Here is a 72,089-nt window from a genome sequence, read left to right as displayed (position 1 = left end):
ATTGACATTGCATATTTTGGCTCATCACATAAAACATAGAGTTATAAATGCTAATTTTGAACGTTCCGGGGAAACAATTAGTAGATATTTTAAAAAAGTGATAAATGCTCTAATTAGACTTCAAGGAGAACTACTTAAGAAACCCGAGGCAGTGCCTGATGACTCTACGGATGAGAGATGGAAATATTTTAAGGTATTTTAGTTAGTTTATATTTATTATATAGAAGTTAGTTTATATATGTTATAATATACTTATTAGAGATTTTTTAATGATAGGGGTGTTTAGGGGCTCTAGATGGCACTCATATCAAGGTTCGTGTGTCATTAGAAGACAAACCAAAATATCGCACACGCAAAAATGAAATCGCTACTAATGTATTAGGAGTGTGCTCCCATGATATGCAATTTATCTATGTGTTGACCGGTTGGAAAGGATCAGCCGCTGATGGTAGAGTTCTAAGAGATGCTATAAGTAGGAGAAATGGTTTAGTTGTTCCTCGTGGTATGATTCATCCATCATAATTTTTTGAAAATTAACATAACTAGTGATGTAGTGAAGACAAACTCATTAATTGTTGTATATTTTTTTAAGGTTCCTAATATCTTGTGGATGCCGGATATTCCAATTGTGATGGATTTCTTGCACCATTTCAAGGTCAAAGATACCACCTGAATGATTGGAGTGAAAGACATCAACCTACTACTTATAAAGAATTATTCAACATGAAACATTCTTCTGCTAGAAATGTAATAGAGAGATTGTTTGGATTGTTAAAGAGTCGTTGGGGAATCCTTATAAGTCCCTCGTATTATCCAATTAAAATTCAAAATTGCATCATCATGGCATGTTGTTTACTTCATAATTTTATAAGACAAGAAATGAGTGGTTATCAATCAGATGATGACAGTCCACTAGTTCAAGAAGAACAAGAGGAAATCCTAAACACTAATGTCGTCGATGCAGAAGAACTTGTTACTGTAATTGAGCCTTCTAACGAATGGACTGAATTTAGAAGAAATCTTGCAGATAATATGTTCATTACTTGGGCAGCTCAAAGAAATCATATATAATTTGTTTTGTTATAGAATAAATAGATTGGATTGTTGGTGCAATGAAATTTTTTGTTAAATATTTTTATTTTTTAATTAGTGTTATTTTTTGTTTTTTCTCATAATTTTTTTTTTATACAGATAGTGCGAAACACATTTTTTTCTTTTATAATTCTATCATTTTATTGGCTTATTTAATGAAGAATGAACAATCAAAACCAAGATCAGAGAGGTCCAGGCAAGAACAAGAGAAAATGGAAGCATGAAGAAGATGCCAAACTTGTTGAAGCACTTTTAGATATGGTAAATCTTGGAGCATATAAAGCAAAAAATGGTTTCAAGCCTGGATATCTTAATTATGTTGAGGAGAAGATGCAAGTTTCTTTACCTAATTCAGGTTTGAAGGCCAAACCACATATTGAATCAAGAATTAAGGTCTTCAAGAGAGATTTTCATATTGTTTATGATATGTTGAATGGCCCCAATACAAGTGGTTTTGGTTATGATCCAATAAAAAAATGTATTACTGCAGAAAAAGCCGTATGGGATTCATATATTCAGGTTTGCATATTTAATTGGTTATATATTTTCTCATATTTTTGATTATTTAGTGACTATTACAAAAACTATTATTTTTCCAGAGTCATCCTACTCATTTAGCTTGGAGAAACAAGTCATTCCCATTCTATGACGAGCTAATTATCATTTTCGGAAAAGATCGAGCAACATGGTTGAGCGCCAAAAATTCCGTTGATATGATGGAAGAGATACAAAGAGAAGAACCCAATAATAACAATGGTATTGAAACAACGGTAGAAGATGGTCTTGAAGATTTTGATAATTATAATTCATTTTCTCCTATGCAATCTCCAAGAAGTGAAGGAATTCACAACTAAAAGAAGCGAAAGAGAAGCAAAAGCAATGATAACGTGATTTCCATGGTAGATATTAAAGATGCGGCTTCAATTATTGGAAGTGAAATTAGCAAAGCAAGCCAAGTTTTTGCGAAAGCAATTGGAGTTGATGCAGAAATTTCAAAAAAACGGCAGAAAATTAATTCTGAGATAAGAAAGATTCCCAATCTTACTGCTGGAGAAATCGTGAAAGCAGTGTGTCTCATAGCAAAATCTGACGAGTTAATTGAAGTGTTTTTTAGCATGTCGGAACAAGAAAAGGAGCAGTTGGTTGAAGCTATTATCAATGGTGCTGTCTAAAGTTTTTGAAGAAATAAAAGAATAGTTGGCCAATATCGTTTGTCATACTTTGGGTGATGACTAGAAAACCATATTCCTTATTTTTCTCTTTTGAAAATCAACAATACATTATTTAATATGTTTGTTATTTTAAATTAGTTGGAATTTTTTGGTTGCTACTAATTTGAAATTTGTTTGTAACAAGTTCGTAATTTTGTTACTTGTTTTTGTTTTTTTTTAAAAAAAACCTTCATAAAAATAGAATAAAATGAGTACACATATTTTGCATATAAAAAAAACCTTCATAAAAATAGAATAAAATGAGTACACATATTTTGCATATGTTATTTTTATTCATTTGACATAAAGGGTAATTTTGTCAGTGAAAATAATTTTATTCCATTCCAACGGTTTATTTTGAGCTACCAATCATAATATTGGAATCAAATAAGTAATTAGTATTTCATTTCCAACCTCATTCACTTTTGATGCCAAGCATTGGAAAGGAATATACATGTCATTCCATTCTCACACTAATTTCATTCCATAATGGATTCCATTCATAGCTTACCGCATTCCTGTCTACCAAACATGAAAAGAACTTGAGGTTGAAATGAGAAAAGGGCAAATGAATTGCAACGAAATTTTTTATATATATACCAAAAAATATAATATGTTTTTTAAGCTTAAAAAAATTAAAAGATTTTACTTGAAAATATATAACAAAACGTATCCATTTTAAAAAATATAAAAGATTATATAATAAATTCGTCAATCGCTTAACAAATTCACTATTTTACAAAATCATTAATATGTAATAAATATCGTTAATTATTATCAGAATGATTAATGTATAATAAAAAAATTAATTTACAAAAGAAAAAAATTAATTATTAATATTAATATCAGTATTTTGTTCTTATCAATGTTTAATTATTCCTATTATTGTTGTTACCGATGATATTATTCTTTTCCTTATTATTATCAATTTATTTTCAAAATTATTGTTATTATGATAATCAATATAATTAAAATTAATTTATTAAAATTATTTATCATTTTTAATCAATCTAATTGTTAATCATTTACTTATCTCATCACACGTACCAAGCAGTTCTTAAAAGTTCAATGTCTAATGATAAACTGTATAATTTTAATTAAATATACTGTGAGTACTATTTAACATATTAACTATTTTATAAATTTTCTTTTAGTTTTAAAATATTAATGTCTTTTATAAGATAACGTGATTACTTCAAAATTTTATTTTTAAAATTTAGAATAAAAATATTATTGTGGAATAAGATATTAAAATATGAGAATGAATAAATAATTCACAACCCGTGAATCAATAAAGCTCGGGAACCAATGAACTTTGCTCCGGATTCAAAATGTTCTCCTTATTATCATTTTTTTATAAATAAAATGGTCCAGTCGATTGTTTTTGGGCCGATCATTATACGTTTTTTTTTAATATAAAAATGAATCCTAGACAAATTGTCTCGGATTGCACTATATTGGTAATGTTTTGTACTAAGGGTGACAAATTTTTCAAAATCCCCAACCCGTCCCGATTCCCAACCCGTTCCCGTTTTGAATTTTTTCCGTCCCAAACTTTTTCCGACTCGAGTGTTCGGGATTTTTTTCGACCCGATCAATGTCGGGATCGGGATCGGGATAGGGAACCCTTCCCGACGGGATTCCCGACCCGACCCGAATATAAAAATAATATTTTTTAATAATATTTTTTAATTAAAAAAATAATTTTTTTTATTTTATTTTTTAATATTAATGTTTTATAATTATATACCATGTAATTTTTTTATATTTATTTTTTTTAATATTAACATTGAGTTATAATTTTTTATTTTGTTTTTTTTATTATTATGAATAATTATATGTTTTTTTATTAATCAAGTAGTTGTTTTAGTTTATTTGTAATGTACTAAAAAAATATTTTAGTTTTTTAATGGTTATATATAAAAGAATTTTAATTTATTTGTAATGTATTAAGAAATTGTTTGATTTTTTTCATAAATTATTTTCAAAAAAATATTTTCATAGATTTTTTTTTAAAAAAATATTATTCGGGATTACCCTCTCCCGACCCGACGCGATCCCGAATGTTCGGAATCCCAAATATTTGGGTCCCGACACATCTCTGGTGCGGGATCGGGAGAAAAAAATATCTCAATTTCTATCGGAACGGAAATCGGGTAAGGGGGTTACGGGACGGGTCTCGACCCGATTCCACCCCTATTTTGTACAATGCAATATTTTTATTAATTTTATATTAATTTAATAAAAAAGCGACTGCTCTTGCTATATTACTTATTGCTTTAATTAGATCTTTACTTATTAATTTAAGGGTTAATTGTCAATCACTCCCTAAAACACTTTATAACTTATTTATAAATCCCTACATAAATAAAACTTATTTTCAACTCCCTGGAGAATGAAACTTTTGTTTCTAAATACCAATTTTACCCTTATCTCTTAAAAAAATGAGAGAATGGATAATAAAAACAAAACTAATCCAAATAGTATATATATAAAAATTCAAATTAAAATCAAAGAACGTAAACCATATCATATACATGCTTATGTTGATACAGGAGCAAGTATGTGTTTAGGAAGCAAGCATATACTTTCAAATCATTATTGAAAGAAATATGATAAAGGATTAAAAGTTTGAATAGGAGATGGATCAATAATCATGCTTAATACAGTAGCAGAAAAATTAAAAATAGAAATAGAAGAAACAAAATTTGTAATACCCATTATATATCAAATAGAATCAGGAATGGACATTATAATAGGAAATAACTTTTTAAGAGAATATATTCCCTTTACACAATATGAAGATCACATAACTTTAAACAAAGGATCATCAATGATTTACATTCCCAAAATACGAACAGCATTTCGCGTAGAAAATAAAAGATTTACAAAGAATTTTCATAAACGAAATACAAATCCAATAGAACTAAAAATAGAAAATATTTTAACGATTAATCCTGAAAAAGAAATCATGAGGAAATTTCATGATATATGTTCTGAAAATCCTCAGGACAAAATTAAGAAAAGAAAACAATTCATTGCTTCAATAAAACTCAAAGACCCTAATATCACAATCCGTGAAGCACCAAGAAGATGTAACATGGATGATGCAAAAATATTTGAAAAAGAAGTTCAAGAATTATTAAAAATTAAGATAATCATCCCTAGTAAAAGTCCACACTTTTCACCAGCCTTTTATGTCAGTAAGAAAGATACTGATAAGAAAAGAATGGTAATTGATTATCGAAAGATGAATAAAACAACAATTATGGATGGATATTATATCCCAAATAAGAATGATTTACTATCTTATATAGGAGAAATGAAATATTTTTCCAGTTTAGATTGTAAATCAGGATTCTTGCAAATTCAACTAGAACCACAAACACAATTACTTACAGCATTCAGTTGTCCAAAAGGACAGTATCAATAGACTGTATTACCTTTCGGACTTAAACAAGCACCAGGTATCTTTCAAAGATATATGGATGAATCTTTTAAATCATATATAAATTTTTATTGCGTTTATATAGATGACATATTAATTTATTCAAAAACACTAGATCAACATTATAAAGATCTCATGACAGTTTTAGATATTTGTCATAAAGATGGAATTATACTTTCTGAAAAGAAAGCACAATTATTCAAAACAAAAATAAATTATTTAGGATTACAAATAGAAGATGGAAAACATTGTTTACAACCGCATATACTTAAGAAAATTCATGATTTTCCTAGTGAAATCAAGGATAAAGATCAATTAAGAAGATTTTTAGGATTATTAACTTATTCTGGAAATTACATTAAGAAACTTGCAGAAATCAGAAAACCTCTTCAGGTAAAACTTAAATAGGACTATAAGTGGAAATGGTCGAAAGAAGATACTAATTACATAGACACTATTAAAAAGAAAATAATTAGTAATTTTCCTGAATTATATTTTCCTTCAAATAAAGATATAATAATAAATGAAACAGACGCTTCAGATGAATACTGGGGAGCATGTTTAAAAGCTTATACTGGAGAAAGAAATTTAGAAGAACTTACTAAAACAGCTACTAGAAATAATGAAGAATTATGCAACTATACATCAGGAACTTTTCAAAGTGCACAATTAAATTATCATTCGAATGAAAAAGAATTATTAGCTTTAATATTCACAATTAGAACTTATGAAATTTATTTTATTTCTAAACCGTTTTTAGTAAGAACAGATAATATGAATTTAACATATTTCAAAACAAGGAAAATATCAAGAAATGCAGGGAGAAATGCAGCAAGGCTAATTAGATGGCAATTGGAATTGAACCATTATCAGTTCGAGATCCAACATGTCAAAGGAACGGATAATTCATTACCCGACGCATTAACCAGAGAACTTCATTCAAACTATACTATCCGTAGTAACGATATAATAAAGGAGATCCTAAGTGATCCAGAAAATGACTGTGAGTCATCCGAACATGCCTCAAAAAGCATGGGGAATATAAATTGATGAAATGAGATTTATATTCAGAAACATGAATTATTTTATGACTTTCAGTCATCCGAACATGCCTCAGAAAGCATGGGGAATATAAATTGATGAAATGAGATTTATATTCAAAAACATAAATTACTCTTTGAGTAAAATAATCAATTTAAGATTGATTCAATTCTTGCAAAAGAATTTATAAATGCAATGATACGCATAATAAAACTATCCGAATTACTCACGAAAAAAGTTATTTTACTAACCATTATATATATAAATATGTTTTCTTGTGCAGAGTATAATCAAGATGGAGCAACTAAGTCAATTAAAAGAACAATTGATTGAATTGCAGGAAGAAATTCAAATTCTTCAACTAAAAGAAGTGAAGTTTGAGTATCTCTCTCTTCTTAAAGTTTCTTACAATCTGGTTCATACAAGACGTATGAAAACTATCAGAAACTAAGAAACATAAAATCAGAAACAAAATAAGCCTTATGGCTAATAACTAAACAAGCAGGGCGTAAGGAGGATAAGGTTGGAAACCAATCATTGAATATTCATGGTTAAGAATAAACCTGGAGATCCATAGAGCAAGTACCAGTTGATCAAGTGATCGTTAAGGGAAAGCAAGGATTTGGCCTCTGCTCAAAACCAAGATTCATTCAAACAAGGTAACATTCCTAAACCTCCTGCAGCCCTTAATTCAAAGAAATAGTCAAAATACATTAATCATGTCATCATCCTTTATAAGAAATGGAAGATTAATAATAAAAAACTGGTTCGAAATAGAAGATGATCATGAATATGATACATTTCGTGAATATCGTTTAAATACTTCTGATTTAACCATATTTGAATCAATTTATCAACTAAAATTTGTATTAATAATCCATGAATAGAACCAAACTAATATGAAAACATTTATCTGTTATAAATGAATCAGATCTGAAAATCCATGAATCAGATCTGTAAATCCATGAATAAGAAAATTCATAAGAATTTGAAGAATTCCGCAACCTGGTATCAAAGCTTAAATAAAACAAATTATTAATGTCTGGATTAACTTTAGATATTGAGATTAAAAATTTATTTGATAAAATAATCTTACTAAAAGATTTACGTCAAATAGATCAATTATGGAATAAAATAAAAGATCTCTAAACCTTTTATTTCAAAAATCATAAAAAAGAACATTTTTCAAGCAACTGGAAAATGATAATTCAAATTTCTGAAAACGATGAAATTGAAGACATAACAATATGTTATGAATAAGAACAAACTTTGTTATCGAAATCCGATCAACAAAAACAAAATAATAAAAGTAACAATTTTTACTAAATGGAAAATGTATGAAAATACAAAAATGAATATATTTAATTTATATTCTCAAAATATAAATTTTGATATAGAAAATTGTGAAAACAATTTGAAACATCTTAAAAATTGTCAATCTTCAATTGATAGTTTCGAAGATTTTCAGAATTTATTAGAACAGATAGATTCGACAAAAAGGCTTTTAATAGCCTTAAGAAAATTAAGAAGTTCTATCATCTGTTAAAATGACAGAAGTAACAATTCCAAATCAAAACAACCTGGTCGATGAATCTGAAGAATCTGAAGAAAACCAAGAGTATAATTTAAATATTATATTCAATCAAAGCAAGTTTGCTGAAATACAGAAAACAGGATTTTCTAATTCAAAAACAAATCTAATAGACCAACCAGGAATACTAAGTAAGATTTTAAATTTTATTAATCCCAGGAAAAATTTAATTTATTATTCGATTCGTACAAAAGAACGATCTTATAAAATAAATAACGAATCAAGGTCTAATACTCTGAAGTTATTAACAACTCAAGATATTAATACCATCATGGCAAAAGCCAGTGAAAAAGAACGATCTGAACTGAAATATGTTCATATCGGAGGAATTGAAATAATAATAATATCAGCTCACTACCGAGAAGGAATAGATACACCAATTGAAATAACAGTTCGTGACAAATGAATACGTAATTTCGAGGATTCTATCCTTGGAAAAATTGAAGGAAATTTATATTACAAAAAGATGAAATTTTGTATTTATCCACAATACAATACATCTTTTTTTGATAAAAATATAAATGACGTTTTAACATTAGATTATTACTTTTATAGAAATAATCTTATGTTAACAGGAAACCATCCGATCAATATAAACTATGTTGTCGGTTTAGCAATAAGTAATAATTCTCAAACAGGAATAATTTCAACAAAACCAACTATTTCTGTTGAAAGAATGTTTGAAAATATTACAAGAATTGAACACCTTCGAAAAGCATTTATTGAAGAAATAAAACCCTATAAAAGATGGAGTTCAGATGACCTCCAAATCACAAAACAGTCTGTACCAAGAAGATCATTATCATTTGCTAGAAATGATGAAGATATTCTTGATAAGATTGGAACCCTGAATCAAAATATTCTTAAAATTAAACAAGCTATTGTTAATGAGTCAACCTCATCGCAATGACGTCCTTAATAAAATTAGAAAAAGATCTAGGAGATTTAGAAAATAATATTAATAAGATCAATCTATCAATACAAGAATTAGATAAGAATTTCAAAGAATATATTGATTTAGCAACGACTAGATTAATAATTGAACAAGAAAGATATAGTAATGAAATATTAAACTATCTTAAGGAAGTTCTTCCAATAGATAAAGAAAAAAAAATGGAAGAAGAACCACCATTCAAAATTAAATCATGGTATAGAAATCCCCTTAGTTATGGCAAACATAAGTATGGCGATGTTTAGTGAAACCGACTCATCTGATTTTGAACAAATAGGAGTAAATACAGAAGAATTATATCATTCACATCAGGACTCAGAACAATACAGAGATATGGATATTTCAGAATCAGAATCTGAAGATGATTCTAGACCACGATTAAATCTACGAACGAATGTAGAAGGTAGTGGTGGAAGAGATGATGAAGAATTTAAATATAACAGAGACCAATACTCTGGATCTTATAAAGATGTTAGAGATATTCTTAGAGAATCAAAAACATCAGGATTTGTGAAACAAAATATCTTAGATTTAGGATGTTCAACAGCCAAAGAAAGAAAATTAAAGATAGATCATTGAACAAATGAACTATCAGTACAAATTCAATTAACACCATTATTAGACAAAAGTGAGAATATTCAAGTTTTAACTCATGGGATGATAAAAATGACACTGGTAGGAGCAGTAAGAACTTGGGCTGAAAACCAAGTAATTACTAATCTACCACAAGGAATGACAGGACATCGATATTTCGAACTATTTGTTGATGCCTTGTACCAAGAATTTTTAGGAGTTTCTAATAATGATGCTAATTTGGTAGCTAAGAATATAGAACAAAATAGAGCAATTTTTATATTAGATAATATTAAATTATGCAATTTATGTTACTTAGAAGAATTTATTTGTGATTATGAAACAAACTATGATCAATTAATAGATGCTGATAAAAAAAAACATTATAAACTAAGTATCTTTAATAAGATATCTAATATACCTATACACAGTAAAGATGAATTCTTAACTAGTCCTTATGCTAAAACTTTAGGAGGAGCTATTAAATTCATCAAAGACATAATAACAAAGAAATGTCATGAAGTAACACTAAATAAAAGAATCTCTAAATCCTACAAACAAAACAATAAACTTTGTTGTGACAAAATGGAATTCACAGTAAAAGAATACGGTTGCAAAACAAACATGTCACACAAATATTTAAAACGACAGAAACAGAATAAATTTAATAAACCTTATAAATCTTTTAATAAGAAATTTATTCCCTATAAGAAAAAGAAATTTAAAAAGAATTTCTTCAGAAAACCTTATAAAAAAAATTTTTATAAAAAGTTTGATAACAAAAAACCACCTTGCACAAAGGGTAAAGGAAAGAATTGCACATGTTGGTTGTGCAACGAAGAAGGACATTATGTGAATGAATGTCCAAAACGAAACGAAAAGAAAAATAAAATTAAACTTCTTGAAGAAATATATACTATTGGATTTTATCCCGTAGAAACAATTGAATTTTCATCCGATAATGAAAATATTTATTATCTTGATGAATCAAGTGAATCAGATTTTGAATCCGATTCCACATTTGATAATTCAAGAAATAATAATGATTAAAATAACGACAAGGGCATTTTCGAAAAGACAAATATAAGGAGTAAATTGAAAGTTATGTTTGATTTAGGGAGTTATCTACAAGTTGCCCTTAATTTAAAGCTTGTTTGAGTTCATACTTTCAATAAAAACTTGGTCGCTTTTCCGCACTTCTTGTTTAGTCCAGAAGTTTTTATATTTGTTGAGAAAAGGGCTTGCATAAGCGATGACTTTCGAGTCCAGCCGTTAAAAAAGTTTTCAAAACCCCAAGATTATCAATAATTGTTTATTCACCCTCATCCAAACATATCTTCAATCTTAACATATAATATATTAAAATTTAAATAATGACATTCAAGTAAAAAAAAAACATTATTATACCCATCTCAAAATATTCTCCAAAGTACTTTTCTACAAGAGTGGGTTCTGCTGTTAAATTCATGACAATGTATGTACCATTAAATTCGCGTATTTGATTAGCTTTAACTTGAACTTTGAATATAATCTTCTAAATAATCGAATTCTTTTGGCATTTTTGCTATATTCATACCCTGAAATATTAAATGGATCAGATTATTAATACTTTACATATATATAAAGAAAAATTATAATACTATGAAAACTTGGAAAGAAAAACTGTAATTTTGGTCTTGTATGTATGTCACTTTGTGATTTCGGTTCTCTATGTTTTAATATTTTAATTTTAGTCCTGCATGTTTTTATTTTTGGCAATTTCAGTCATTTTTTTTCGAAAATGCATACGTGACAATATACACGTCAGCTCCACATCAACACTGTAATGGTGCACATCGGCGCCACATCGGAAAAAGGATTAAAATTGCCAAAAAAAAATATAGATAGCGGACTAAAACTGAAACATGAAAATATAGAGGACCAAAATCGCAAAGTGACAAACCTATAGGACCAAAAAAATAATTTTCCCAAACTTAGAATGAAAACCTGAGATTATATTTCAGTCTTCAATTCAAGCGTTGTTTTTCCAATAACCACTTATGTCAATAATTATCACATGAATGTTGAACCCAGTAAACCAATATTTTTAAAATATTTTTGCTAACTACATCAGTCTAAGGGGGGTGTATTCGTTACAAAGATTTACCGACTTTTTTTAAATTACAGACTTTTGTGGAGTTGATAGACTTTTACTGACTTTTATAGAATCTCACAGACTTTTGAAGATTTTCATAGAATCTTGCAGATTTATTTTTTATGACTTTTACAGACTTTTGTAAACTTTTTTCTAGAAACCTATTAATTTCGTAATTTATGATTGTGATTTTAAATATTTATTATTTTTTTGAATTAGTAGTGAGTTTCAATAACTTATATTTATATATTTTTTAAAATAATGATATTTTTTTAAAATATTTTATCTATCAATATAAATAAAATTTACTTACTTAACGATTTTATTTACAAAAATCGATAAATAGTTAAATTTATTGCAATTAAATAGGTAATGTTACTCTGTAAAATTTTAATATGTTTAATTGAAACTTTGTAGAATCTCACATAATTATTTTTATTAATTTTTATTTTATTGTAAATTTAAAATATAAAAAAAATATGTTTGTATAGAGATTATTTTTAATCTAATAAGTAGCATATATGTATAAGAATAGTGTTTGTATATAGTTTATTTTTAATAGAGATGAAAGTGTGTAGACATATAGTATTATTAATCTTGTCATTCTTCATATTATTTTTTAAAAAAAGAATTATTGTTTCGGAGATCTCGTAAATTAATCAATTACATAATCTATGGCTAATTAGTAATTATTAATGGAGAAGTGCGTGTACAAGAATACAAGATAATGGAAAGTAAAACATATAATACGAAGGAACGGAAATAATAAATAAACTTACCCAACTCACGAAATGTCAACCCAAATATTTAGCATAAACCAAAGACAATTATTGACATTTTATTGTTGTACCTTATGTTTTAATTCTTGTACTTAATAGAATTTCATGGAGTCTTTAAAAGTTTATTGACATTTTGAATACCTCTAGACTTTTGTAAAGTTTTTAAAAGTCAAGTTTGAATACCACATGACTTTTTAAAACTCTCTCAATATTCATCTTGAATACCACTAAACTTTTATGGAGTATAAAAAAGTATAGATTGAATACCTCTAAACTTTTAAACTCCATAAAAGTCATTAAAAGTCTAGAACCAATACCCCTAAAATAAACTAATGAAGTATATGACATATTTTCATAAAAAAAAAATAAACCTTATATTTTCTTGTAGTATCAAAATAGACACATTTTTTACAGTAAAATTTATCACCGCCACATTCACCATCTTGGGACATTTTTTTTCCAGACAAATACATCAATTCCATGAGATCCGGTCCAAATATATTATTCTTGTATGAACCCAAAAACTCCAACTATGGGAATAGACACAACAAAATATAATGTAATGCCAATTATATATACTTAATATTAAGACCGGGAATGTGTTTAGAGATGGGTGAATAAATACTTTAAAGATTTTCTTTTTCGAGATTTTACTCTTTTTATAAGAGTTTCTTCCAACGATCATATTTGTTTTCTTGAGATTCCATACCGTTGTCTTTTAGGTAACTTACATTAAATGTTTTGTCTTTTTAATTCAATGGTTATATTAACTTTATAGAGTTAATCGATTTGGATTGTCCCGATCAGATAACTCATCCAGAACAATTAATTTATCAGTTTTTATTTAAAGAAAAAATATATATATTCATCAACCCATTTCTTATCTTATGAAAACAAAGATCGGACATTTGAATAGAATAAAAATGTATATATGAAATCAATCAAGATACATGTATCAGTCATTTAACACATATGAACACACAGAGTGATGCATGAGAGTGGGACACAGCCCAAAAATGTTTTAACAAGATATCAGATGGTGGTGTTTACACATTTGCAAATCTAAATTGCGTATTCTTCCATAAAAATATTATTCATCACAGAAGATACAATTACCCAATAATATTCAACAAACATAAAGTACCCCTTGAATGTATTAATCTAAAAATATATAACACAATATCTTATTATTTTCGTGTCATTTTCCTAAAATCCAATTGCCTATCTTCGAACGCTTATAGTTTGTGACCACATCTGGATTTGCCTCGGAGGACGAATCAGGAGGAAGATCGTTCTCGCCCTCGATTAGTCGGCTCAACCTCGAAAACCTGCTTGATCCAAATAAGAAAAAAAAAATCAAGGCTAAAAATCAAAATCCCAATATAATAAGAATAAGAACTAAATTAATGAAAACGCTTTCATCATGGATATATATATATCACAAAGAAAAAAAAATAAAATATATTTAAAATATATATACACTAAAATTGATTATTACAAAATTTTATAATATTTTGTTAATCTAAACATGTAAAACTGAATACTTGACCTTGATTCTACGAAACGCTTCAGATAATCTAGGACCTTGTTCTCAACTGATATGGCTTCCTTGTCCACATCTTCTACAAACTTCTTCCAGTACGGATGAGATTTCCAAATATCAGCCATCTCCTCGATCGGAATACCCTTCGTCTCCGGGAAGTTTTGGAGGACCAAAATAGTCATCAACAGCACGAAGCAAGCCAAAACGATGAACAACCCAAATTTCAAGTGGCATAACATGTGTGTGAAAGTTTGGCCTACTAAAAATGTCCAAAACATGTTCACACACACATTGACGCTCTGCCCTTCGGATCGAATCTCCAGCGGCAAAATTTCGCTAGTCACTAACCATGCTAGAGGCCCCCAGGACCAGGCAAAACCAGCAATGTATATGCAAATAGTTATTACAACCATTATTGTATACCATTTTGGAAGGTCCCCAGGGTTCCCATTTACCCCAAACTTGGATGCGATTAATATTGTGATAGCTATCTGCATCAAGTGTGTGCAAAATAACTTGTCATAGTTTTCAAATTTTTTGTTTTAACAAAATGTTAATTTTTCACTATTTTAGTTCAGTTGCTTACGTGACATCGAAAATATTAACTTGTCAAGATGTCACGTCAGCAATTGAATCAAAATAGCCAACGAGTAAGACTTAGTGTATCAAAACCAAACTCTGGTGATTAACTGAATGATGGTATTGGATCACCTGACAGATGAACATCTGGACGCCGCCTACGATGAACATCGTCTTCCTTCCGACCTTGTCAGCAGCTATGATGGACAAAATGGTGGCGGCGGAGTTCACGGAGCCGATGATGATAGAGCACATCAACGAGGCTCTGTTTCCGAACCCGATGATTCTGAAAAGAACATGTGAATAAAACATGAAGGCATTGATGCCAGTGAGTTGTTGGAAGAGTGGAATGAGAAGCACAAACACAAGTTGAGGCCTGTGTTTCCTTTCCAACAAATGGATCCAATGACACTTTATTCTCCGTGATTCGACACTAGCGGCCACTAGATCGTCGAGTTCTTCGTCTACGTCGTCGATTCCTCTGATCATTCTCAGGATCTTTCTGGCATCTTCTTGCTTGCCTCGTTCGATCAGCGAGATGGGTGTTTCTGGGAGGATGTACGATGACAAAAAGATCATCGCAGGAATCATAGCTGCCATTGCACTTATTTGCCACCCATATTCGAGCGCCGGCTCTGCTATATAATTTACCGCGTAGGAAGCAACGATTCCAAGAGTGATGCAGAGCTGGAAGCAGATATTCAGCGCCCCACGGTGTTGGCACGGAGCCATTTCGGAAAGATACAGAGGCGCAGACTGCAAGACAGGGCGAAAAAATGGATTATTTTATACTACCTTTGGAGTATTTCTTCGTCATTATATGGTCAAATTACAACCAATGGATCATCAACAAATGCTTATAAATTGAAGTTGGGAAACTGTAGGTACCTGGCTTGCTATACCAATGCCGAGACCAAATATGGCACGGTTCGACTTGAGATCAGACGCGTCTCCGGAGAATTGGAGTGTGGCGGCGCCGAATAAACAAAGACAAGCGGCGATAATCATGGAGATGCGACGCCCGAAAAACCTGGTGACGAGGGAGGCCGCGACGGACGCCCCGGAGGCAGCCAAGAAAAGGGAACAAGCACTGAACTGTACCGACATTGCAGCGTTGAATTTGCAGTATTGGTTAGTGACTCCAACATTCTGATTCACTTGCTGCTGTTTGTACTCATCGGGGAAGAATTTCTTCAACAAAGAAGGCATCGTAGTCCACCCGCCTACACCATATCATATATCATATATATATATATAAATCTCGATATTTTACAGAGTTCGTCATGACAACAATATTTAACTTAACGCCATAGAGGAATACGATAATTTTACCAAATGGAAAATTTTAAAAAAAAAATTACCAAATTGAAAAATCACATTTTACCTGACATTCCAATAACGTAGCCAAACATCAAACCAGCAGTGGCAGCAATAACACAAATGAAGAGAAAATAACAAGTGAGTCTCCCAGGGTAAGCCTTCTTTCTTGCTGTCACAATCACAGGGTCATCCATTTTTCCAAGAAAAGCTTCTAAAACTGAATGGAGGAGGTTAAGCAATAATCTCGAAGAATTATATGAAATCCGATGTTTTATCGAAAATCTCCATCTGTAATCTTTAGTTTAACAGCAGAATCTTAAATCAATATTTTAAATGTTATGTTTTATGAATTAAAATTAAATGAGTTTTTGTTCAAATCCATTAATGGCAGTATCATTTTTGAATTTATGTTGAAAAAATTGATTTGTTCGGTTTTTATATCATTCAGACCAATTATAAATGCATTTTGTTATTATCGATATTATATCTATACTACATTATATATACTTATGCTATATTTTAAAACATGGGGCTTCGAGTAACTATTTTTTAGTCATAATGTAATTTTTTTTTTTGAAACCAAAATAATCATAATGTAATTTTTTTAAAACCAAAAATACTTGTATAATTAAGATTACCAAAATACTTCATTTTTATTTAATTAAAAATATATAAAAACATATCTTAATATACAAAAAAACTCATATGAGACGGTCTCACGGGTCGTGAATGAATCTTTTATTTGGATCATCCATAAAAAATATTATTTTTTATATCAAATGTATTATTTTTTATTGTATATATCGATAAAGTTGACTCTTACAATGTCTAATACTCGTGAACAAATATGTTTTTCTCTTTATTACACATTATAATAATAATAATAACAACTACTACTACTACTATAATAATAATAATAATAATAATAATAATAATAATAATAAATACTTATGTGCGTCCACTGGAAGCTGGTTAATATCAATATTATTGGTTTCTTTTTTTTCCTTGGTTTCGAAATGTTGTGGATACTTTTTGTTTTATTTATTACTAATGTGTCTGCGCAGATGTGTACGTACACAATTAGAATAAGGGCAACTTGGAAATAGGCACCCAAGCCAAACAAAAGTTTGAGTTTAGTACCTAGATTTTTATTTTTCAAAAATGTCCTTGTTTTATCCGGAAGCATTATTATTTTCGAAATTATCAAATATAGAGTCGGATTCAGAATCTGATTCATTTGATTCATCAAGTTAATAAATATTTTCATCTTCTGATGAAAATTCAACTGTTTCTATTAAATAAAATTCAAGAGTGTATAATTCTTCTAAAAGTTTAACTTTGTTTTCTTTTCATTTCGTTTTGGACACTCATTTGCATAATGATCTTATTCATTGCACAACCAATATGTGCAATTCTTTCCCTTAGTTTTTGGGCAAGGTGGTTTTTTATTATCAATCTTTTCATAAAATTTTCTTTTATAAGGTTTTCTGAAAAATTCTTTTTAAATTTCTTTTTCTTATAGGGAATAAATTTCCTATTAAAATATTTATAAGGTTTATTAAATTTATTTTGTTTCTGTCGTTTTAAATGTTTGTGTGACATGTTTGTTTTACAACCGTATTCTTTTACTGTGAATTCCATTTTGTCACAACAAATTTTATTGTTTTGTTTGTAAGATTTGGATACTCTTTTATTTAATGTTACTTCATGACATTTCTTTGTTATAATATCTTTAATAAATTTAATAGCTCCTCCTAGTGTTTTGGCATAAGCGCTAGTTAAGAATTCATCTTTACTATTTATTGGTATATTAGGTATTTTATTAAAAATACTTAATTTATAATGTTTTTTTTATCAGCGTCTATTAATTGATAATAGTTTGTTTCATAATCACATATAAATTCTTCTAGATAACATAAATTGCATAATTTTATATTATCCAGAATAAAAATTGCTCTATATTTTGTTCTATGTTTTTGGCTACTAAATTAGCGTCATTATTAGAAACTCCTAAAAATTCTTTGTACAAGAAATCAACAAATAGTTCGAAATATCGATGTCCTGTCATTCCTTGTGGTATATTAGTAATTACCAGGTTGTCAGCCCAAGTTCTTACTGCTCCTACCATTGTCATTTTTATCATTCCATGAGTTAATACTTGTACATTCTCACTTTTATCTAATAATGGTGTTAATTGAATTTGTACTGATAGCTCATTTGCTCAATGGTATATCTTTGATTTTCTTTCTTTTGTTGTTGAACATCCTAAGTTTAAAATATTTTGTTTTACAAATTTTGATGTTTTTTATTCTCTAAGTATATCTCTAATATCCTTATAGGTTCCTGAGTAATGGTCTCTATTATATTCAAATCCTTCGGTTTTAATTCCACTGCCTTCTTCATATGTTTGTAATGTAACTTGTGGTCTAGAATTATCTTCAGATTCAAACTTCGAAATATCCATATCTCTATGTTATTCTGATTCTTGATGAGAATGATACAGTTCTTCTGTATTTATTCCTATTTGTTCATAATCAGATTGATCTGTTTCACTAAAAATCTCCATACTTAGTTTTTTCATAAATAAGAGGATTTCTATACCATGATTCAATTTTGATGGTTCTTCTTTCAGTTTTCTTTTTCCTTTATCTAATGGAAGAACTTTCTTAAGATAGCTTAATATTTAATTACTATGTCTTTCTTGTTCTATTATTAATCTGGTCGTAGCTAAATCAATATATTCTTTGAAATTTCTTTCTAATTCTTGTATTGTTAATTTGATCTTTTCAATTTTACTCTCTAATTCTCCTAAATTTTTTTTCTAATTTTGTTAAGGATTTCATTACGATGTTGATTAAGTAACAATGGCTTGTTTAATTTTAAGGATATTTTGATTCATGGTTCCAATATTTTCAAGAATATCTTCATCATTTCTAGCTAATGATAACGATCTTCTTGGAAAAGAATGTTTCGTTATTTGGAGGTCATCTGAACTCCATTTTTTTTATAGAAATCTATTTCTTCAATAAATGTCTTTCGAGGATTTTTAATTCTTGTAATATTTTCAAACATTCTTTCAACAGAAATGATTGCTTTTGTTGAAATTATTCCTGTTTGAGAATTATTACTCATTGCTAAACCGACAACATAGTTTATATTGATCGGATGATTTTCTGTTAACATAAGATTATTTATATGAAAACAATAATCTAGTGTTAAAACATCATTTATGTTTTTATCAAAAAGAGATATATTGTATTGTGGATAAATAAAAAATTTCATCTTTTTGTAACATAAGTTTCCTATAATTTTTCCAAGGATTGAATCCTCAAGATTACGTATCTTTTTGTCACGAATTGTGATTTCAATTGGTGTATCTATTCCTTCTCGGTAGTGAGCTGATACAATTATTTCAATTCCTCCGATATGAACATATTTTAGTTCAGATCTTTCTTTTTCACTGGCTTTTGCCATGATGGCATCAATACCTTGAGTTGTTAATAACTTCAGTGTGTTAGATCTTAGTTCGTTGTTTATTTTACATGATTGTTCTTTCGTTCGTATCGAATAATAAATTAAATTCTTTCTGGGATTAAGAAGATTTGAAATTTTACTTAATATTCCAGGTTGATTTATTAAATTTGTTTTTGAATTGGAAAATCCTATTTTTTATATTTCAGCAAACTTACTTTGATTGAATATAATATTCAAATTATACTCTTGATGCTCTTCAGATTCATCAATCTGAAAGTTTTGATTTGAAGTTAGTATCTCTATCATTTTAACAGATGATAGAACTTCTTAATTTTCTTAAAGCTATTAAAAGTGTTTTTGTTGAATCTATTTGTTCTAATAAATTCTGGAAATCTTCGAAATTATCATTTGAAGATTGACAATTTTTGAGATGTTTTAAATTGTTTTCACAATTTTCTATATCAAAATTTATATTTTGAGAATATATGTTAAAGAGATTTGTTTTTGTATTTTCATACATTTTTCATTTAGTAAAAATTGTTATTTTTACTATTTTATTTTTGTTGATCGGGTTTCGATAACAAAGCGTATTCTTATACATAACAGATTGTTATGTGTTCAATTTTTTCTTTTTCAGAAATTTGAATTATCATTTTTCAGTTGCTTGAAAAATATTTTTGTTTATGATTTTTGAAATAAAAGGTTTGAAGATCTTTTATTCTATTCCATGATTGATTTATTTGATGTAAATCTTTTAGTAAGATTATTTTATCAAATAAATTTTTAATCTCAATATCTAAGATTAATCCAGACATTAATAATCTGCTTTAATACCTGCTCTGATACCAGGTTGCGGAATTCCTCCTATGGATGTAACAGATCGATTCATTTGTAACAAATAAATGATTTAATTCCAATTTGGTTCCATTCATTAATTACTATTACTAATTTTAATTGATAAATTGATTCGAATATGGTTAAATCAAAATTATTTATATGATATTCATGAAACGTATCATATTCATGATCATCTTCTATTTCAAACCAGTTTTTTATTATTAATCTTTTATTTCTTATAAAGGATGATGACATGATTAATATATTTTAAATATTTCTTTCATCATCAATTTCATCATATATTTCATTTATATTATGTTCACCAAATTGAACAATTATATAAGTTTCTATAATGAATAATCATTGATTTATTGTATTAATTTCGTTATAGATCTGAATGTAGAGTGGATCTGTATTTTCTAGATTTTGAATTTTATTTCTCAAATCTCGAAAATTTTTATTTAACATGACTACTTCTTGTTTCATAGTTATCCCAGGCATGATAAAGTTTTAAATAATTTTTAAATTAAGGGCAGCAGAAGGTTTAGTAAAGTTGTCTTAATTGATTGATTCTTGGTTTTGAGCAGAGGCCAAATCTTTGTTTTTCCTTAAAGATCTCCTGATCGAATGGTACTTGCTTTTCAGATCTTCAGGTTTACTCTAACCATAGATCTTCAATTATCAGCTTCCAGCCTTCTCACTCCTTTCGCCCAGCTTGCTTAGTTATTAGCCATAAGACTTAAATTTTTTTTTTCTGATTTTTATGTTTCTTAGTTTCTGATAGTTTTCACACGTCTTGTATGAACCAAATTGTAAGAAACTTAAGAAGAAAGAGAGATACTCAAACTTCACCTCTTCATTTACAATACAAAACTACTCCTTTTATAGGCGTGGAGAAACACATACAGAATTAAAATAAAGGAAAAGAGGGGGACCACCCGACTCTACATAATGGAAAACAACTCATTTTACATCTGAGTGGATGCCTTTCACATGTGGTGTGGTCCACGATTTCATTTGTTTTTACATTGCGTCACTATCTAAATCACTGGCACCTTCGGACCATTTCTTTATTGGTTTGTCTTCTTTGACAGCTGCTTCTTCTGTCTGAAATTGGTTGGCAATGTCCACATCTGTGAGTGAAAATCATTGTTCTTAGTCTTTGACATAGCATTTTGTTGAGTTTCTCTGGTCATGTCAACTCTTGCTTCATAGATTGGAGCTTCGAATTGAGCTAACATGGCTTGTTCTTTCTTTTGGATTGTCTCCTTGTGTCAAGTGGTTAATAAAATTTTACTAGTTGCAAAATTTATTTTAACTTTTGAATTTCCATCAATCTTTCCTGTCTTTGAGATCATGTCAATCAATGTCTTTATTCTTATCTCAGGAAGTGTTGAGATATCCATTACTGGTTTCTCTTCATTTGATCCTTCAAATAAGAACTTGTCTTTATTTCTTTGACATTGAATGTATATCATCGATTGATAGAATTTGTCATTTTCCCAATCTGGAAGGGTTGAATGAATACTCAATGTTAACATCGGATCGTCTTTGAAGACTGCTTTCTTAAACTGGATGATACTATTTCTCAGTTGATATGGAAATAGTTCTATCTCTTAATTGTGGGACTGACTTCTAATCTACTTAATAATCCATTTGAAAAGAATCTTGCCACTTCATGCGCTGGAGCACCCTGCAGTGTTCTTGCTCTTGATATGCTTTGTGTGTCACAAGTTTGTAGCCAAGATCCTGCAGATGGTTTGGCTATTCTCAAATAGTTTAGTGTTTCAAAGAATTCAGTCTTGAGTTTTTCTGGAAAATTTATTTTTTCAAAAATTGGTTTTTATGGTCGCAAATTGATCATCTTTCTTTCTCTTGTTTCAAGGGCGCTTTTAAATGTCATTTCTTCTTTTTTATTTTTCTCGGTGTTGGCTGTGACCACCGGTCAGTGTTGGCTGTGGCCACTGAATGTTTCTCATTCATCTCCATTATTTTATCAAATGAAGTTGCTATCTTTTTTGGTGTTCTTGGTGAGGATGATGACGACGAGGTTGTCATCTTCTCTTTTATCCTCTGAATTTTTCCGATTACATTCTTTTCTTTTTGTTGAAGAATTTGAATTTCTTCCTGTATGTCGATCAATATTTCCTCTAATTGATTTAGTTTGTCCATCCTGCACAAGAAAACATATATATATATATATAAATGGTTAGAATTTTAACTCTTTATCGTGAGTAATTCGGATAGTTTTATTATGTGTATCATTGCATTTATGAATTCCTTTGCAAGAATTGAACCAATCTTTATGAGATTGATTATTTTACTCATAGAGTAATTCATGTTTCTGAATATAAATCTCATTTTATCAATTTATATTCCCCATGCTTTTTGAGGCATGTTCGGATGACTTGAAGCCATAAAATAATTCATGTTTCTGAATATAATTCTCATTTCATTAATTTATATTCCCCATGCTTTCTAAGGCATGTTTGGATGACTCGCAGTCATTTTCTGGATCACTTAGGATCTCATTTGTTATTCTGTTACTACGGATAGTATAATTTGGATGAAGTTCTCTGGTTAATGCGTTGTGTAATGAATTATCCGTTCCTTTGACATGCTGGATCTCGAACTGATAATGGTTCAATTCCAATTGCCATCTAATTAACCTTGCTGCATTTCTCCCTGCATTTCTTGATATTTTCCTTGTCTTGAAATATGTTAAATTCATATTATCTGTTCTTACTAGAAATGGTTTAGAGATAAGATAAATATCATAAGTTTTAATTGTAAATATTAAAGCTAATAATTCTTTTTAATTTGAGTGATAATTTAATTGTGCACCTTGAAAAGTTTCTGATGTATAATTACATAATTCTTCATTATTCCTGGTAGCTGTTTTAGTAAGTTCTTCTAAATTTCTTTATCCTGTATAAGCTTTTAAACATGCTCCCCAGTATTCATCTGAAGCGTCTGTTTCAATTATTATTATGTCTTTATTAGAAGGAAAATATAACTCGGGAAGATTACTAATTATTTTCTTTTTAATAGTGTCTATATAATTAGTATCTTTTTTAGACCATTTTCACTTATAGTCCTGTTTAAGTTTTGCCTGAAGAGGTTTTCTGATTTCTGCAAGTTTCTTAATGTAATTTCCAGAATATGTTAATAATCCTAGAAATCTTCTTAATTGATCTTTATCTTTGATTTCACTAGGAAAATCATGAATTTTCTTAAGTATATGTGGTTGTAAGCAATGTTTTCCGTCTTCTATTTGTAATCCTAGATAATTGATTTTTGTTTTAAATAATTGTGCTTTCTTTTCAGAAAGTATAATTTCATCTTTATGAAAAATATTTAATACTGTCATGAGGTCTTTATAATGTTGATTTAATGTTTTTGAGTAAATTAATATGTCATCTATATAAATACAACAAAAATCTACATATGATTTAAAAGATTCATCCATATATCTTTGGAAGATACCTGATGCTTGTTTAAGTCCGAAAGGTAATACAATCCATTGATACTGTCCTTTTGGACAACTGAATGCTGTAAGTAATTGTGTTTGTGGTTCTAGCTGAATTTGCCAGAATCCCGATTTACAATCTAAACTGGAAAAATATTTCATTTCTCATATATAAGATAGTAAATCATTCTTATTTGGGATGTAATATCCGTCCATAATTGTTGCTTTATTCATTTTTCGATAATCAATTACTATTCTTTTCTTATCAGTATCTTTCTTACTGATATAAAGGGCTGGTGAGGAGTGTGAACTCTTACTAGGGATGATAGTTTTAGTAATTCTTGAACCTCTTTTTCGAATATTTTTACATTATCCTGTTGCATCTTCTTGGTGCTTCACGGATTGTGATATTAGGGTCTTTAATTTTTATTGAAGCAATGAATTGTTTTCTTTTCTTAATTTTTTCCTGAGGATTTTCAGAACAAATATCATGAAATTTTTTCATGATTTCTTTTTCAGGATTAATCGTTAAAATATTTTCTATTTTTAGTTCTATTGTATTTGTATTTCGTTTATGAAAATTCTTTGTAAATCCTTCATTTTCTACACGAAATGTTGTTCGTATTTTAGGAATATAAATCATTGATGATCATTTGTTTAAAGTTATGTGATCTTCAAATTGTGTAAAAGAAAGATATTGTCTTAAAAAGTTATTTTCTATTATGATGTCCATTCCTGATTCTATTTGGTATATAATGGGTATTACAAATTTTGTTTTCTCAATTTCTATTTTTAATTTTTCTGCTACTGTATCAAACATGATTATTGATCCATCTCATATTTGAACTTTTAATCTTTTATCGTATTTCTTCCAATAATGATTTGGAAGTATATGTTTGCTTCCTAAACACATATTTGCTCATGTATCAACATAAACATGTATATGATATGATTTATGTTCTTTGATTTTAATTTGAATTTATATATATATACTATTTGGAATAGTTTTGTTTTTAGTTTCCATTCTTTCAACTTCCTTTTTTTTATTTTTTTATTTTTAAAAAAATTGTAATTTTAATGGTTTAAGAGGAGGGTAATAGATAAGGGTAGAATTGGCATTTTTAAACAAAATTTTCTCTCTTCAGGGAGTAGAAAATAAGTTTTAATGGAGTAGGTATTGAAATGTAAGTTGAAAATGGGTTTAGGTATTGATTTGGAATTTACCCTTAGAATAATTACATTGATTTTGTTTTTTGTATTTTAATAATCTATACTATCTATTTAGCCCATAAAATTGAGGGCCATTTTCTCAGCTCAAAATAAAAAGTTTCTTCGGCCCAATTTCTGAAGTCTTACAGTCCAACCATTTTAGCCCACTAAGAAAGTGGAAGTCTAAGCCTCAAATTTTGTAGCGGCAAATTGAGATTGAAAGCATGGAATAAATACTAAGTCAAAATTGAAATCATGGGAAGTGGAGGAAGAACGTGGCTCGTCATGTGAAGTAGAAGAGTGGAAAGTTATGCAAAATGAAACAAGAAGCAGACGACAAAAGGAGGATAAAGAGACAATCAAATTCACAACAATCTCAAGCTCCAAAAGCTCTGATTTTACAACAAATATTTCTACACATTTTCGAACTTCATCATCTTCTTATTATTTTCAAAATTTCCAGTGTACATTTCCTTAGTTCCTCGATATTTTCAGTAGCATGTTTTAGTATTTTTATGACCGACTTTTGCCATATTCAATTCCATGATCGTAAAGTTAATTTCGATTATTGTTATGGGATATTTTTCTGTAAATTTCCTATGTTCTTCGTTGTTTAACCGGTGGAATTAAGACCGACGACAAAACCAAGACTCATTTTCGCTTGGTGTAGAAGTTAGATTTATTTCCTTTTATTTTCATCAATTTTGGCACGACCGCAACACCCCACTTTAGCAAATTTTTGTGTGCAAACATAATTTTTGCACGTCTGGTGGGACCATGTCGTCGAAGAACCACAAAGATCTATAGAAAGATGGTGGAAAACTGCCATCGTAGGATGGTGTATCGGGAGACTCTATTCCTCATGTTGATCCTACTAAAATATTGATCAGCCGATGGTTGAGTATATTGAGAAGAACAAGCAAACCGATGAAGGAGGATCTGGTAGTATTTCAGAGATGTTGGTGGTTCCTTCTGAACACTTTGATTCTATGGTCTAAAAGAAGTTTGAATATATGGATATGATGGTTGCTAGTACCATGGAACATGAAGGAGACACATAAACTAATGATCTCTGCCATGAGTTATATGAGAGGTGAGATGAGCAGAATCAAGTCCAGTGGAGAATCTGTGTCAAAGATCACTGAAAAGTCTCAAGAGTTTACAGTTAATCCAAGGAAAACTGCTGATGAGAGTCAAAAATCCAACAAAGGTGGAAGATCTAGTAGAGGTTCCTCATCTGGCGATCATCGTCGCCCTGAAAACTCTGGATCTGTTCATCAGAATGACAGGTACACTCCTCCTCACAAAAAAAAGATAAAATGTGGGGAAGAGTTCCACCAAACCAGAAAGTCAGTTGTAAGGCACCCGTCATTCAGAGTTTTGCAGTTACAAACCCTGGAGCACAGCCGGACTTCTATGATGAACCATATGCTCGCTCATATCCCATGTTGTACACTCAAGGGGCAACCACTTATCATCATCCGTTAAATGGACCACCGGTAGTGGATCAGGAACTGATACGGGAGATGGTGAAGGACCTGTATGGACCAGGAATTAGGCCAATGACTAGGCCTGAGTTCTACAAGTCTTATCCATAGATCATCAACATCAATAACCCTTATCCAAAAGGGTTTAAGGTACTTTACTTCACACTGTTTTCAGAAGATGATGGCCTATCATCCACAAATCATGTAGCAAGGTTCACCATACACTGTGGAACACTGGCCAAATATGATAATTTTCCGTTCTTCAAGATGAGGTTGTTCTCAAACACTCTAACTGAGACATTGTTCACATGATACACTCAACTGACAAGGAAATCCGTTTATGCTTGGCAGGAACTGGAGAAATTGTTCCATACTCAGTTCTATCGCACTGAGCCAGAAACTTGCATTGCTGATTTGTCTAGGTTGACCCAAAAATCAGGAGAAATGGCATGGTTGTTCATTGAACGTTTCAAAATAATGAAGATCCATTGTAAGGTGTTCTTTCCAGAACTTGAATTTGTCAAATTGACACAAAGAGGGTTGGACTTTGAGTTGAGGAAGAAGTTCCAAGGAACCAAATTCCGTGATTTCAATGAAATGGCCACTTTGAGGAATTATTACCAGAAGAATCACGGAGAAAGAAAACTACTGTTGGTTTCTACTATCAGGATGTGGAGGATGGGGCATTGGCAGATGTTGGCAATTCTGGTTCCCTTATATGCCCATCTCTGAAGCACAAAGCTGGTGATACCGTGAAACTAAGTTCATCAGTGATGCAAGGTCAGAACCACACTCAGTTTACTTTTGATGTGTCAAAGACAGAGGAGATTTTTTATTTCCTTGTCAAGGAGAAGTTTGTCACATTTCCTTCAGATCATCAGGTGCCTAAGAAGGAAGAATTGAAAGGTAAGGAATACTGTAAGTATCATAATTCCTTCAATTATACTACCAATTCTTGTTGGGAATTTAAGAACATCATCAAGGATAGAATCAATAAGGGGGTACTGAAGTTTCCTGATAAAAAGGAAACCATGTTGATCAACGAGGATCCATTTTCTCCTATTGCACAAGTGAATTTCAGTACCCCGGATCTGAGGAGTATCATTACCCAAAAGAGGGAGCACCAACGAGATAAGGAAATGGACCCCAAAAAGATGATAAAACCATGTTGAATTCCTAGGAACATGATGTTTGAAGTCAAATAAGATAAATACAGTGACAGAGTCACCCAGTATGCCTAGAGAAACAAAAACATGACACATGAACATGCAGAAAGAACTATGGCCCAAGGTCCAGGGAAATCTTCCAAAGGTCCAAGAAAAGTACACTCGGGAGGCAACCAAGTGGTGTCTCAAGAATATGTATCACCATCCAGACATGGGAACCACTGTCAGATGATCCAGATAGCAAGGAAAAATAAACCCAGATTTGTGGTTCCACCCAATGTGCAACCTGATGGGTAGTAGCATTTAATGCATCACAATAAATTCCCCCTACCGCTCACACGAACTCAAAAGAGGAGGCTTTTGAGGGAGAAAGAAATGGCACGAAGAACTAACGGTGAAACTCCAATGCCAAGCAAGAGAAAGTTTGGCAGAAAAGCAACCGAGGACAAAGAGTTTGATGATGATGACTTGTTGTCCGAGGAAGAACTAAATACCAAAAAACAAGTTAGTTTTCATATAGGCGAGTTCACCATATCGGTGGATTTCCATGTAGGCTAGTTCACCATATCGGTGGATTGTGCCACTGGATTTGTGATCCTACCTGATATGTTCAAGTCCAAAGAAGAGTTGCCAGTTCAGTGGAACCAATGCATGAAGATGGCAAAGAAGATGTCTCTAGAGAACCAGGCAGTGGTGTGAGTATACAAGGAGAGGAACCACATAAGACAAAGAGATTGGTGATAGAAAAGCCTTCCATCAAAATGACCAAAGATATTAGACCCTTATACATCAAGGCACATGTGAATGGTCAACCAATCTCAAGGGTACTGATCGATAATGGTTCTGAAGTGAACATTTTTCCACTGAGGGTATTCAGAAACCTTGGGAAGGAAGAAACATAACTCATTCCAACGGAGGTCTCCGTCACAGCGTTCACAGGGGAAGCCGCTAAAACTACTGCAGTGTTCCCCGTAGAGATATTGGTAGGAAGTAAAACTTCTATTTCAACATTTTTTGTGGTGAACTCTTCTGCCAGTTTCCAATCCTTATTAGGCCGGGACTAGATACATACAAATCATTGCATAACATCGTCGATGCACCAGTTCCTAATGTTCTGAAAAGGAGATGATTTGGAGATTGTACAAGAAGATATTCCCTACCTTTTCAAGCCAGTTCAAGTGTGGTTGAATCCAGGTACTACAATGGGGATTTCGGTCCAATTAAGTTCCATGGGAAGAAGAAAGACGAACAACCCAAGTCTGTGTACATAGAGACACTATGAACCAGTGAAACATTCGGTAGAATCCTAAGGACCACTATCATTGCACCTCCTAGGCCAATGATCCAGCCACTCATCGAAGATGTTGATGATTGAGTTCCACGAGATAGTGTTGGAGGCAGCTGCAACCGCCATTATAAAATCCCATGTACAACAGATAGTGGACTTGGTAAGAGGAAATTTACTGTGGGAAGTAAATGGTTCTGAGATCATCTATGAGGATCCTTCCAAGGAACTGCAACTGGAAGATCTTGCAATGGAACCATCACAGATGAAGGATCACCAACCCCAGGTACATGACCCATTAGAAGAGGTGAACCTAATAGACTTGGATAATCCATGACCTATGTACATAAGTTCCTTGCTAGATGATGAATTCAAAATCAAATTGAAGGAGTTGTTGACAGAATTCAAAGATTGCTTTGCCTGGAGTTATGAAGATATGCCTGAGTTAAATCAGAAACTGGCAGAACATCGTCTCCCCATCAAAGATGATTTCAAGCCATACAAACAACCCGCAAGGAGAATGTCCAAAGAAGTAGAGGCGAAAGTGAAGGAAGAAATAGAGAAATTGGTGAAAGCAGGGTTCATCAGACCAATCAGATATGCAGAGTGGCTCTCGAATGTGGTTTCTATGATGAAGAAAAATGGGAAATTGAGGGTCTGCATTTATTTCAGGGACCTCAATCGAGTCACTCCAAAGGATGTTTATGTGATGCCCATAGCCGACATGCTTGTGGATTCAGTGGCCAACACTGAACTACTATCGTTCATGGATGGCTACTCTGGGTACATCCAAATAAATATTGTTGAAGTAGACACAGCGAAAACTGCATTCAGATGTCCAAGAGCTATTGGCACTTTCGAAAGGCTTGTAATGCCATTTGGTCTTAAGAATGCTGGGGCAACGTATCAACGAGAAATGAATGCCATCTTCCATGATATGATCAAACACTTCATTGAGGTTTACATTGATGATATTGTGGTGAAATCCAAAAAAACGGAGGATCATGTAGATCATTTGAATATGAGTTTTGAGCGAATGAGGAAACTTGAACTCAAAATGAATCCGTTGAAGTGTGCCTGTGAGACCTCGATTTTAAACATCTATTCTCGGAATTAAACAATCAATAAGCATACAATAACCAAGATTGAAAGAAAGTAAAAAAAAATTCTTTGGAACAGTGCCTCGCTCGAGCGGTGGAAAACGTCCGCTCGAGCGAGCAGAACTCTGTCCGAAATTAATAAAAGGCCTCGCTCGAGCGAGCAAAGCTCTGCCTCGCAACAATAATACGCTCGCTCGAGCAAGCTCAAACCACCGCTCGAGCGAGACCAGTTCTGAAGTCAAAAACCAGCCTTTGCTCTACAATCCAAATTCCAACTCGAAATCCATTCAATACAAGGTGAGGTATAAACATGCATCAACAACATACAACCTCAATATTTCATTATTCAATACAACATACTTCAAACAAGCTCGATTTCTAAATATTCTCTCAAAACATAAATTAGATTGACATGCTTCTCAACTTCTAAACCAAAGTCCCACTTCTATTCCTCGATCTCGATGCTAACCAAGTCTCCTTTGACTCGATCCTGCCCACCTGTTTCCAAGTACACATACAAAATAAAGCAACAGCTGGATAACTTCGGTGAGAATGATATTCCCAGTAAAAGCAACATAACATGCAATAACAAGTAATATATCAATGACATGATATAAAGACAACATATTCAATGTTAATACGAATGAAATGCATGTCTTTAAAACCGGGATATCAACTCTGATAATCGAAGGAATTTCTGCTATTCTTTTGGGATCCGAATGATGAGATCACGTAACAACTCAACGACTCTCCCGATCGAGGTGTTGTCATGTATCTCCATTCTCTAGACTTTGGTGCGACTATAAAGAGTATGCTGACACTAGGTGAAATTTTACAACCCAAGCCACTCGAATATAGCCCCCAAAACGTCTAAACAAAAAGGGTAGTTCAGCCCGCTAAAATCAAAGAATTAGGCTCGAGATGAACGCATATAGAAAACTCAAAGAATTAAACCATAATTCAATTAATAACAAGAGTTCAATCAACAAAATACAAGTTCCCCACTCTAGAACAAGTATTGATGCAAGTATGTGATTTTAGGGAAAACTCAAGAACCATCTATCTTGAGTGTTCTATCCCGCTTAACCGATGTCTGCTTATACCTTTTCAATTCAAAAGCTCCAACTCTGGATACACTACAATAAGAGATTTATATCAAAATCTAATCAACCAATAATTCAAACGAACAAGGTAAAACTCTTTACCGCTCTTCGATAACTCTTCGACGATTCGAATCCTGCTAACTCTGGGCTCAACAATATTCAAACCAATCTTTACGGAGGCAATAGAGGATCAAAAACGACAATCAAACCCAAACTAACACAGTTCAATTAATTTAAATCAAACGATAACCCAAAACTCAAACCGACGGCATAACGACTATATTCTGATCAACCGAAATCACAGACAACAGTATAATATCGAAACCAACTCAATACAACTACCAAATCATCAATATCAATTCAATACCAAAAATTCACAAAACTCCATTTTCGAACAACACTTCGAAAATTCATAACAATTCCCAACGACGCTTTTTTTCCAATCCGACTGAGAATAAACGATAAGAGCTAGCTCAAGAACATCATACTCGAAACTCATTCGATTCTAATAACATCCAAAAAATGAAAGACAACTGATCGGAGAAAAACTTACGATAAAACGAGCTCTCACTGTCGTGATCGCGAATCTGCCTTCGGATTAAATTTCTACCGGGCGGATCGAGCAAAACCCGGAGAAGAAAAGCTTGAAGGTCTCGCTTCTATGTTTCAATGGAGGATACGGCTTTGGAGAAGAAGAAGGAAGAAAGAAATGAAGACCAAATCAACTAGCCAACTCAAGATATTATATAAAATCTCATTTTTGCATTTAAGTCCCTGAAAATTCCGAAATTGCAAAATAGACCCTGATCAAAATCAAATCGGCTTTCGAATTCTATAATCTCTGATTATCTCTAATAAACTCAATTAAGATAAATTTAGGGCGTTATAGTGCCTTTGGGGTTAACGTAGGGAACTTCTTGGGTTTCTTGGTGCACTAGAGAGGCGTGGAATTGAATCAGAATAAGTCAAAAGCAATTTTGGAGTCCAAATCTCCAAGGAACAAAAAAGAATTGCAGCGGTTCCTTGACCAAGTAAACTACTTGAGAAGGTTCGTTTCCAACTTGGCAGGAAAAACTCGAGAGTTCTCTTAGCTGTTGAAACTCAAGGACACCGAAGCATTTGTGTGGGGATCTCATTATCAAGAAGACTTCGAAAAGATAAAGGAGTATCTATCCAAACCACAAGTCTTGATGCTTCTAAGGTATGTGGTTCTTTTGAAATTTTATATTGCAGCCGCTCTAGAATAAATAGGGTGTTTGTTAGCTCAAAATAATGATGAGAGCAAGGAGCAAACTATATATTATTTAAGTCGTTCACTTAATGATAGAGATTGTAAATATTTTGCAATTGAAAAGATATGTTTGACAGTGTTCTATGCATGTACTAAAAAAACACTATTTAATTCAGTCAACAATATTTGTTGTATCAAAACTGATTTGATAAAGTATTTTCTTAGTAGATCTGTGTTTTCAGGGAGAATATGTAAATGGTCACTAGTTTTAGAAGAGTTCACTTTGGTTTATTATCCTCAAAAGTCCATGAAAAGACAAACCATTGCAGATTTTTTAGCTCACCATCCGGGTTCAGATGAATCAATACTAAAGGAAGTGGAGATCCCCGTCTATGGGATCGAGGTACAACCATGGATACTAAAGTTTGATGGATCAATTATAGAAGGAACTGCAAGTACAGGAATGATGATCATATCCCCTACTGGAATGAAAACATCTTTGTCCTTTAACTTGGACTTTCCATGCACTAACAATCAAGCAGAGTATGAGAAACTAGTGATTGGATTGGAAGTATTCAAAGATTTACAAGCAAAGAATGTGCAGATGATTGGAGATTCGCAGTTGGTACTTTAACAAGTTGCTGGTGAATATAAGTGCACCAGTATGTCTTTGGCCCCATATTTTACAGTCGTTTCACAACTGGCTGATGACTTAGAGAAATTAACTTCCACTACATACCTAGACAAAAAAACTGGTAAAGCCATTGAATTAGCCCAAATCGCCTCTGGTTTGAAGTTTTCCGAGGAACTTACCCACCGACTGGTTCTAATCCAGAATAAGAATCACCCTTCCATCACTCAAAGGAGATTACAGGTAGAAAATTTCAATTTGGATGATAATTTAGCAGGTGATTGGAGGGAAGGATTGAAGGAAGCTCTACAGTTCCCTAAAAAGTCGACCCCATATGGGTTGAGGATGAAATCTCTCAAATATATGTTGGTTGAAGGGGACCTGTATAGAAAAGGGATGAATGGATTAATGCTTAGATGCATTGGTTCCCCAAGGCATTGGAAGTCATGAAACAAGCTTATGAAGGAGTATGTGATACTCACCAATCGGGGATCAAAATGTGAAGGCTTGTGAGAAGACATGGATACTATTGGCCATCTACATTGAAATATTGCATTAGGTACTCCAAAGAGTGTCAAACTTTCCAAAAGCATGACAATATTCAACGGGTTTCTACAGATGAAATATATGCAATCGTGAAACCATGGCCATTTTGGGGATGAGCCATGGATTTAATTGGTAAAATCTATTCATCATCATCTAAGGGCCATAGTTTCATTGTAAGTTCCAAAATTACACCAGCTCGATCACGATAATTTTAAATGATTTATATAATTTAGGCCTTTTATTCATGGAATTTATTGCTATGTTTAAATTTATTTGATGCTATATTATGCCTGATATTTAATGTGTTGCAAGTTATTTTAATGTTTTCAAGTTTGGAATTTAATTCTGGACTGGAGGAAAGAGACTAGCCTTCGAACAAGTTAGGAAAATGTTTTATGTTTAAATTAAAATTTAAAATTGATGCAGTGTATTTTATAAGTTGGGTGGAGAACTTTTAAAAGTTTTTTTTTTTGCAACAAATAGGCCGACTAATAAGCCCATTAATCACAAACTGAGTTAGCATTCAAAAATCTATCAGTTCTTTTCTCACTTGGACGCCTCCTTTCACCTTCCCCTTTCTCACGTTCAAACTGCATCAAAAGCTAGGGCAGAATTCTCTTCCGTTCGAGGCTAGGTCGTTCTCAAGTCTCAGGTTAAATCCAAACATCATTGATTAGGAAAATTTTCAATGTTTTGAAACCATCATTCAAGGATATAAGTATTTTGATATGAACCCTAGATATATGTAATGTTTTATGACTCATGATTTTTGAAGTTCTCATAAGTATGATGTAGAATTGTGATGCGTGATGCGCTCCTCATGGCTTTGGTTAGAGTTTATTGAGTTTTATGGTTTTAGACGTGTAAAAAATCAGAACTTTTGGGGTGAGTGTTGTTTATGTAGAGTTTTGAATCAATTGTTGGATGTTGGTCGTTTTTGGACAAATCTTTTTCGAGTTTTGAAGCTTTTGCATGTCCAAGGTTATTATTTTTCAATTGTCAAAAGTTTTGGGTGAAAAGGAGTCGAAAAGGACCAAAAGGGGCGAGGAGTCACTGAGGAGCGCCTGCGCGTCACTGTCTGGCCTCCCAGGCAGAACGCCGCAAGCTCGAGCGACCACTTTTGGACGCTCAAGCGCGGGTGCGTGCTAGGGCGCGCATAAATGCGTGCCCGAGCGCATTTTGTTCAGTCAAGATTTTTCATGTTTCGTGTTTTGAGTTCCATATGCATGTTTATGCTATTTTAAGTGTTTTTAATATGTTCTATTGGAAAAGGTTTCATATTTCAATGTCCGGGACGGACGAAACGACTTACGTTGATCGATGTAGTTATGCATATGTATGTTACCTTTCCCATGAAACCTATGTTTACATTGAAATCCATGAAGTTTTATGAAGTATGATATGCATGATGTTATCATGAAAGTTTTACGAGCATGAAATGATATACATGAAAGTTTTACGTTGATCGATGTAGTTATGCGCCAAATTTCGTTGTACATGTAGCATTACGCTTAACATAATATTGTAAAAAAACTTTGATATCTCTAACATACTAAACATAGTTAGTTTGAATGATATACTAGGCACCGTTTGATTATCTGTATTATTAATCTATGCATAATTTATCTCATCCAGTCCTACGTTTTTCTTGTCATATTATTTATCCATCTATTAATTATTTATATTACATCAATCAAATCATTAATTATTTTTCTTACATCAATCAAATCATTGAATTTAAACTACTATATTATATTTTATAAATAATATTATTCTTATTTTATTAATTTATTAAAAAAACGAAATGGTCATTTTATCATTTTATATAAAATTTAATCAATCAAATCAAACAAACTATAATATATCAATCAAATCAAATACTATACCAACTATCATTTTTTATTTATTTTTTATCACATTATATTACTTATGTCTGTATTTTTTTATCTTATCATACAAATCAAACGGTACCTAGATATTTTATTTCGTATTACGAATTACACGACATTATTTCCACAAGCCAAAAAAAGGAACAAATGTTGAACCTGTCCTGCCATGTGGCATACAAACACGTACTTGGACATAAGGTGATTGGTTCGTTAGACGTGTCGTTTGTCTTTTGCATGACCCAACAACCACGTGTCATGCATCCAGAGTACTCTTGCAGCAGCACAATGTACAATCATACTATTGCTCCCCAAAAATAAATTGTCGACGTGAACACCTAATTACGTTGTCTCATGAGGTTGCCCATGTAATTGAATTATCTATTCAAATGTATACGTCCGCACTGTCGTCAGACATAAAATATTCGAAAGTTTGTTTTTTTTTTAATTTTATATGTTTATTTTTTTACGAATTTGATCCATTGATTAATTATGTTGTCAAATATCAGTTTTAATTTACTATTTTTGTTTGTTTGTTTTTGAAATTTATTTTTTTTTCCTAACTTGTCGTTTCCATAAAATCGATGCAATTGTGATATGTGCTATGCCATATCAGGAATTCCAATAAAAAAGGACTAAAAGTCTAATACTACCAACAAAAAATTACATATCTTAAAATGAACTTTAGTAACATAGAAAACTAAAATCTTTATGACAAAATTACATAATAAAAAATATAATTTTTCCTAAAATATTTGAGTTATATGATTCAAATCGTAACAATAATACTCTTAGTGCAATGATAATATTCGGATCCACAACATATAATATGGAAAAACAGCAAGTACATGCGTGCTAACGGGAAAAAGAAGTCGATATATCAAAATATTAGAAGATTTCCATATTTTCCATTTAGAATTTTTTTTAAAATTTCGCTAATTAAACCACAGGGATTCTGAAAATATCATCCTTTTAGGGTTTGAAAAAGGGAATATGGTCAAAATTGTCCTGTAAGTTTGCCTATTTTGTGTTTTAGCTCTGTAAGTATTTAATTTTGTGTTTTGGTCATATAAGTTAAGTTATAATTGGTTTTTAGTCCTTTTTTCATAAAGTGTTGACGTAACATCAGAAAATGATGACGTGACAGCTAAAAATGCTTAAATGAAATCGAGAAATGACGATGTGTCTGTTGTAACATCAACAATTAAATGCTATGTTTTTATAACCGAATTGTACCGACCGGTTCAACCGGTTCGACCAAGAACCTATCACTGATTTGATCCGAAACAGTTCCAAAAACCTTTTTAACGATTGAACCGACAGAACTGGTCAAGAACCGGAAAATTGATTTTTCGGTTTTTTTTTTTGAAAAAATAGTTTTTTTTTAATTTTAAAATCTTAATTTAATATTTTATTATGTATACATGATTATGTAAAAAAAATTTCCTTGTTAAAAATATTATTTATTAACATTAGAGTTTATAATTTTTAGAATATATTTATATAGTTATTTAGTTTTCAAACTACGATAAATATATATATATATATATATATATATTCTAGTTATATAAATTTTTTAGGTTTTTATAATTTAAAATATATTATTAATTATATTATATTATATTAACGGTTTTTCGATCTGACCGTCTGGTTAAAACAGTTCAACTGGTTGGATCGTTTTTTTAAGTTAGATCGGTTTGATCACCGGTTCGGTTATAAAAACATTGTTTAAATGAAAAAGGACTAAAAACCAAAATATAACTAAACTTACAGGACCAGAACCCAAATATTGAATACTTATAGGACCAAATCACAAAACAAGCAAACTTACAGGACTATTTTGGCTATTATCCCGTTTGAAAAATTACGAAAAATTTGATTTATAATTCAATGATAATATCTTTGAAACCAAAAAAAATCTTAAATATTAGTAAATGGAATATTTTGATACACGATATACCATATTTTGCATTACACCTGTTAAAATTAACCGAAATAATTAAGTAAGAAAATATTTGCATGAATTGAGAATAAGCAATACTTTAAAATGCAATATTAATTTGTATGAATCTAATCATAGCTATAAAATATATAATTTTTTTGAGTAACTATATTATATAATTTGAAATATATGCATATACATATTTTTTGAAATGATACATTTAACATATTGTATAGAAAAATATTCAATCTGAAGAATATCGTGGAAATAGCCAAGCACAATCTCATAATGCATAATCAAAATATTAATTTGTAAGTTTTGGAAAATTAGAAGAAATTAAAAATATAACTTAAAAAATTACACAATATTCATTGCATTATAATTATAATAGTTATACCTCTATAAGCAATTAAGTGAATAGTAAAAGTAATTTCACAAAATGGGGGAAATCAAATCAACTATATATAAAAGTAAAGGTTAGCTGCATGTACTATTATTATAGTAAAATAACAAAAGGACAAAAAAACACTAATAAAAACTAATAAAAACATGAAATATTAATTGTCTGTTTGTAAATTTTGCACACAAGTCTTGAAATTACTACAATGTGTTTTCGGAAGTATTTTTGTTTAAAATTTAAAAATCAAGAGTTAATTATTACAAGTGTTTTCAGTATTAATCTCAAAAGATACAAAAGGATAATTTATGTAATTAACTCGGAAATTAAAAAATTAATTAGCTGCTCAACATTTCATTTGAATAAGAACTCCACGACTCATCCATTACAAGGCCCCCTCGATTCTCTCATTTGAATCTCCGTCGCTTTATAGAGAGAGAGACGGAAAAGTCTTAGAGAGAGAAGGAGTGGGGTTTCTGGGTCTTCCTTCGATCCTCGTAGCAGCAATGGCTTTCGTGTCTTTCCTCGGGAGACTCCTCTTCGTCTCGGTCTTCATTCTCTCCGCTTACCAGGAGTAAGAGCTCAGCTTCTACTTCTCCCTTTTACTCAGATCTACGCTTCCTTCACGCTCACTCTCTGCTTATTTTCTTGCATCTCAGTGTGGTCAAGTATGTTTTGTGTGCATACGTTTGATGTGGTTGTATTTCTTGTTTTTGTGGGTTTTAGTGAGGTATTGGGTGAAAGGTGACGTGGGTTTTCCTCATACTTGGATTTGAGTGGAGAGTCATATTGATTGGATCTGATTGATTTTTGCCTGATTTTTCACTTCAGAATCTGAATCGTAGAGGGTTTAAAAGTTGTGGTACAGTACACAGATTTGGTTATGATGTAAGGATCTTGTCTTTTCAGTTTAGTATGTGTTGGATTCATGATTTGCCTCAGCCGAAATATTTTGGGCTTCTTTTTAGATGTATTTCACTATTTCTGTATTTGTGTTGCTTTTTTTTGGAGCTCCCCATTTGTTACTTTGTCCATTTTTAGTTGAATTCCCTTTCAATGCTAATTTTGTGAATAAATATGATCTTTGAACATGTAAACAAGACTCAGGTTGCATGAATTGATGTTTGCTAAATCATCGGCTATCCCAGCTTGAGGGGGGACGAAATGTTATTTCTAACATTTATCAAGATAAAAGTATTGCACTGGTCAGTTGAGTGGGGAGCCTGCTCTTCTTTCCCCCTTGCTAGATCTGCCTCCGTCGTAGTACATCAATTCTGCATCATATTCTTTAGTATCGGGGATAAAGGGCAGGCACTCGAGTTTCAAATCTTTGAATTTTTGGTACCTTGTTTCTGTACAACTTGTAAGCTTTGTTTGGTTGTGTTACTTTTCCCAAAATGTATTTGGCAATGAAGTCTATGTTTGGGGAAAAAAAGCAAAATTTATAAGGTGGTTTCAAGCTTTTGTCTCTTTGATTTTGGGTATTTATAAGAGATAAATTTTAAAATTTATTACATTGTGTTAAAAATTTAAGAAAAAAAAAAACCATAGTTCTGTTTCTTTGGAAGGTTGAAAAGTTTAATTAAGAATAAGAATTATGTTGGGAGGTGAAAATCAATATTTAGAAATGAAAATGAAAAATAGATTGTAGGATTGTTTTTGAGAAAATGTTTGGCCCGAATCTGCCGCTTTGTCAAAATTTTTGACCCTTCATCCTGCGAGTTATATACACTAAGCAAAATGGGAAGATTATATTATTATTGTTATTGTTATCATTATTTAGCATTGTTACAATGTATGTTGGCGTGAAAAATGATCACTATGAAGCTGAATATTTGTTGCATAAAGGATGGACTTGATTGGCATGCGACACCATTCTTCTCAAACAACCCAATCCAATTTGGGGATCAAATTGATCATAATGAAGATGGGTTTTAGTTAGTTGATCTGTGAGTGGACAAGGAAATTGTTATCCAGATATTCCAGACTAGTGAATAGATTGACCTTGAAACATTGAGTACTTGCTATTGCTATAAAATAAGTTCAAAAGTTATCTATCTTGTCTTTTAAATGATTGGGAACGATGGTTCTTGTAATTTGTGACAGCAAAATTTTTTTATGGATTCAATTTATATCTTTCTTTATCTAGGTTCAATGAGTTTGGAGCTGATGGAGGGCCGGCAGCAAAGTCTTTGAAGCCTAAATTCAATATTTTTTCGAAGCATGTTGCCACCCAGACTGGGATTCAAGTTCCACGAGTGGAAGTAAGAATTGCTTCCCAAAACTTCTTCAATAAAAATCTGAAAAGTGGACTGGTTGCGATTTCCCATGTTTTAAAAAGATCAAACATGCATTCTTATGACTTGTATACTTCATGTCAGTTGAAACATTTGATCATGGGTGCTATCGTGATGAAGTCGCTGGGGAGCCTGCTCTTCGTGTTTGGGAGCACTTTTGGAGCTATCATCCTTGTATGCCCACTAATCCAATCTTTGTTCATTTTGTTTTTAACATCGTCGTTATAGTTACATCCTGTTACCTTGCTATTATAGCTGTTGCATCAAGCAATCTCAGCACCGATCTTGTATGACTTCTACAATTACGAAGCTGACAAGAAAGAATTTACTCAACTATTTGTCAAGTTTACACAGGTACAGATCCAAACTTTAACCCAAGGTTATTTTCTATACTTCACATATCTAGTTTGTGAAGCTTAAGGTGATAAAAGCTATTGTTCTGTTGTCATTCTTCATTTTATTTCTCTGACAATCGTTTCTTATTTTATCATTGATAATCGACCATTTTTTGCTTAATGTGTTACCCAGAGTTTGGCCTTGCTCGGTGCGCTACTCTTCTTCATTGGCATGAAGAACTCTATGCCTAAAAGATCACCAAAGAAGAAGGTCCCCAAAGCGAAGACGAATTAAGACTACACATGGATAGCATCATCATGTTTTCCTGGTTATCATCAGGATCGGATTTTGTAAGATTGTACCTTTTGCATCACTTCAATACCTTCGTTTTAAATCACGCCTTGGTTTTTCCCAACCGAGTACACCTAGCCTATGGCCCTTTTGGGTGAGAGATCGTTTACAACACTTTTTTTGCCAACAGGTTTCTTATTAAATTGAACATTTTTTTCTTACTTTATGTGAATCTTTACGTTTGATCAATAACTGTGCGAGAATAAGATGCCAGATAAGAACACTCATAACCCATCTCTGATACAACACTCGTGTCAAATTTTTTCCTTGTAATTATGATTTATTAATCTTATAATGTCAGACCACCTGAAGTCTTTTGAAAACTTCAGCAATGAATTCGAAAAAAAATTCTCTCATTCATATATAATAAAGTTAGCCAATTGATCTTCAACCAAGTCTGAAATGAAGCAAAGCAGAATTGCCATCAAGCCCCTTCTTTCGGACGAGCTCATTGTACCCGGTCACCGTGGTTCCGCGATACTTTGGTGGATTGTCTTCTGACAGTAGCTCATCGATTGGAGCATACACCTTCATATTCGTCCTGGAGTCCCTACCGAAGAAGCTAGCCACCGAGGTTCTAGGACCCGCGCGGCTTGCCAACACTCTGTGCTCGGCACTTGTGAATTTATCATTTGATATAAGCTGAAAAGATCATCACACTATGTGATAATAAATCAAACGTTATGGCTTTGGCCCATTTATTCATACACCCTCGGTAAAATACGAACAAATCTCACGTCAATGAAAATAACCAAACTCGCCCTTGCCAGCTTATTTATTAGGTTTTGATTATTTCAATAGTCAAAATTTGGTTTCGGTGCAGTAGTTGGTATTTTATATTTTTAGTTTTATTTTGTTAGTGTGCAATGTGCTAGTGCAATCCTAATACAATATCCCCATCAATAGAAAAATTAATATGAGTAATTTCTTTTTAAAAGAATGGAATATACTTGCCTGCAGTAGATCTCCAACATTGACAACCAATGCTCCCGGTGTGGGAGGAACATCAACCCATTGGCCTTGATGTTGTGCTTGAAGCCCTCCGACATCGTCTTGTAGCAACACCGTCATGAAACCATAGTCGGAATGTTTCGGCGTGCCTATGGTCAATTCGGGTTCCGGGCATGGCGGATAGTAATGACAGATTTGCGCAAGTGTATCGGCACAACCCATGCCTGTCAAGTGGTCTGAGCTAAGCCCTAAACCTTCGGACATCAATTTCAACAAGGAGCCGCCTAATTTCTTTACATGGTTTGTATATTCAATTATAATATCCCTGTAAAAGTAATCAACATATGGCTAATATACGTACTACTTGATATTTAAGTTGACCAACTTCACATTCATATTTTCTTTTATTCTTTCTATACTCCTATATATGCTCATTTGGGGTAAAACACTAAAATGTATTTTCACTCCATGTGATCAAATTCCAAAATAGATAAAACTTCAATAAGCAAAAGAAAGTTATTGAACAACGCTGTAATTTAATCCATAGAAAAAAGAGAGTATTATTTACACATAAAAAAGTGTTAATATATAACCCTCCATTTTATCTATATAATTCTCTAATAGACAACATTACCCCTAATTAATTATTTCTTCGTATAATAAAATCTCTATTTACCTTAAAAAAAACCCAAATTCAATCATTATATTTATTAACAAGTAAAATTTTGACATCAACAAAATCTGTGATTGTTTTTTCTCTTATGTAAATAAATTACAAAATAACAAAAAAAGATTTCTTAATCTTAAATCTTAATTTATTCGTATTATATGTCAATATTTTGTGGGATATATATATATATATATATACACACACACAAAATGTTATTCAACTTTTTATTTTTATTTTATAAAATACATAAAACTGGTGGATTGCAGAATGTTGATTTACCAAGATTATGTTAAAGTGTTTGGGATAAAATGTAAATTTACATATATTAAAATTTAAGATTAAAAATAAGAAGATATATTATTATTTTAAAATAATTTTTGGAAAACATATAATACTTTAGTGATTAAGAGAATAGTTACGGTAAAGATATTGTTGAACCCTAGTAATTTCATATAACTTCACACTAAGTTTTAAATAAACTTACTGTTAATTATTTTATTTTATATTTGTTTAGAAGAATGTTTCTTACACAAATATATTAACAATTCAAATTTTCATAAGATAATATTGTGATTAAATTAAAGTTTGACTTTTAAAATTACAATAAAAATTTACATAAAGTATGAAATAAATTATGAAAAATATAAGAATGAAAGATTATTGTTTTCGAAAATATAACATAATAATGAACGGTTGCTTTAATCAATAAATTTTTAAAAATTGTTTGCATTTGTATTTAAAAATATTGACACATATAAAATTATAATATATTGAGTTGTTAATGTTTATAAAGCTTAATTTAGGAATTAATGAGACTATTAAGGAATTTACTAAAATTGATTAAAAAGATAATATAGTAAACTTGTAGTAAAAAAAAAATAAATGAAGTGTGGCTAAAAAAAAGTGGAGTTCAGATAACACTCCCCATAAAAAAAAAGTAATTTTGGTTTTATTTTTATATGTTTTTTAGTTTAGTTTAGTTTAGTTTTTTTGTTTTTTGTTTTTTGTTTTTTGCAATTTTAATTATTCATGCAGTTAAATCTACGTCTCAGTTTTGTTTATTTTATTTTATTTTATGTTTTGACAATTTTAATCCTATAATTTTTTTTAATATTGGAGTATTAATGTGATATATATATTTTTTTGAACGAGTATTAATTTGATATTTAACCGTCCGGCCTTACATAAAGAAGAATTAAAATCGAAAAAAAAGAAATAATAGACTAAAACAAAAGGTTGACAAATTAACTAAGGATCACAACATACATGACAAAGGGTTGGACATTGGAAGGGTTTTACTGATGTGGCGTGTTCGATGGGGTTGAACCATCGAGTCACTCGATCTTCTATTATTCGAGTGGTTAATGGGTTCCACCTTTGATTGGTCATTTTCAAATTGAATACGGATGACTGCTCTAAAGGTGGAGGGGAATTTGGGATTGGCGGAATTATCAGAGATTATATTGGCACGTCGATTCTAGCTTAACACGATTCTATTGATGATGGTACTAACACGAGGGCAGAGCTTTGGGCTATTTTAAAGGAACTGCAAGGTTTGCAAGTTTTGGCTTGAAGTTGATTTCATGGCTCTGGCAATTATAGATGCAGATAACACAAGTTGGAATAGTTTTGTCCTAACTAAAATACAGGGGATTAGGTTATAAAAAATAAAAAAAAAATACAAAGGATTCTAAATAGTTCAGGCAGGTCTCATGTTTACGGGAAAGCTAACGTTGCGGCGAATGAATTGGCAAACTTAGGTTTGGCTAAGGGTTCGACAATCTTGCATCCAGAGGACATCCAAGGGCGGCTGAAGGGGATCTGCAAATTGAATAAATCTGGTCTGCCGGTTCCTTCGACCCTAGCCCACGGGTAATGCCCTAAACCATTAAAATTGTGACACGTGTTTAATAGTTCCCCTTGTATTGTTTTAATTATTTTTTTTAACCAGTCATCATTTCAACCATGGTTAAGGTAGGAAATGGTAAATAGTCAAACCCATGTCTTATTTTTCACTTTTCATTGTTCATCCCCGTCTTCACCTCTCCCTTCCCATTTCCATTTTCACCACTCCATTCAATAATTGCTCCTGCTTGCTCTTGCTCTTGCTCTCGCCACCGCCTTTCTGCTTCATTCCCTGAAGCAGCCCCTGTGGATGTCCTTCACCGACCACTAATTTACCATCTATGGTTAGTTAAACTTTAGATTTGAAAGACTTTATATAGATTTCAGATCTAAAACCTTTAACTCCATTTTTTCTTTACAAAAGACAACCCTTGACTTCATTTCACCATTTATTTTTTCTACTTCATTTTTAATAATCCTTTTGGACGACTGTTGCAGGCGTCGCCATTGTTGCCGGTACCAGTCGCTCTCGCCTCACCTGTCACCGCCACTGCAGATTATGCCCATATTAAATTAAATTTGTCATTCAATATTGTCTTTTATTTCATATATTATTTTGTTAGGTGATATTTATATGCTCATTATAATTAACTAAGGTGTTTATTTCTTAATTAATAATTTCAAGCTTAATCGATACTTTAAAAACAAACACTAATGATAATTTTTTTGGTGAAAAAAGATAATTAATTAATCTCACTTCTTTTTTTTTTTCCCAACCACTCATGCAGAAACGGCGACGATGAAAATGTTGATAATGCAAATCCAAAAAAATTAGGTCAAATTTTTTGTTCCTAAAATTAGGATAAGGATCAAGACAAAATATTTAACGATAAATAATAAATATTTTCGTTATTTATGGGTATAACAAGTTAAATAAATAATAAATAATTTTGTTATTTATTGGATAACAATATATTATCATTGTTTTCAATTAATATTAATTGCAATATAACACTTCATTTAAATTGAATTGAACCAGATGTATGGTATGTAAAAAAAACAAAATGTCTAAAAGCAATGAAATTATGAAATTTGACTTTGAACCAATTATCTATGAATTACTGGTTAATCAATTATACAAATAAAATAATCTTAATTGTTTCACTTATTGTTTTGTATTTCATATTATCTTCTTGTTTTTTTTTTTGTTGTTTTTTTTTAAGAAACTAGTTCATATTTTGGGAACTATATTAATTGGTTTCATAAAGGAAAAACAACATTATTTCCAAGACACAGAAATCCAAATATTTTAAACCATTGTTTTAAGTTTTACCACTACAATCGTAAATACAAATTCGAAACAATGTAATAATCCCAAAAAAATATTACGATGTATCAACATTTGAAGAAAACAACTAAGAAGAGTAACTCTTAAGTGCAATAAGTTTATTTCAAGTCGTGCTTTTGATGTTCCACTACTAGTATCGACCTTGTTATCAATGACTTCTTAAACTTTGAATTGATGTGGTGTGAGCAAGTGACCCAATGTGGTGTATTCAACCAAAAGCTCCACACCAAATTCAAAATTGGATGTCAGTACCTAATCATCCACACCGACGAATAAATTAGTAAAATATCCAATTAAAGTGGTCAAGTGAAATAATTTGTTCAATAAAGAACCATTTCAACCTGATGATGCAACACGTGCATGCCACCAACAAATTGCTTTGAGATATCATGAACCAAAAATACATTGAAGAATCTGGCTCTTTAATTTTTATCAAAATTCCCCTGACAAAACGTACAAAAAATAATTAGAAAATCACTTATAAATAATTATAATTCATACGATAAAATATTTTATACCTGTGATGAACGAGGATCCTCAAATGGATGCGAGAATAAATTCATTTGACCACCCAAATAGAAGTTTGGGTTACTTCCTTGTGTCTAAAATACAAAATAGAACTTATGATATCAAAAAATATATATAATATATTATATAATAACACTTCAATTTTTTATACTAAAACATGAATCAAATTGCATTCACCAATTGATATGGCATTTGCCACTGTGGTTGATTCACGTGAAATTGAGATGCAATTGACGGAAGTTGAGAAGGATAATTAGCGGTAAATTGCGGAGATGGAACGACAAGACATTGCAATGGTTGGTCGTTGTTTGCCTTTTGGGAATTCATGTCCTGAGCCGTATGTGATTTTTTTCCTCTTCTTTTGGAACCTTTGGTAGCTACATTTTATCAAGTAACAAAAAAAAATGCATTATTTACTAAACAAATTAACAAAGCTATAATGAATTACAATAAAAATTATGCATTCTACTTAAGTGAAACAACTTACTTGATTTTTCACATTTTCCCTTTCCTTTTCTTTTTTTGCTCTTGTCATCCCAATGACGTACAATGTGAGCATTCGTAATTCCTCTGGACTTGATAAGAGTAGGATCACGTATGAGCATTTTATCCAACTGATCATTCTCTTCATGAAGTACATTGTTGCATACATTTGGATCAGCCAACCGTAAATCCTCAAACAAACCATCTATTTCTTTCTTTGCAGTATCAATAATTTCAATCAACTTATTTCTTGTATCTGCATGAGCTTTACATCGCATGCTAAGAACATGAGTTGACCTCATTATTTGGTTGACAAACACTATCTCAGATTCATGGCCACTTTCACTTTCACTATATATAACCTCATCAAAAATTCTATTTCTTGAATTTTTCATCCACCGCTTCTTCAAATATGATTCGGGAATAACATTCACATTCATAAAGTCAAATACTTTCAAAGCATGCTTGCATAATATGCCCATTGACTCAAATTTGTGACAACTACATCGTAGTTCATGAGTTTCCTTATTGAACACCACAGTTCTAACCCTTGTATTCTCACCATGAGATTTTACTTCAAACTCAAGGAAATAACTGCTAAGATCCGAAGGAAATTTAATCAATGTTGTATTCAGAGAATTGATGAGTTCCATTTCAAATAACTTGAATATGGTTAGAGTATAAACATTAGCAGCACAATTCAATAATGGATGATTTTTCAACATCGTTGCAGCTTTCCCATGAAGACAACGAGTATCTTCAACCTTTTCATTTTCACGCCATTTCTTTTGGATTTTTTCATAATTAAGCACAAATTCATACAATGAAATGGCACTGTTACCTAATTTCTTCAAGATTGCATTTGTGACCTTACTTCTTGAAGTTGCCAAAAGACCCGCACTAAACTTGTGATTACTAAATGCAGTGGCCCATTTGTATCTCAAAGTGTACATTTTATTCAACCATTTGTGATCACTGAGATTATATTCATCAATCATAATTCTCCATTTAGCTTCGAAATCTTCTTCAGATTCACAATGGCTCATGCAATTATGCCACATTCGTTTAAAATTTGAATCGCCGTTCAAACTTCCTAAGTGAGAAGGAGCATTCTGGTTTATGTGCCATTGACATAACCGATGGTGCGCACTTGAAAATACCTTTTCTATCGCATTCATCATTGCTTGACACTGATCTGTAAAAATTGTTTGAGGTTGTTTCTCATTCATAGAATCAAGAAATGTCTTAAACAACCATTCAAATGAGCTCTCAGTTTCATCCGACATGAATGCTAACCCAAACATCACATTTTGCTTGTGATGATTTATTCCAACAAAAGGAGCACATATCAAATTATACCTGTTGGTTCGATAAGTTGTGTCCACTGAAAGAACATCACCAAAATACTCATAATCAACCTGACATCTATAGTCTCTGAAGAAAAAATTCATGATCCTATCATCATCATCCAATTGAACATTCCAATAAAAATGAGACTCCGAGTTCGACTTATCTATAAAATAACGAAGCAATGCAGAAGCATCCCCGTTCTCAACTTTTGTATGCTTTCTGATACGAACAATGTGATCATATGCATCTTTTCGAATGAATCTTAAATTTTGTGGTCCATGTGCTTCATTTTCCATATAAGAGACTGCATTAGCAACAGATATCCCCGCATTTACCATTGCTTCTAAAGTAGATTTTTGAGCATATGAAATACTACGCGATGATCTCAACAAATGTCTTTGATCAGCAGCAACCATTTCATGGTTATGTTCCATCACAAAATTACCAACCTTCCATTATCCCCCATGTTGTCGCGTGATTCTAAGTTTTGCTTTACACTTAGTCCTGGTAATCGGCTTTAGGTAGACAGGTATTCTTTCACTGGAACATTTTTCATCTTTACCACCCTCACAAGAACATTCAAAGTCTTTAGCTTGGAGTTCACTTGTTCCAGGAAAATAACGTTGATCCCCCTTTTTAACACTAAAACCTTTGGCATGCGCATAATTACAATATAATAAATACGCATCTTCAACACTCCTGACAACTTGGCCAATAACTAATCTGCTCTCCAATTGCTCTATGATAGAGTTTGCAGATGGTACCTGAATATGTTCGGTAATCAAAAATCCAGAAACTCCATTTTGATCTTCATGCATATTCGCAACATCAACTTCTTCAGTGATGCCTCCCACCAAATCTACAAATACAAAAAGAATTTCACATTAAAATAATAATTTTAATCGTAAAAATAAAAATAAGAAAATTACAAACCTGGTGGAGTATCACTTATATTGTTGATTGCTGAGAAGATATGATCACAATGTTCCATTTGTGAATAATAATAACCTACATAATAAAAAAATACTCAATAAGGACGGTAACTAAATTTTAGACATTATATTATATAATTGTTTTTTTAAAAAAAAAAGCGCAACAAATCAATCAATGCATAAACATGGGCACATACAGTGAAGAATTTGAAATTCTAAAAAACATTATTCATTTCTAAATTCGAAACCTCTTTTCATTCCAACAAAAAATAGTGAAGAATAAAAAATAAATATAAATAATTAACAATGAAAATGAAAATTGAATTTCAATTTCAATTCAATCATAATTTTATTTCAAACTATATGCATCCTATAGATACCAGTGGGATGATAAATTAGTTTTTTCTAAATAACATTCTTCTCAAATTGATGATGCTGAAATCAAACAAATATTAGTCTTTCTGGATTATTTTAGAGGGAAGACTGGGAATACCCAATTCCTTTCATAACTCAAATTTTGAATAACAAAATGCTTCGATTACCTTTTCTTTATTTGTTTGTATATATTCTAATTAAATCGCTAAATAAATAATTAAATACTCTTTTTGGGACGGAACCTCACCGGAATTGGTCAACGGAGAGGCGGCGCAAGCGACAGAGGCGGCAGTGTTGGAGGCGATTACTTTAATTGCGATGGGGAAAACTGTGCTATAATAAAGCGGTAAAAGTAAAAATAGATTGATAAAATTCTAAAAACTTAACTAGGGTAGATGACTGGTTAAAAAAATAATTAAAACAATTATACAAACCACTAAACACGTGTCACAATTTTAATGGTTTAGGGCATTACCCCTGGGCTAGGTTCGAAGGAACCCTGGTCTGCCTTACATTAGAGTTAACTCGAAAATTTGTAATTAATTTGTTTATCATTTTTTAATTGGTTTGATTAGTTTGGATTTGTAATTTCTAGAGAAGTCTTGATTTAGTTCTTCTCTCTTATAATTTCTTTTTACATCTGATTAACGAACAAGGGTCCGCCTAACCCCAACATACGGCTTTTCCCAAAAAAAAAAAAAAGAAACATACATAACAAAATTGCATTTTCCAAAATATATATAGCTACAAGCCCTATCCCCTCTCCTTGAGTGGTATACAATGGACAATTCCAAAAACCAACTAAAATATAAATTTGATTGTCTATTTATTCAAAATTGAGCAGTGATGCAATAAACCGCTCTATTTTTAAACCATATTTGATGTAATTTTGACTGGAATATTGACATAAAATTAGATTCGATCTATAAGACCGATAAGATAAATATCAGAATAAATGTACAAAAGTAGTCTATTTATATTACACTAAACTCAAAATTTAAACTTATGACAAAAAATCCGAGATAGATTGAAAAATGATATAATTATAAACACATTTGTTTTTTAAATATATCCTTTTTTTTTTTTTGACCTTCAAACAAGTAAAAACGAAAGTGGGACATGCATGGTTGCATATTCTAGCTAGTTGGCAAACTGACCTGCATGCCGCCGGTAAATCTTCGGGCGGAGGCGATTCCGGAGCCATCACGCAGTGAAACGAGTCCTTCCAGTTAGCAGCCGGTGAAATATACAGATCGAAATTGCTGTAATATCCCACGGCCTTAGTGAAATCTCGTGAATAATAGTGCTTCTTAATATCCGGATCCTGCTCGTTGAATCTCCGGACTCCATCCAGCATCTCCTCCAAACAAGCCGTTGGAATCCCATGATTCACCACCTGGAAGAAACCCCATTTCTCCGACGCATCGCGGATCTCTTCCACAATCCTTTCACGCTTTAGAGGGTCATGTTTATCCAAGCCATCTGCAAGATCAATCACTGGAAAACCGAAGCCTGCAGCATTATCAGGTTCGATGATGCTGTCGGCATTTTGAGACTGATTAATGAAGATTCTTGGCACTTTCGTGGCGCCTGAGTCGACGACTCCTTTCACTCCAAGCTTTGTTTCGTCGAAGGCTTTGAGTTCACTCCATCGGTCGTCCAATGATTCCATTGTTGCTTTGGTTTCCTCTGCAACCACCATTCTTGGTTTGACCGAGCGTCGAATTTTTACAGGAGTGGGAAGGAATCGATAATTTCTCAAGGTTAAAGGAATCCAAAGTTTGTGTGTATGGACTAGATTGGACGACATGAGACAACAAGAGGCTTATGGATGCAAGTGTTTAAGCGTGGAGATGTGACAGCCATTCATTTTAATAAAATTTAATTTTAATAGTTTTTAGAGTAACAATTAATGAAATTAAAATAATATCTTCGTAGATTACGGGTAGAGATGTAAACGAAATCAATCGAGTCGAATAAGAGTAAAAAAAAATTAAGGCTTGAGTTCGACTCGAATTAAGTATATTTGAGTATTTTTATACTTGAAAAGCCACAAAAATTTTTACCTACTCAAGGACCGACTCGACCAATGTCTGTGTTAGAGTAAGTGCCCGCCGAGCCAAGTGTTGACCGATGGTCCTTGAAAGAACTTTTGTATGAAAATTTTTATTTTAATACTATTTGATATTATTTAATTGAGAAAATTATTTTTTTAGACCTGTATGTTTGTCACTTTGTGATTTTGGTCATCCATATTTTTAGATTTCAGTTTTAGTCCGCTATCTTTATTTTTTTTGGCAATTTTAGTCCTTTTTTTGTGGCGCTGTTGTAGCGCCGATGCAATGCTGATGTGGAGCTGACATGTATAGTGTCAACTGCCACGTAAGCATTTTCGAATAAAAAGGACTGGAATTGCCAAAAATCGAAACATCCAGGACTAAAACTAAAATATGAAAATATAGAGGACCGAAATCGTAAAGTGACAAACATAAAAGATTAAAATTGCAGTTTTTCCTTATTTAATTTGACATACCTTTATCTGTATACCCATGCTAGTTGCATAGATAAAACCCTTGAATATACAAATAGTAGAAAGAATATGATATGGTCATGTGATGACTATCATGAAACTCATATTTAGAATACTGTACATTTTAAACCATTCCTAGTCGATTCAGCCGCCACAAAAAAGGATAAAGGTCGCTCGAACTTGAGACTAGTATTTGCGATGTAAGTACCACGTTTCATTGGTGGAGACATGGTGATATCCAAACATGCAAATAGGTGTTCCTTGTAGAGTTCACTGAACAACTTTTCCTAAAAAACTTTCCAAGTGGTTCTCACTTATCGAGTGGAAATGTCCTAGTTTATGGTTGTACACCATTAGTACTCCTTATGACCCGAGACAACATGAAAACTCTATATGATAGCACTTCACTTTGACTTGTTTACCGACTCAATTGGGGTCATCAGGTGGCAAGGTTGGGTGTTGTGTCGAAACATATAGGAGTCGATGCATTGTAGTCGGGGATTCACCGCTTATCTTTGGGTATGGATATCCTATGTGATCTCATGCATATGTAGCTTGAAATATCTGATCAAAATAGGTAGTAATTAAAAAAGAATTTCTTGAATTACACATTCGATGCAACTACAACATGACATAGTTATCGATTCAATTTACAACTCTCGATAAACCAATGGTTCTCGAATCGGTCGGGATATATGAGTTAAAGGGACCATACTGTACGCTAACCATAATTGAATGGTTTTTGCAGGCACTATCATTTGATATTTAGGGAGTCATGTAAGCGATGCTGTTAGACGTTTAACATGATTGGTTGAGTACCATCAAACTTGAGTTTTCCGACGTTCTTATTATCAAGGAGTTGATAGATAAGAATGGAGCTATTTAGGGTATGCTCATATAAGGAACTTTTTGATCTCGAATCACATGAAGATGTGAAACTACTGCAAGTTGTATCATTGAACCATTGAAGGTTACACAAGTACTATTTGCAATATTTACAAGAATGAATGTTTAATTGGTACAAGCGAATTGGAAAACGATCTCTATAATTTAAAATTGAAAGATATTCCATTGAATAATGTCAAAGAAATATCAACAAAACACAAGCAAAAACAAGATACTCTAAATTCGGCACACTTGTGACATGCTTGATTATGTCATATTTTCCTAAGAAGGATGAACAAGCTAGTGGGAGAAAACATGTTTGATATGTCTGATATTAATTGTCTTACTACTTGTGAACCTGTTTAGAAAGAAATATGACCAAAATTCCCTTTAAGAGCCATGCGGAGTGAGCCAAAGGACTGTTGGATTTGATCCATACAGATGTGTGCGGTCCACTTAGCATGTACATTCTTACTTCATCACCTTTACCGATGATTTCTCAAGGTATGGGTATGTGTATTTGATGAAATACAAATCTGAAGCTTTTGAAAGGTTCAAAGAATTTAGAAATGAAGTAGAGAAACAATTGGGACGAAGCATCAAGACACTTCGATCGGATCGAGGTGGTGAGTACTTAAGTGCTGAATTCCAATAGTAACTTAGGGAGAATGAGATTCTCTCGCAGTGGACTCCACCTGCTACACCTCAGTTGAATGGTGTTTCAGAACTTTGTAACCGGACTTTTATGGATATGGTTTGGTCTATGATGGGATTCACGGAGTTGCCGCCATCCTTTTGGGGATATGCGCTTAAAATAGCGACACTATTGTTGAACAATGTCTATTCAAAGGCAGTTGATAAAACACCATATGAGATATAGATGGGAAAGCCTCCTAAGTATTCTTATATTAGAATATGGGGGTGCCCTGCTTATGTGAAGCAGACAACGGGAGATAAATTGAATGATCGATCCATTTTATGCTACTTCGTGGGATATCCAAGGAATTCAGTTGAGTATTATTTCTATCATCCCAAAGAAATAAATGTGTTTGTTTCTAGGAATGCAACCTTCATAGAAAAAGAATTTCTATTGGATAGAAAATGAGAGATGATAGAACTCGAAGAGGTTCGAGAAACACCCACGGTTGTAGAGCCCATACCCAAACAACCAAGAGAGGAGATACACGCTTCTAGGAGATCTGATAGGGTCTTGAGACCACCTATGAGGTATGGTCTGCTTCTTGATGAGCCTGACCATTGATGTGATCCAAGGACCTTCAAGAAAGCATTATCTGATGCCGATCCATCCAAGTGGCTTGAAGCTATGGAATCTGAGATGAATTCCATGCATTCGAACAAAGTGTGAAATCTTGTAGATCCACCTGAGGGAATTGTTCCTATAGGGTGTAAATGAATTTACAAGAGAAAACATGGGGCGGATGAGAAGGTGGTGACCTTCAAGGTGCGATTGGTAGAAAAAGATTATACTCAAAGACAATGAGTTGACTTTGAGAAAACTTTTTTTCTAGTCGCAATGTTCAAGTCTATAAGGATATTGCTAGCCATATCAACATGGTATGACTATTAAATATGACAGATGGATGTGAAGACGACCTTTCTTAATGGGGATATTAAGGAAAAGATTTCATGTCTCAGCCTGAAGGGTTTACATCTATCGAAAGTGAGTGTATGGTATGCCAATTTCAAAGATCTATTTATGGTCTCAAGCAAGCATCTAGGAGCTAAAACCTCAGATATGATGGTACAATCAAAGAATTTGGTTTTACTAAAAATCCTGAGGAACCCTGCGTGTATAAGAAAGTTAGTGTGAGTGTTGTGACATTTCTGGTACTTTATGTTCTACTCATGGGAAATGATTTAGGAATGTTGCAATCAACTAAAGTATGATTAGCAATTAAGTTCTCGATGCAAGACTTGGGTGAAGCATCTTTTGTATTGGGAATACAAATCTATTGGGATAGATCGAAAAGATTTCTCGATCTCACCCAGTCTACATACATTGATACCATCGTGAAGAGGTTCTTGATGGAAGAGTCCAAGAGAGGACATCTACCAATGTGTCATGACGTGTCCCTATCCAAGTCCATGTCTCCCAAAACCGATGTAGAGATAGAGACGATGAAACACATCCCATATGCATCTTCTATTGGTAGTATCATGTATGCGATGATATCTACACGTCCTAATGTGGAATTTGCACTGAGTGTAGCAAGTAGATATCAATAGAACCCCGGTCTTCTACACTGTAAAGCTGTCAAAAACATCCTCATGTACTGGAGAAGGACTAAGAATTTGTTCTAGGTCTATGGGGGTGGAGAACTGAAATTGGAAGGCTATACCGACTCTAGCTTCCAAAGCGATATTGATGATTCAAAGTCAACTTCCAGGTTTGTATTCATGCTCAATGGTGTTGCTGTCTATTAGAAGAGTTCCAAGAAAAACAGCACTGCGAATTTCACCACTGAGGCAGAATACATTGCTGCATCAGATGCAGCAAAAGAAGCTATTTGTATAAGGAATTTCGTCCAAGAGTTGAGCGTTATTCCTAATGGAGTTGATCAAGTCCAGGTATACTTTGACAACATGGGTCTGTTGCTCAGGAGAAGGGACCGAAGTCTCATCAGAAATCCAAACATGTACTGAGAAAATACCACATCTTCCAGGAGATTGTGAAAAGAGTAGAGGTGTAGTTAGACAGTGTCGCCTCCGCAAATAATGTTGCCGATCCACTAATTAAGCCTTTACTAGGACCATTGTTTGAAAATTATCATTCAATGGGTTTGAAACATATGTGTAGTTGGATCTAGTGAAAGTTGGAGATTGTTAGAGTAAGTGCCCGTCGAGCCAAGTGTTGGTCAATGGTCCTTGAGAGAACTCTTGTATGACAATCTTTATTTTAATAATATTTGACATTATTTAATTTGCACGTCTTTATCTGTATACCCATGCTAGTTGCATAGATAAAGCCTTTGAATATACAAATAGTAAAAATAATATGAGATGTAATGTGATGACTATCATGAAACTCATATTTGGAATACTGTATATTCTAAACCGTTTCTAGTCGATTCAACCACCACAAAGAAGGATAAAGGTCACTTGAGCTTGAGACTAGTATTTTCGATGAGAGTACCACGTTTCATTGGTAGGGACATGGTGATGTCCAAAAATGCAAGTAGGGGCTCCTTGTAGAGTGCACTGAACAACCCTTTCTAAAGAACTTTTCATGTGGTTATCACTTATCGAGTGAAAATGTCCTAGTTTATGGTTGTACACCATTAGTACTTATGACCCGAGACAACATAAATACTCTATATGCTAGGACTTCACTTTGACTTGTTTACCGACTCAACTGGGGTCATCAGGTGGCAAGGTTGGGTGTTGTGTCGAAACATATAGGAGTCAATGCATTGTAGTCGGGAATTCATCGCTTACCTTTGGGTATGGATATCCTATGTGATCTTATGCATATGTAGCTTGAAATTTCTTATCAGAGCAGGTGGTAATTAATAAAGGGTTTTTTGAATTACACATTTGATGCAACTACGACATGAAACATAGTTATCGATTCAATGAAAACTCTCGATAAACCAATGATTGTCGAATCGGTCGGTAAGCTAACCGTAATTGAATGGTTCTTGCAAGCACTATCATTTGATACCTAGGGAGTCATGTAAGCGATGCTGCTAGACGTTTAACATAAGTGGTTGGGTACCATCAAAATTGAGTTTTCTGATGTTCTTATTATCAAGGAGTTGATAAATAAGAATGGAGCTATTTAGGGTATGCTCATATAAGGAAATTTTTGATCACGAATCACATGAGCACTGCTAATTATATCATTGAACCATTAAGGGTCACACAAGTACTAGATTTTTAGAACCCGTTGAGAATAAAATTAGTTCAATGTGTTGAATGGTTTATAAAAGAGTTTATAAGTGAGATAAATTAGAAGTATGACTTCTAATGGAGAATAAATGGAAAAGTAAATTTTAATTTGTGAACATGTTCTAAGATTAAAAATTGACTTGAATAAATAATTAGTTTTTTTAAATGTGATTTAAAAAACTATTATTATGAATTTAATTAAATTAGTTCAAGTGTTGAATTAATTAAATACTAGTGGACCTTGTAGAGTCCAAATAATTAAATTAATTCAACTGTTGGATTAATTAAATACTATTGGATCTTGTAGAGCCCAAATAGAAATAATGTTGAATAATTATTCTACCAGTGGGCTTGAATAAGTTCAAGTTGGATTTAATTAATTAATTAAACTTAAATGAGTTTGAGTTTGATAATTAATTAAATATTAAGTTCATGGGCCATGTATGTATATGTTTGACATATAAATACATACAATACATGAGAGAATGAATATGAAGGGGTTAAAAGACAAGATGTATATTTTTTTAAGCATGCTTTAACTTTTTTCATGCATACTTTTTTTTTTGTCATAACACACTTTTTAAGTACCAAGACAAGCAATATTCATTCTAATTTTTCTCTCAAGTGGCCGAACACTCCCTTGTATTTTTCTCCAATTTTGTCTTTCATCTTGGGAGAAAAGACAAAGAAATTCTCAATGAAAAATAATCTAAATATTCTAGTGCATGTTTAGAGTGGATATTTTTTGACTAGTCATGGACGTAATTTGAAGAGAAGTCCATTCTTGAGCAAGGTGTGCTATTGGAAGATGATATAACCCGGAAATTGCAGTAAAAAGGGGTCAAATTGATCGTTATTAAGCATGAGAATTTTGATTATTTCGTGTTTTTGTCTAAAATTTGAGTTTTTGAGTTTTATGGTATCTACTATGGATTTAAGAATTTTGGCTGGGAAAATATTGAAACCGGTGTGAGGAAACGACCAAACCAAAGATAATGGACAAAAGTTTTTCCGCCTAGGCGGGATTCTTAGAAAATTGAAGTCGTGGGCAGAGATTTTTATGCCTAGGCGAATACTTTTTATCGCCTAGGCGGGAATCGCTGAAGAAAACAAGATGGAGGCAGAACTTTTTCCGATACGCTGTTCAGAAAAGGAATATTTCTCTAGGATTTTAAGAAAAAGGAATGACAAAGTGTGAGGACTCTTAGCATATAAAAGAGTCGATATTAGGGTTGGAAGGAAGATCTTTTGACGGCTACAATTGAAGAGAACAAGAGACGCAAGGATCAACTTAAAGAATCGGCTGATAGCGTTTATTTTTGCTCCAAAACTTCTTCTAGATTAATTCTTAATATTATTTTTCTGAACTTAGATGTTTTTCATGAATTTTATGTGTAGCTAAACTTTTATTGTTGAGATTTAGGAGATCCTAACCTAAAATTTTAACTCTTGAATATTGATCTTCGACTTTTGATGAGTGTTTAATTATGTTATTGGTTTGCTTGGAATTGTTGAAGCGTAGCTAACTTCTACAATATTTTATATCGTGAGTTATTTTGAAAGAAAAATTCATGGTAGGAAAAGATAACATAGTTCATGGATTTACAATTTGCATAGACATATGAAATTGAATTCATGTTGATAGTGATAGTCCAATAGGTACCTGTTATATAATTGAAGACATTTAATTATTTCATGGTAAACCGGAGTGAGGAAACGACCAAACCAAAGATAATGGACAAAAGTTTTTCCGCCTAGGCGGGTACTTTTTACCGCCTAGGAGGGATTCTTAGAAAATTGAAGTCGTGGGCAGAGATTTTTATGCCTAGGCGAATACTTTTTATCGCCTAGGCGGGAATCGCTGAAGAAAACAAGATGGAGGCAGAACTTTTTCCTATACGCTGTTCAGAAAAGGAATATTTCTCTAGGATTTTAAAAAAAGGAATGACAAAGTGTGAGGACTCTTAGCATATAAAAGAGTCGATATTAGGGTTGGAAGGAAGATCTTTTGATGGCTACAATTGAAGAGAACAAGAGACGCAAGGATCAACTTAAAGAATCGGCTGATAGCGTTTATTTTTGCTCCAAAACTTCTTCTAGATTAATTCTTAATATTATTTTTCTGAACTTAGATGTTTTTCATGAATTTTATGTGTAGCTAAACTTTTATTGTTGAGATTTAGGAGATCCGAACCTAAAATTTTAACTCTTGAATATTGATCTTCGACTTTCGATGAGTGTTTAATTATGTTATTGGTTTGCTTGGAATTGTTGAAGCGTAGCTAACTTCTACAATATTTTATATCGTGAGTTATTTTGAAAGAAAAATTCATGGTAGGAAAAGATAACATAGTTCATGGATTTACAATTTGCATAGACATATGAAATTGAATTCATGTTGATAGTGATAGTCCAATAAGTACCTGTTATATAATTGAAGACATTTAATTATTTCATGGTAAACCGAAGTGAGGAAACGACCAAACCAAAGATAATGGACAAAAGTTTTTCCGCCTAGGCGGGTACTTTTTACCGCCTAGGCGGGATTCTTAGAAAATTGAAGTCGTGGGCAGAGATTTTTATGCCTAGGCGAATACTTTTTATCGCCTAGGCGGGAATCGCTGAAGAAAACAAGATGGAGGCAGAACTTTTTCCGATACGCTGTTCAGAAAAGGAATATTTCTCTAGGATTTTAAAAAAAGGAATGACAAAGTGTGAGGACTCTTAGCATATAAAAGAGTCGATGTTAGGGTTGGAAGGAAGATCTTTTGACGGCTACAATTGAAGAGAACAAGAGACGCAAGGATCAACTTAAAGAATCGGCTGATAGCGTTTATTTTTGCTCCAAAACTTCTTCTAGATTAATTCTTAATATTATTTTTCTGAACTTAGATGTTTTTCATGAATTTTATGTGTAGCTAAACTTTTATTGTTGAGATTTAGGAGATCCGAACCTAAAATTTTAACTCTTGAATATTGATCTTCGACTTTTGATGAGTGTTTAATTATGTTATTGGTTTGCTTGGAATTGTTGAAGCGTAGCTAACTTCTACAATATTTTATATCGTGAGTTATTTTGAAAGAAAAATTCATGGTAGGAAAAGATAACATAGTTCATGGATTTACAATTTGCATAGACATATGAAATTGAATTCATGTTGATAGTGATAGTCCAATAGGTACCTGTTATATAATTGAAGACATTTAATTATTTCATGGTAAACCGGAGTGAGGAAACGACCAAACCAAAGATAATGGACAAAAGTTTTTCCGCCTAGGCGGGTACTTTTTACCGCCTAGGAGGGATTCTTAGAAAATTGAAGTCGTGGGCAGAGATTTTTATGCCTAGGCGAATACTTTTTATCGCCTAGGTGGGAATCGCTGAAGAAAACAAGATGGAGGCAGAACTTTTTCCTATACGCTGTTCAGAAAAGGAATATTTCTCTAGGATTTTAAAAAAAGGAATGACAAAGTGTGAGGACTCTTAGCATATAAAAGAGTCGATATTAGGGTTGGAAGGAAGATCTTTTGATGGCTACAATTGAAGAGAACAAGAGACGCAAGGATCAACTTAAAGAATCGGCTGATAGCGTTTATTTTTGCTCCAAAACTTCTTCTAGATTAATTCTTAATATTATTTTTCTGAACTTAGATGTTTTTCATGAATTTTATGTGTAGCTAAACTTTTATTGTTGAGATTTAGGAGATCCGAACCTAAAATTTTAACTCTTGAATATTGATCTTCGACTTTCGATGAGTGTTTAATTATGTTATTGGTTTGCTTGGAATTGTTGAAGCGTAGCTAACTTCTACAATATTTTATATCGTGAGTTATTTTGAAAGAAAAATTCATGGTAGGAAAAGATAACATAGTTCATGGATTTACAATTTGCATAGACATATGAAATTGAATTCATGTTGATAGTGATAGTCCAATAAGTACCTGTTATATAATTGAAGACATTTAATTATTTCATGGTAAACCGAAGTGAGGAAACGACCAAACCAAAGATAATGGACAAAAGTTTTTCCGCCTAGGCGGGTACTTTTTACCGCCTAGGCGGGATTCTTAGAAAATTGAAGTCGTGGGCAGAGATTTTTATGCCTAGGCGAATACTTTTTATCGCCTAGGCGGGAATTGCTGAAGAAAACAAGATGGAGGCAGAACTTTTTCCGATACGCTGTTCAGAAAAGGAATATTTCTCTAGGATTTTAAAAAAAGGAATGACAAAGTGTGAGGACTCTTAGCATATAAAAGAGTCGATGTTAGGGTTGGAAGGAAGATCTTTTGACGGCTACAATTGAAGAGAACAAGAGACGCAAGGATCAACTTAAAGAATCGGCTGATAGCGTTTATTTTTGCTCCAAAACTTCTTCTAGATTAATTCTTAATATTATTTTTCTGAACTTAGATGTTTTTCATGAATTTTATGTGTAGCTAAACTTTTATTGTTGAGATTTAGGAGATCCGAACCTAAAATTTTAACTCTTGAATATTGAGTGTTTAATTATGTTATTGGTTTGCTTGGAATTGTTGAAGCGTAGCTAACTTCTACAATATTTTATATCGTGAGTTATTTTGAAAGAAAAATTCATGGTAGGAAAAGATAACATAGTTCATGGATTTACAATTTGCATAGACATATGAAATTGAATTCATGTTGATAGTGATAGTCCAATAGGTACCTGTTATATAATTGAAGACATTTAATTATTTCATGGTAAACCGGAGTGAGGAAACGACCAAACCAAAGATAATGGACAAAAGTTTTTTCGCCTAGGCGGGTACTTTTTACCGCCTAGGCGGGATTCAAAGAAAATTGAAGTCGTGGGCAGAGATTTTTATGCCTAGGCGAATACTTTTTATCGCCTAGGTGGGAATCGCTGAAGAAAACAAGATGGAGGCAGAACTTTTTCCGATACGCTGTTCAAAAAAGGAATATTTCTCTAGGATTTTAAAAAAAGGAATGACAAAGTGTGAGGACTCTTAGCATATAAAAGAGTCGATATTAGGGTTGGAAGGAAGATCTTTTGACGGCTACAATTGAAGAGAACAAGAGACGCAAGGATCAACTTAAAGAATCGGCTGATAGCATTTATTTTTGCTCCAAAACTTCTTCTAGATTAATTCTTAATATTATTTTTCTGAACTTAGATGTTTTTCATGAATTTTATGTGTAGCTAAACTTTTATTGTTGAGATTTAGGAGATCCGAACCTAAAATTTTAACTCTTGAATATTGATCTTCGACTTTCGATGAGTGTTTAATTATGTTATTGGTTTGCTTGGAATTGTTGAAGCGTAGCTAACTTCTACAATATTTTATATCGTGAGTTATTTTGAAAGAAAAATTCATGGTAGGAAAAGATAACATAGTTCATGGATTTACAATTTGCATAGACATATGAAATTGAATTCATGTTGATAGTGATAGTCCAATAGGTACCTGTGCTCGTTGAATCTCCGGACTCCATCCAGCATCTCCTCCAAACAAGCCGTTGGAATCCCATGATTCACCACCTGGAAGAAACCCCATTTCTCCGACGCATCGCGGATCTCTTCCACAATCCTTTCACGCTTTAGAGGGTCATGTTTATCCAAGCCATCTGCAAGATCAATCACTGGAAAACCGAAGCCTGCAGCATTATCAGGTTCGATGATGCTGTCGGCATGTTGAGACTGATTAATGAAGATTCTTGGCACTTTCGTGGCGCCTGAGTCGACGACTCCTTTCACTCCAAGCTTTGTTTCGTCGAAGGCTTTGAGTTCACTCCATCGGTCGTCCAATGATTCCATTGTTGCTTTGGTTTCCTCTGCAACCACCATTCTTGGATTGACCGAGCGTCGAATTTTTACAGAAGTGGGAAGGAATCGATAATTTCTCAAGGTTAGGAATCCAAAGTTTGTGTGTATAGACAGACTAGATTGGACGACATGAGACAACAAGAGGCTTATGGATGCAAGTGTTTAAGCGTGGAGATGTGACAGCCATTCATTTTAATAAAATTTAATTTTAATAGTTTTTAGAGTAACAATTAATGAAATTAAAATAATATCTCCGTAGATTACGGGTAGAGATGTAAACGAAATCAATCGAGTCGAATAAGAGTAAAAAAAAATTAAGGCTTGAGTTCGACTCGAATTAAGTATATTTGAGTATTTTTATACTTGAAAAGCCACAAAAATTTTTACCTACTCAAGGACCGACTCGACCAATGTCTGTGTTAGAGTAAGTGCCCGCCGAGCCAAGTGTTGACCGATGGTCCTTGAAAGAACTTTTGTATGAAAATTTTTATTTTAATACTATTTGATATTATTTAATTGAGAAAATTATTTTTTTAGACCTGTATGTTTGTCACTTTGTGATTTTGGTCATCTATAATTTTAGATTTCAGTTTTAGTCCGCTATCTTTATTTTTTTTGGCAATTTTAGTCCTTTTTTTGTGGCGCTGTTGTAGCGCCGATGCAATGCTGATGTGGAGCTGACATGTATAGTGTCAACTGCCACGTAAGCATTTTCGAATAAAAAGGACTGGAATTGCCAAAAATCGAAACATCCAGGACTAAAACTAAAATATGAAAACATAGAGGACCGAAATCGCAAAGTGACAAACATAAAAGATTAAAATTGCAGTTTTTCCTTATTTAATTTGACATACCTTTATCTGTATACCCATGCTAGTTGCATAGATAAAACCCTTGAATATACAAATAGTAGAAAGAATATGATATGGTCATGTGATGACTATCATGAAACTCATATTTAGAATACTGTACATTTTAAACCATTCCTAGTCGATTCAGCCGCCACAAAAAAGGATAAAGGTCGCTCGAACTTGAGACTAGTATTTGCGATGTAAGTACCACGTTTCATTGGTGGAGACATGGTGATGTCCAAACATGCAAATAGGTGCTCCTTGTAGAGTTCACTGAACAACTTTTCCTAAAAAACTTTCCAAGTGGTTCTCACTTATCGAGTGGAAATGTCATAGTTTATGGTTGTACACCATTAGTACTCCTTATGACCCGAGACAACATGAAAACTCTATATGATAGCACTTCACTTTGACTTGTTTACCGACTCAATTGGGGTCATCAGGTGGCAAGGTTGGGTGTTGTGTCGAAACATATAGGAGTCGATGCATTGTAGTCGGGGATTCACCGCTTATCTTTGGGTATGGATATCCTATGTGATCTCATGCATATGTAGCTTGAAATATCTGATCAAAATAGGTAGTAATTAAAAAAGAATTTCTTGAATTACACATTCGATGCAACTACAACATGACATAGTTATCGATTCAATTTACAACTCTCGATAAACCAATGGTTCTCGAATCGGTCGGGATATATGAGTTAAAGGGAACATACTGTACGCTAACCATAATTGAATGGTTTTTGCAGGCACTATCATTTGATATTTAGGGAGTCATGTAAGCGATGCTGTTAGACGTTTAACATGATTGGTTGAGTACCATCAAACTTGAGTTTTCCGACGTTCTTATTATCAAGGAGTTGATAGATAAGAATGGAGCTATTTAGGGTATGCTCATATAAGGAACTTTTTGATCTCGAATCACATGAAGATGTGAAACTACTGCAAGTTGTATCATTGAACCATTGAAGGTTACACAAGTACTATTTGCAATATTTACAAGAATGAATGTTTAATTGGTACAAGCGAATTGGAAAACGATCTCTATAATTTAAAATTGAAAGATATTCCATTGAATAATGTCAAAGAAATATCAACAAAACACAAGCAAAAACAAGATACTCTAAATTCGGCACACTTGTGACATGCTTGATTATGTCATATTTTCCTAAGAAGGATGAACAAGCTAGTGGGAGAAAACATGTTTGATATGTCTGATATTAATTGTCTTACTACTTGTGAACCTGTTTAAAAAGAAATATGACCAAAATTCCCTTTAAGAGCCATGCGGAGTGAGCCAAAGGACTGTTGGATTTGATCCATACAGATGTGTGCGGTCCACTTAGCATGTACATTCTTACTTCATCACCTTTACCGATGATTTCTCAAGGTATGGGTATGTGTATTTGATGAAATACAAATCTGAAGCTTTTGAAAGGTTCAAAGATTTTAGAAATGAAGTAGAGAAACAATTGGGACGAAGCATCAAGACACTTCGATCGGATCGAGGTGGTGAGTACTTAAGTGCTGAATTCCAATAGTAACTTAGGGAGAATAAGATTCTCTCGCAGTGGACTCCACCTGCTACACCTCAGTTGAATGGTGTTTCAGAACTTTGTAACCGGACTTTTATGGATATGGTTTGGTCTATGATGGGATTCACGGAGTTGCCGCCATCCTTTTGGGGATATGCGCTTAAAATAGCGACACTATTGTTGAACAATGTCTATTCAAAGGCAGTTGATAAAACACCATATGAGATATAGATGGGAAAGCCTCCTAAGTATTCTTATATTAGAATATGGGGGTGCCCTGCTTATGTGAAGCAGACAACGGGAGATAAATTGAATGATCGATCCATTTTATGCTACTTCGTGGGATATCCAAGGAATTCAGTTGAGTATTATTTCTATCATCCCAAAGAAATAAATGTGTTTGTTTCTAGGAATGCAACCTTCATAGAAAAAGAATTTCTATTGGATAGAAAATGAGAGATGATAGAACTCGAAGAGGTTCGAGAAACACCCACGATTGTAGAGCCCATACCCAAACAACCAAGAGAGGAGATACACGCTTCTAGGAGATCTGATAGGGTCTTGAGACCACCTATGAGGTATGGTCTGCTTCTTGATGAGCCTGACCATTGATGTGATCCAAGGACCTTCAAGAAAGCATTATCTGATGCCGATCCATCCAAGTGGCTTGAAGCTATGGAATCTGAGATGAATTCCATGCATTCGAACAAAGTGTGAAATCTTGTAGATCCACCTGAGGGAATTGTTCCTATAGGGTGTAAATGAATTTACAAGAGAAAACATGGGGCGGATGAGAAGGTGGTGACCTTCAAGGTGCGATTGGTAGAAAAAGATTATACTCAAAGACAATGAGTTGACTTTGAGAAAACTTTTTTTCTAGTCGCAATGTTCAAGTCTATAAGGATATTGCTAGCCATATCAACATGGTATGACTATTAAATATGACAGATGGATGTGAAGACGACCTTTCTTAATGGGGATATTAAGGAAAAGATTTCATGTCTCAGCCTGAAGGGTTTACATCTATCGAAAGTGAGTGTATGGTATGCCAATTTCAAAGATCTATTTATGGTCTCAAGCAAGCATCTAGGAGCTAAAACCTCAGATATGATGGTACAATCAAAGAATTTGGTTTTACTAAAAATCCTGAGGAACCCTGCGTGTATAAGAAAGTTAGTGTGAGTGTTGTGACATTTCTGGTACTTTATGTTCTACTCATGGGAAATGATTTAGGAATGTTGCAATCAACTAAAGTATGATTAGCAATTAAGTTCTCGATGCAAGACTTGGGTGAAGCATCTTTTGTATTGGAAATACAAATCTATTGGGATAGATCGAAAAGATTTCTCGATCTCACCCAGTCTACATACATTGATACCATCGTGAAGAGGTTCTTGATGGAAGAGTCCAAGAGAGGAAATCTACCAATGTGTCATGACGTGTCCCTATCCAAGTCCATGTCTCCCAAAACCGATGTAGAGATAGAGACGATGAAACACATCCCATATGCATCTTCTATTGGTAGTATCATGTATGCGATGATATCTACACGTCCTAATGTGGAATTTGCACTGAGTGTAGCAAGTAGATATCAATAGAACCCCGGTCTTCTACACTGTAAAGCTGTCAAAAACATCCTCATGTACTGGAGAAGGACTAAGAATTTGTTCTAGGTCTATGGGGGTGGAGAACTGAAATTGGAAGGCTATACCGACTCTAGCTTCCAAAGCGATATTGATGATTCAAAGTCAACTTCCAGGTTTGTATTCATGCTCAATGGTGTTGCTGTCTATTAGAAGAGTTCCAAGAAAAACAGCACTGCGAATTTCACCACTGAGGCAGAATACATTGCTGCATCAGATGCAGCAAAAGAAGCTATTTGTATAAGGACTTTCGTCCAAGAGTTGAGCGTTATTCCTAATGGAGTTGATCAAGTCCAGGTATACTTTGACAACATGGGCTCTGTTGCTCAGGAGAAGGGACCGAAGTCTCATCAGAAATCCAAACATGTACTGAGAAAATACCACATCTTCCTGGAGATTGTGAAAAGAGTAGAAGTGTAGTTAGACAGTGTCGCCTCCGCAAATAATGTTGCCGATCCACTAATTAAGCCTTTACTAGGACCATTGTTCAAAACGTATTGTGAATCAATGGGTTTGAAACATATGTGTAGTTGGATCTAGTGAAAGTTGGAGATTGTTAGAGTAAGTGCCCGTCGAGCCAAGTGTTGGTCAATGGTCATTGAGAGAACTCTTGTATGACAATCTTTATTTTAATAATATTTGACATTATTTAATTTTCACGTCTTTATCTGTATACCCATGCTAGTTGCATAGATAAAGCCTTTGAATATACAAATAGTAAAAATAATATGAGATGGTAATGTGATGACTATCATGAAACTCATATTTGGAATACTGTATATTCTAAACCGTTTCTAGTCGATTCAGCCACCACAAAGAAGGATAAAGGTCACTTGAGCTTGAGACTAGTATTTTCGATGAGAGTACCACGTTTCATTGGTAGGGACATGGTGATGTCCAAAAATGCAAGTAGGGGCTCCTTGTAGAGTGCACTGAACAACCCTCCCTAAAGAACTTTCCATGTGGTTATCACTTATCGAGTGAAAATGTCTTAGTTTATGGTTGTACACCATTAGTACTTATGACCCGAGACAACATAAATACTCTATATGCTAGGACTTCACTTTGACTTGTTTACCGACTCAACTGGGGTCATCAGGTGGCAAGGTTGGGTGTTGTGTCGAAACATATAGGAGTCAATGCATTGTAGTCGGGAATTCATCGCTTACCTTTGGGTATGGATATCCTATGTGATCTCATGCATATGTAGCTTGAAATTTTTATCAGAGCAGGTGGTAATTAAGAAAGGGTTTTTTGAATTGCACATTTGATGCAACTACGGCATGAAACATAGTTATCGATTCAATGACAACTCTCGATAAACCAATGATTGTCGAATCGGTCGGTAAGCTAACCGTAATTGAATGGTTCTTGCAAGCACTATCATTTGATACCTAGGGAGTCATGTAAGCGATGCTGCTAGACGTTTAACATAAGTGGTTGGGTACCATCAAAATTGAGTTTTCTGATGTTCTTATTATCAAGGAGTTGATAAATAAGAATGGAGCTATTTAGGGTATGCTCATATAAGGAAATTTTTGATCACGAATCACATGAGCACTGCTAATTATATCATTGAACCATTAAGGGTCACACAAGTACTAGATTTTTAGAACCCGTTGAGAATAAAATTAGTTCAATGTGTTGAATGGTTTATAAAAGAGTTTATAAGTGAGATAAATTAGAAGTATGACTTCTAATGGAGAATAAATGGAAAAGTAAATTTTAATTTGTGAACATGTTCTAAGATTAAAAATTGACTTGAATAAATAATTAGTTTTTTTAAATGTGATTTAAAAAACTATTATTATGAATTTAATTAAATTAGTTCAAGTGTTGAATTAATTAAATACTAGTGGACCTTGTAGAGTCCAAATAATTAAATTAATTCAACTGTTGGATTAATTAAATACTATTGGATCTTGTAGAGCCCAAATAGAAATAATGTTGAATAATTATTCTACCAGTGGGCTTGAATAAGTTCAAGTTGGATTTAATTAATTAATTAAACTTAAATGAGTTTGAGTTTGATAATTAATTAAATATTAAGTTCATGGGCCATGTATGTATATGTTTGACATATAAATACATACAATACATGAGAGAATGAATATGAAGGGGTTAAAAGACAAGATGTATATTTTTTTAAGCATGCTTTAACTTTTTTCATGCATACTTTTTTTTTTGTCATAACACACTTTTTAAGTACCAAGACAAGCAATATTCATTCTAATTTTTCTCTCAAGTGGCCGAACACTCCCTTGTATTTTTCTCCAATTTTGTCTTTCATCTTGGGAGAAAAGACAAAGAAATTCTCAATGAAAAATAATCTAAATATTCTAGTGCATGTTTAGAGTGGATATTTTTTGACTAGTCATGGACGTAATTTGAAGAGAAGTCCATTCTTGAGCAAGGTGTGCTATTGGAAGATGATATAACCCGGAAATTGCAGTAAAAAGGGGTCAAATTGATCGTTATTAAGCGTGAGAATTTTGATTATTTCGTGTTTTTGTCTAAAATTTGAGTTTTTGAGTTTTATGGTATCTACTATGGATTTAAGAATTTTGGCTGGGAAAATATTGAAACCGGAGTGAGGAAACGACCAAACCAAAGATAATGGACAAAAGTTTTTCCGCCTAGGCGGGATTCTTAGAAAATTGAAGTCGTGGGCAGAGATTTTTATGCCTAGGCGAATACTTTTTATAGCCTAGGCGGGAATCGCTGAAGAAAACAAGATGGAGGCAGAACTTTTTCCGATACGCTGTTCAGAAAAGGAATATTTCTCTAGGATTTTAAAAAAAGGAATGACAAAGTGTGAGGACTCTTAGCATATAAAAGAGTCGATATTAGGGTTGGAAGGAAGATCTTTTGACGGCTACAATTGAAGAGAACAAGAGACGCAAGGATCAACTTAAAGAATCGGCTGATAGCGTTTATTTTTGCTCCAAAACTTCTTCTAGATTAATTCTTAATATTATTTTTCTGAACTTAGATGTTTTTCATGAATTTTATGTGTAGCTAAACTTTTATTGTTGAGATTTAGGAGATCCGAACCTAAAATTTTAACTCTTGAATATTGATCTTCGACTTTTGATGAGTGTTTAATTATGTTATTGGTTTGCTTGGAATTGTTGAAGCGTAGCTAACTTCTACAATATTTTATATCGTGAGTTATTTTGAAAGAAAAATTCATGGTAGGAAAAGATAACATAGTTCATGGATTTACAATTTGCATAGACATATGAAATTGAATTCATGTTGATAGTGATAGTCCAATAGGTACCTGTTATATAATTGAAGACATTTAATTATTTCATGGTAAACCGGAGTGAGGAAACGACCAAACCAAAGATAATGGACAAAAGTTTTTCCGCCTAGGCGGGTACTTTTTACCGCCTAGGCGGGATTCTTAGAAAATTGAAGTCGTGGGCAGAGATTTTTATGCCTAGGCGTATACTTTTTATCGCCTAGGCGGGAATCGCTGAAGAAAACAAGATGGAGGCAGAACTTTTTCCGATACGCTGTTCAAAAAAGGAATATTTCTCTAGGATTTTAAAAAAAGGAATGACAAAGTGTGAGGACTCTTAGCATATAAAATAGTCGATATTAGGGTTGGAAGGAAGATCTTTTGACGGCTACAATTGAAGAGAACAAGAGACGCAAGGATCAACTTAAAGAATCGGCTGATAGCGTTTATTTTTGCTCCAAAACTTCTTCTAGATTAATTCTTAATATTATTTTTCTGAACTTAGATGTTTTTCATGAATTTTATGTGTAGCTAAACTTTTATTGTTGAGATTTAGGAGATCCGAACCTAAAATTTTAACTCTTGAATATTGATCTTCGACTTTCGATGAGTGTTTAATTATGTTATTGGTTTGCTTGGAATTGTTGAAGCGTAGCTAACTTCTACAATATTTTATATCGTGAGTTATTTTGAAAGAAAAATTCATGGTAGGAAAAGATAACATAGTTCATGGATTTACAATTTGCATAGACATATGAAATTGAATTCATGTTGATAGTGATAGTCCAATAGGTACCTGTGCTCGTTGAATCTCCGGACTCCATCCAGCATCTCCTCCAAACAAGCCGTTGGAATCCCATGATTCACCACCTGGAAGAAACCCCATTTCTCCGACGCATCGCGGATCTCTTCCACAATCCTTTCACGCTTTAGAGGGTCATGTTTATCCAAGCCATCTGCAAGATCAATCACTGGAAAACCGAAGCCTGCAGCATTATCAGGTTCGATGATGCTGTCGGCATGTTGAGACTGATTAATGAAGATTCTTGGCACTTTCGTGGCGCCTGAGTCGACGACTCCTTTCACTCCAAGCTTTGTTTCGTCGAAGGCTTTGAGTTCACTCCATCGGTCGTCCAATGATTCCATTGTTGCTTTGGTTTCCTCTGCAACCACCATTCTTGGATTGACCGAGCGTCGAATTTTTACAGAAGTGGGAAGGAATCGATAATTTCTCAAGGTTAGGAATCCAAAGTTTGTGTGTATAGACAGACTAGATTGGACGACATGAGACAACAAGAGGCTTATGGATGCAAGTGTTTAAGCGTGGAGATGTGACAGCCATTCATTTTAATAAAATTTAATTTTAATAGTTTTTAGAGTAACAATTAATAAAATTAAAATAATATCTCCGTAGATTATGGGTAGAGATGTAAACGAAATCAATCGAGTCGAGTAAGAGTAAAAAAAAAATTAAGACTTGAGTTCGACTCGAATTAAGTATATTTGAGTATTTCTACACCTGAAAAGTCACAAAAATTTTCACCTACGTACTCAAGGACCGACTCGACCAATGTCTGTGTTAGAGTAAGTGCCCGTCGAGCCAAGTGTTGACAGATGGTCCTTGAAAAAACTCTTGTATGAAAATTTTTATTTAATACTATTTGATATTATTTAAATGAGAAAATTGTTTTTTTAGACATGTATGTTTGTCACTTTACGATTTTGGTCATCCATATTTTTAGATTTCAGTTTTAGTCCGCTATCTTTATTTTTTTTGGCAATTTTAGTCCTTTTTTTGTGGCGCTGATGTAGCGCCGATGCAATGCTGATGTGGAGCTGACATGTATAGTGCCAACTGCCACGTAAGCATTTTCGAATAAAAAGGACTGGAATTGCCAAAAATCGAAACATCCAGGACTAAAACTAAAATATGAAAACATAGAGGACCGAAATCGCAAAGTAACAAATATAAAAGACCAAAATTGCAGTTTTTCCTTATTTAATTTGACATACCTTTATCTGTATACCCATTCTAGTTGCATAGATAAAACCCTTGAATATACAAATAGTAAAAAGAATATGAGATGGTCATGTGATGACTATCATGAAAATCATATTTAGAATACTGTACATTTTAAACCATTCCTAGTCGATTCAGCCGCCACAAAGAAGGATAAAGGTCGCTCGAACTTG

The 72,089-nt window shown here is 32.7% G+C and overlaps 5 protein-coding genes across 6 annotated transcripts; 2 read left to right on the top strand and 3 right to left on the bottom strand.

The window, feature by feature from the left end:
• Positions 1–13,908: 13,908 nt before the first annotated feature.
• LOC140875992 (sugar transport protein 1-like) lies at positions 13,909–16,588 on the bottom strand. The gene is made up of 5 exons (XM_073279833.1): positions 16,328–16,588; positions 15,832–16,166; positions 15,076–15,699; positions 14,371–14,855; positions 13,909–14,149 (listed from the first exon to the last, which is right to left on the bottom strand). The coding sequence occupies exons 1-5, from the start codon at positions 16,455–16,457 to the stop codon at positions 14,020–14,022; spliced, it is 1,704 nt and encodes a 567-aa protein (XP_073135934.1). The 5' UTR covers positions 16,458–16,588; the 3' UTR covers positions 13,909–14,019.
• Positions 16,589–29,266: 12,678 nt separating this feature from the next.
• On the top strand, positions 29,267–33,705 carry LOC140863738 (uncharacterized). Its single transcript, XM_073267359.1, has 4 exons — positions 29,267–29,476; positions 29,579–30,269; positions 32,867–33,245; positions 33,288–33,705. The coding sequence occupies exons 1-4, from the start codon at positions 29,267–29,269 to the stop codon at positions 33,703–33,705; spliced, it is 1,698 nt and encodes a 565-aa protein (XP_073123460.1).
• Positions 33,706–38,411: 4,706 nt separating this feature from the next.
• On the top strand, positions 38,412–41,056 carry LOC140893215 (uncharacterized). The gene is made up of 5 exons (XM_073302285.1): positions 38,412–38,600; positions 40,176–40,290; positions 40,408–40,497; positions 40,579–40,677; positions 40,852–41,056. Exons 1-5 carry the CDS (start codon positions 38,533–38,535, stop codon positions 40,951–40,953), a joined length of 474 nt encoding a protein of 157 aa, XP_073158386.1. The 5' UTR covers positions 38,412–38,532; the 3' UTR covers positions 40,954–41,056.
• A 256-nt stretch (positions 41,057–41,312) lies between these two features.
• Positions 41,313–51,254, bottom strand: LOC140893201 (1-aminocyclopropane-1-carboxylate oxidase homolog 1-like). Of its 2 annotated transcripts, XM_073302273.1 has the most exons (4): positions 50,650–51,254; positions 49,740–49,825; positions 49,119–49,193; positions 48,486–49,044 (listed from the first exon to the last, which is right to left on the bottom strand). In XM_073302273.1, exons 1-4 carry the CDS (start codon positions 51,192–51,194, stop codon positions 48,641–48,643), a joined length of 1,110 nt encoding a protein of 369 aa, XP_073158374.1. In that variant the 5' UTR covers positions 51,195–51,254; the 3' UTR covers positions 48,486–48,640. The 2 variants fall into 2 exon arrangements, with proteins under 2 accessions (XP_073158368.1, XP_073158374.1); XM_073302267.1 differs by lacking the exons at positions 48,486–49,044; positions 49,119–49,193; positions 49,740–49,825 and adding exons at positions 41,313–41,652; positions 41,965–42,286.
• On the bottom strand, positions 45,791–48,643 carry LOC140893189 (protein FAR1-RELATED SEQUENCE 5-like). The gene is made up of 5 exons (XM_073302258.1): positions 46,840–48,643; positions 46,530–46,729; positions 46,343–46,426; positions 46,166–46,267; positions 45,791–46,076 (listed from the first exon to the last, which is right to left on the bottom strand). Exons 1-4 carry the CDS (start codon positions 48,617–48,619, stop codon positions 46,247–46,249), a joined length of 2,085 nt encoding a protein of 694 aa, XP_073158359.1. The 5' UTR covers positions 48,620–48,643; the 3' UTR covers positions 45,791–46,076; positions 46,166–46,246.
• Positions 51,255–72,089: the final 20,835 nt, after the last annotated feature.

This window comes from Henckelia pumila, chromosome 1 (genome assembly GCF_033568475.1).
Source record: "Henckelia pumila isolate YLH828 chromosome 1, ASM3356847v2, whole genome shotgun sequence".
Classification (NCBI taxonomy): Eukaryota; Viridiplantae; Streptophyta; class Magnoliopsida; order Lamiales; family Gesneriaceae; genus Henckelia; species Henckelia pumila.
The sequence above is the reverse complement of the archived record's forward strand: the minus strand, read 5'-3'. Positions and strand labels throughout refer to the sequence as shown.

Excerpts from the sequence above, each read along its gene's own strand:
- LOC140875992 (XM_073279833.1), bottom strand. The coding sequence starts at position 16,457 with ATGGATGACCCTGTGATTGTGACAGCAAGAAAGAAGGCTTACCCTGGG. Across the intron at positions 16,167-16,327 it reads CTACGTTATTGGAATGTCAG|GCGGGTGGACTACGATGCCT; the intron begins GTAAAATGTGAT and ends GATATGGTGTAG. Across the intron at positions 14,856-15,075 it reads TCCAGATGTTCATCTGTCAG|ATAGCTATCACAATATTAAT; the intron begins GTGATCCAATAC and ends CACTTGATGCAG.
- LOC140863738 (XM_073267359.1), top strand. The coding sequence starts at position 29,267 with ATGTTGATGATTGAGTTCCACGAGATAGTGTTGGAGGCAGCTGCAACC. Across the intron at positions 29,477-29,578 it reads TGAAGGATCACCAACCCCAG|GAGTTGTTGACAGAATTCAA; the intron begins GTACATGACCCA and ends ATCAAATTGAAG. Across the intron at positions 33,246-33,287 it reads CAGATGATTGGAGATTCGCA|TATGTCTTTGGCCCCATATT; the intron begins GTTGGTACTTTA and ends TAAGTGCACCAG.
- LOC140893215 (XM_073302285.1), top strand. The coding sequence starts at position 38,533 with ATGGCTTTCGTGTCTTTCCTCGGGAGACTCCTCTTCGTCTCGGTCTTC. Across the intron at positions 38,601-40,175 it reads ATTCTCTCCGCTTACCAGGA|GTTCAATGAGTTTGGAGCTG; the intron begins GTAAGAGCTCAG and ends TTCTTTATCTAG. Across the intron at positions 40,678-40,851 it reads TATTTGTCAAGTTTACACAG|AGTTTGGCCTTGCTCGGTGC; the intron begins GTACAGATCCAA and ends TGTGTTACCCAG.
- LOC140893189 (XM_073302258.1), bottom strand. The coding sequence starts at position 48,619 with ATGGAACATAACCATGAAATGGTTGCTGCTGATCAAAGACATTTGTTG. Across the intron at positions 46,427-46,529 it reads GGCAAATGCCATATCAATTG|ACACAAGGAAGTAACCCAAA; the intron begins GTGAATGCAATT and ends TTTGTATTTTAG. Across the intron at positions 46,268-46,342 it reads AGGATCCTCGTTCATCACAG|GGGAATTTTGATAAAAATTA; the intron begins GTATAAAATATT and ends ACGTTTTGTCAG.
- LOC140893201 (XM_073302267.1), bottom strand. The coding sequence starts at position 51,194 with ATGGTGGTTGCAGAGGAAACCAAAGCAACAATGGAATCATTGGACGAC. Across the intron at positions 42,287-50,649 it reads GATTTACCGGCGGCATGCAG|GGATATTATAATTGAATATA; the intron begins GTCAGTTTGCCA and ends TTACTTTTACAG. Across the intron at positions 41,653-41,964 it reads ATGTTGGAGATCTACTGCAG|CTTATATCAAATGATAAATT; the intron begins GCAAGTATATTC and ends TGATCTTTTCAG.